A 71356-nucleotide genomic window follows, 5' to 3' on the forward strand; every position below is an offset into this window, starting at 1 on the left:
TCCCTACCTACCTCATGCTTGGTTCCCTGTCCCTTTGTTTCTAAAGAATCCAGCTTTGTACCCCTCCTTTCCCAGTTTATCCTGTGTGTGTGTGTGTGTGTGTGTGCGTGCGTGCATAACTTCAAGTCACCTGTCATGACACCCCCATGAATTTCATAGGGTTTTCTTAGCCAAGGTGTTTTTGCCAGTTCCTTCCTCTGAAATATAGCCTACAGCACCTGGTATTTGTTAGTGATCTCTCATCCAAGTATTAACCAGGCCTAGCCCTACTTAACTTTCAAACGCAGATGGGGATCTGTTGCTTTTAATGTATTTTGGCCACTTGTAGTAGCCCTATAATTCCAGGAGCCTGGTTTTTCTAATCTTAGCTCCTCTCCCTTCATACAACATACAGAGCTGGTCATAAAAAAGCAGCTCACCCTTTAAGCATTTTTCTCCCTACACAAGGACAGACACACCTCTCTCCAGTGTGCGTCTGCCCAATCCCACAGGTATAGTGAATGTCTTCCTGCGCACCTTTGTGTGAACAGCCAACCCGAGACAAAGTACAAGTTGGAAGGGGTGTGGTGGTGGTGAGTGGTCAAACCAACCAGGGGCATTCTCAGCAGTTGGCACCCAGGAATTTATTGTGAGGTGTTGGTTTTCAAAGCCTGCTTCCGTAAATGCAGGAAGAACATTATAAACATGCCCTTAGCTAGGGTCTAAACTCCACGAAACATAATTGTACCTACGTCTGAGTAAATACACTTAGGAGGGGCAAGAGACATAAAAAGTTTTTGTAAAAAGAAATTTCTTTGTCAAAGGTTTTGTGAACTGAGGTGTGTATGCCTAATATAACATCAAAACCCCACCAAACAGTGATACCTTTATCGGCCACCCAAAACGCACAATATGCATGTTGCAGGCTTTCAAAGCACCGCTGGCTTCTTCATCAGGCAAGGTGTTAAAAAGCATACAGGAGGGGAAAAAATGAAGATGTTAGTCATAGGCCTGTATTTTGCTGCTCGGAGGGGTATTTCTTGCAGGCTGGCACCTTTACCTTCTGGCCCTGCTGGGAGATTCTCAAAGTCCAGGAAATTTAACATCTATTTGCAGCACAAAAAAGATACTTCCTTTGTGATCCGATAGGCCAAACCACTAGGGTTAATAGTAATGGGTGCTAGAAGGTGTAATCCAATACATTGGGCCCTTGGTATCCACTGAGACTTGGTTCCAGGACCTCCCGTGGATAACAACATCCATGGATGCTCAAGTCCCATTAAATACAATGGCATAGCAAAATTGTGTCTCTTATATAAAATGGCAAGATCAAGGTTTACTATTTGGAATTTACATATTTTATATATTTATATATTTTAAAAATATTTGCAAGCCATGGATGCTTGAATCTGTGGATTTAGCCGTGGATAAAAAAAATCTGTGTATACAGAGAGCTGACTGTATTTTTGCAAAACTAATGTTTCTTCACTCTGCTTTATATGCTTGTCTCAAGTTGCCTCAGTAGGAGCTTCCTAGTCTGATGCCCCCCAGTTTATCGTGTGTGTGTGTGTGTGTGTATGTTGGGCTGCAGCTCTCCGGACCTTCTGGTTTGCCTAGCTAGGGGACCCTGAAAGTGTAGTCAAAGAGATTGAGATGCCATCAAGTTGGGAAAGATTGTTCTGGCCCTCTAGACTTCATTTCCCAGAAATCCCAGCCAGCAAGGCCAATGGCCAGAAATTCTGTGAGTTGAAGTCCCAGACATCTGGAGGGCCAAAGTTTAAGAACCTACTGCTCTAAACTGTGTCTAAATTTAGCCTCTCATCATTTCTGAAACTCTCATTTCTGCCACTCTACAGCTCTTCAGAAATTTAAAGGAAGTGCAGCTACACTGTATTTAACTACATAACATGGTACAAAAGCCTGATTCATGTTACCCATATGTGGCATGATTGCTAGTTCCTTGTAGGTGGATTTAGTGCTACACTATAGTATTCAGACAAGAGTCACGGATCATGCATTAAATCCTCACATCAGGAGTGCTGGCTCCCAATCCCTGAGGAACTTGTGTGCCTTCACAAGTTGTTTCCGACTTATGACAGCCCTAAGGCAAACCTGTCATGGGGTTTTCTTGGCAAGATTTGTTGTGGGAAAGCCTTGCACAGTCCAGTCTCATCGGGATTCCGACATTCCCAAAGCTTCTTTGGGAATCATTTATGAGAAAACCTGCTAACATGTGAATCAGACTTTTGTCATTTCTCATTAGCTGCATCCGCACTGCAGAAATAACCCATTTTGACACCCCTTTAACTGCCATGGCTCAGTGCTAAGGAATTCTGGGAATGATAGTTTGTTGTGGCACCAGAGTACCATTCCCAGAATTCCATAGCATTGCACCATGGCAGTTAAAGGGGGGGTCAAACTGGGTTATTTCTGCAGTGTGGATGAAACCATAGTCTACTTAAATGCCCACTTCCCACCTTCTAAAAGCTGAGGTTTCCATGGAATATACTGTGTTTCCAACATTTCAAGATGCTACAACTTCCAGTAGTGAGTTTTTTTTAAAAGGGGGAAAAAAGAAGAACATATCACTTTGATCTTTGCAGCTTTTTGAAGAAAGGTTTTGCAGCCAGGTTTCCAAAGAGAGCCCCCTTATTTGCATTTTAAACAAATGTTGTTCTGAAAACTTTGCAAGGTTTCGGTTACATTTATTTTGGCATTTTCTTCTTCTATGGTGGCTCTTTCAAAGCCAGAAGAAAAATGCCGTTATGACCATACTGACGGTTTCGGTTTTACACTGCATTTTTCCTCTGTTATCCCAACCAATAAAAGCCAAGGCAAGGAAGTGACACAGCAGTGTTTTGTGGACTTTGTATATGATTGTACTTCGATATATGGCCAAATACCCTGGATATTTTACAGCAACTATTTGAGCAACTGTTTTACATGCTGGATATTTTACAGGAACAAGTGGCTCAGAAAGAAACTCATAATATTCTTCATTTATTTATTTACTTTATTTATATGCCACCTTTCTCCCAGGACAGGACCCAAGGCGACTTCCAGTGCAAATGTTTACAATTTTCTTTTACACTTTTTAAAGGGAGAGGCCGGGGCCTTCTTGGCAGCTGCTCCCAGACTTAGGAACTCCATCCCCAGAGAAAGGATGGCCCTGTCCTTGCTGTCCTTCTGGTGGCAACTTGAGAATATTTGTGTGCGGCCAGGCCTTTACAAACGGCTGAGGCTGGGCTCTTAATGCTGGATTTGAAAGTTTTAAAGGGTCTGTATATAGGTTTATATGGACCATGGTTCAGTTCCTAGCTTGGCCATGAAATCCACTGGGTGTCACATGCCCTCAGCCTCAGGGGAAGGCAATGGCAAACCTCTGAACAAATCTTGCCAAGAAAACCCCACGATAGGTTTGACTTAGGGTTGCTGTAAGTCAGAAACAACTTGAAGGCACACAACAACACAACAATATAGTTTTTTGTGGGTTTTTCGGTCTATGTGTCCATGTTCTAGAAGAGTTTTTTCCTGATGTTTCGCCCGCATCTGTGGCTGGCATCTTCAGAGATGGATGCCAGCCATGAAAGCCTTCAACTTCACAATATAGTTTTATTTTTATTGTTTTAATGTGTTTTTAGTATTCTTAACTGTTTTACTGTGTACGGCCTTTGCCTTTTAAATTGCATTTTATTCTTTTAATGACTGGACTCTTTTAATATTATACTATAATCCCTCCCCTTTCCTTGTGTGTTGTGTCTTTAGATTGTAAGCCTGATGTGTTTTTGTTTGTTTGTTTCTGGTTCTTTTTCTTGTAAAGCGTCATGTAATGATGTGGCATGTAGTGATGGCGCTCTATAAATAGATGATAATAATAATAGTTTAAGTTCATTTTAATGCCCATTTTTGTAAGTTTTTAATTACATGGTTCTTTTTAAACATTTGTAAGATGCTTTCTGTCCCATTGTTGGGGAAAAAGCTGGATACAAACAAATATGATAATAATAATAATGCAATTTAAAATCATCCACATTAAAACATAAAACTGATTAAAAATCACACAAAGGTAAAAAACACATAAAAGTAACATCTATATTAAGAATGTTCTATATTTATTATTATTATACATTATTGTTGTTGTTGTTGCCATATTTGTTTGTATTCCACTCTTTTCCCAAAATTGGAACCGAGAGCAGCTCACAATTTTAAAAGACTAGTACAGTTAAAAGCATACAAAAGTGATACATTAAAATAGAATTTAAATTTTACAATATTAAAATAGATGACTTGTTAAAAGAATAAAATACAGTTTAATAAAAGTGTTTAAAACACTTTAAAACAATACTTCAGCAGGAGGAGAAATATATATATATATATATATATAGAGAGAGAGAGAGAGAGAGAGAGAACTTTCTTTCCTTAATCATTTAATTAAGACTGGAGTAAAAAGATCAAAATTAAATTATCCAGAGGGATTTTAAAACAATACAAGGGGAGGAGAAATACATACACAAACACATATAAAGCAAATAAACATCTTAATATATATATATAAAACAGGAGCAAAATATATATTGTCCTGTTTCTGTATATATATATATATATATATATATATAAACTTTATTTGCTATATATTATATATACCCTCCTGCTCCATATTAAGAACTTTATTTGCTTAATACTGTGTGTGTGTATATACATATATATATACATTCTCTTGCTGTTTTTATATATTAAGAACTTTATTTGCTTGAGATATATATATACATATATGTTTATATTCTCCTGCTCCTTTTTATATATATAATTTTATTAATATATAATTCGCTTGCTCCTATTTTTATAAAGAACTTTATTTGTGCTCTCTCTCTCTCTCTCTCTCTATATATATATATATTCTGCTGCTCGTTTTATATATAAAGAACTTTATTTGCTATCTATCTATCTATCTATCTATCTATCTATCTATCATCTACTTATCTAATCTGTATTCTTGCTCCTATATAACTTTATTTGCTTTATGTGTGTATTCTCCTTCTCCTGTTTGTTTATTTATTTATATATATATCTTAATAGCTTTATTTGCTTAATCCTTAATTAGGTTGGGGGCAAAAAGGCCAAAGTGAAACGATCCCAAGGGAGGGCCACAGACCTATTGCCTGGGATGTGAAAAGTGCATGTCCCACACGCCCAGCCAGCTCCCAAGAGTCACATGACCCGCAGTCATGTGATCACTGATGATGGCAGAAAGTTAATACTAAGCTCCTTCGACACCCTCCTCCTTTCTCTCCAGCCCGGCGGAAGACTCTAGCACGCCATTGGCCACCGGAGTGGCACCTCGGCATCCGATTGGCCGCCCTTGGCTCATTCCTCGTTCGCTATTGGTTGGCTGCGGGGTTCTGTGCCCGCCTCCCTTTGGTCTTGGAAAGTGAGCCGAAGTTGGGAGCGGAGTCTTGTCCGCCGGCGGAAGTTGGGGAAGGGACCTGGGCCAAAGGGGGCTTTTTTGTCCTCCGGGCGGGTCACTGAGGCCGCTCCTGGGGTTCCAGGGAGAGAGGGCCTACTGGTTAGAGCAGGAAAAATTATATTGGTTTTATATATATATATATATATATATATATATAGAGAGAGAGAGAGAGAGAGAGAGAGAGAGGACACAATACTGTTTCTGGGGAGAGTGGAGCCTAGTCGTTAGGTAGAGGGTCGCCTGGGCCCTTGGATGCGGAGTGGAGGGCGCCAGAGGCCGAGGACTGGCTTTCTTCGTGGGGGAGAACTAGAGCTCCCAAGGCAGGGCAGTGATACTCATCCTGAGGGGAAAGCTGCATTTCAACAGGGGAAGGTCTTGAGGGGAAGGCAGCAATTTAACAAGGGAAGAATCAAGGGGGGAGGCTGTAATTCAACAGGTGATATCTTGAAGGGAAAGCTGCAGTTCAACAGGTGAAGAGGTCTTGAGGGAAAGGCAGCAATTCAACAGGTGAAGATCTTCAGTGGAAGGCAGCAATTCAACAGTGATGGAATCTTGAAGGGGAGGCAGCAATTCAACAGGAAGATCTTGAAGGAAAGGCAGCAATTCATCAGGGAGGCTCTTGAGGGGAAGGCAGCAATTGGAGAGGTGAAGCCTCTTGAGGGGAATTGCTATTCAACAGGTGAAGAATCTTGAGCAGAAGACTGCAAATCCACAGGGGAAGAGGTCTTGAGGGGAACTGCTATTCAACAGGAAGAATCTTGAGAGGAAGGTGGCCATTCAGCAGGTGAAGATCTTGAGGGGAAGGCAGCAATTCAACAGGTGAAGCTTGAAGGGAATTGCTGTTCAACAGGGAAAGCTTTTGACAGGAAGGCTGCAATTCAACAGTGGGACCTCGAGGAGGAAGGCAGCAATTCAACAGGAGAAGCTCTTGAGGGGAAGGTGGCAATTCAACACGTGAAGCTCTCCCGCCTTCTTAAGCGGTTATACAGACCTTGGCAACCTGAGCAGAATATATAACCACTAGGAAGGGCCCTTTCTCCCTGAGACCCCCGGAGGCTGGAGGGTGTAGTGGTGAGAGCTGTTCGCCATGGAAGACCCTGAGGAGACGTTTGGCGGTGATGGGGACCCCAACCCGGCCCCCTATGAGGAACTGGTCTCTGCCATGGCTGGTGGGCTCTATGGGGAGCTGGAGCGGCTGGTCGGGGCCCATGGGACGGGGGCAGTGTCAGGGCTCTTGCCCCAACTGGTCTCGGTCCTGGAATCACTGCAAGGGGCCTGCGGACAAGTCCGAGAGCGGGACCAGGCGCTGGAGCGGTTGCGGGATGACCGGCTCCGGCTCTTGGAGCAGTACGAACGGGAACGGTCCGGGCGCAAGCGGGCCGAAGAGGTAGGTATTGAACGCCGACAGTCAAGTTTCTCCTTGGGAAAGGCTGTGTCCACACGGCAGAAATAATCCAGTTTGGCAGCGCTTTAACTGCCACAGTTCAGTACTATGAAATCCTGGGATCTGTAGTTTTTGTGGCACCAGAGCTCTCTGACAGAGGAGGCTAGATTTCTCATAAAACTACACATCCCAGGTTTCCTTAGCACTGAGCCATGGCAAGTCAAAGCAGTGTCAAACTGCATTATCTCTGCAGTGCAGATCCAGTGTAAGGTTTCCTGCGTGCCTATAGGCTGCATCCACACTGGAGAGATAATCCAGTTTGACACCGCTTTAGCTGCTATGGACTCCTGCGATTGTGGAATTCAAAGAAATAGCCGTGATGGTCTGGAAAATCAGTATTTTGCATCACCTTTGAGACTGACTGAAAGGTAGAAGTTGGTAGTTTCCAGCTGCTACCAACTTCTTTCTTTCAATTAGTCTGAAAGGTGATACAGGATCCCTTTACATACTGAGATTTATAGTTTGTTGTGACAGGAGAACTCTCTGACAGAGAAGGCTAAATATCTTGTTATATGCCTTCAAGTCATTTCTGATTTATGGCCATCCTAAGATGAACCTATCATGTTTTTTTTGGGGAAGATTTGCTCATTGCCATCCCCTGAGGCTGAGAGAGTGTGACTTGCCCAAGGTAACCCAGTGGGTTTCACAGCTGAGCTGGAAATCAAACCTTAGTCTTCACAGTTGTAGTCCAGCACTCACACCCTTTCACCATCCTGGCTTTTTCTAGATTTCTCACAAAACTACAAATCTCAGAATCCCATAGCATGGAGCCATGGCACTTAAAGCAGTGTCAAACTGGATTATTTCTGCAGTGGGAATGCAGATGTGTTACTTTACTTGGGTCTGCGCTGCAGAAATAATGTGGTTTGACACTGTTTTAACATCTATGGCTATGGGATTTGGAGTTCTTTGAGGTATTTAGCCCACCTTTGTCAGAGAGCTCTGGTGCTGCCACAAACTGCAAATCCCAGGATTCCATAGCACTGAGCCATGGCAGGTAAAGTGGTGTCAAACTGCATTATTTTTGCAATACAGATTCAACCCCACAAAGACATACTGGTTGATCAACTTCCAGCCAGCATGGTCACTAGTCAGGTCCTTTCTCTTCTTCTGCCTGTGAGCAACTGGTCTTTTTCTTCATCAGAGCTGATAGTTGCCCAAGTTGGCATTTTGTAGCCAGAAACAAGGGCAGGGGCTTTCTTTGCCCCCAGAACCACAATGCCATCTGTGGTCTTTCCCCCCAGAAAAGGTTCCTCTTATAAATGCAGTGCTTCTCTGGACCTTTGGTCTTTGAGATAGTTTGGATTTTATTTCTCAGAATCCTTGGCCATTGGCCATGCTGACTGAAGCTTCCAGGAGTGCAAGTCCAAGGCTGCGTTTGCACTGTGGAAATAAAGTTTGACACCCCTTTAACCGCCATGGCTCCCACCGCATAGAAGCATGAGATTTGTAGTTCACTGTGGCACCAGAGCTCTCTGACAGAGAAAGGTAAATATCTTGCAAAACTACATATCTCATAGCATTGAGCTGTGGCAGTTAACATATAGTGCAGATTGGGTCTGAAACATCCAGAGATGTGGTTCTCAAACTTTAATCCTCCAGATGTTTGGAACCTGAACGCCAGAATTGCTGACCAAAGGCTTTGCTGTCTAGGAATTATGGGACTTCAAGTGAACAAAAGAGAAGTGTTGATCTAGAGGAAAAAATGTGATCAGAGACCATGAAGCATCTTGGTAAGCGGAAATAAAGGTTCCAGGCAAATGTTGCAAATTAATTTTAAGCACCCCCCCCCCCATTTTTTTTAAAGTCTAGATTGCCGGTGCGAATCACAGATGTGCTTAGACTCTGGTTTCCATTAGTAGTAGTTAGTGGTGAGTTATGATAGGAGTTCCAGTTCACAGCATTTAGACAGCCATAAATTCTCCTACTTTGGCATGAATTCACCACCAAAGACTCAGGAGTGAAGTTAGCCTGAGAAACACAGAGTAGGAAGGAACAGTTGATCTTACAATGTACAGAGATATGAATAACGTGGTTCCCCCACAGATTTCTTTTTGGAATTGGTGCATTTTATCCATTCTTGGGTCCAAAACGCATTGCAGAAATAATCCCATTTGAAAATGGTTTAACTGCCCTGGGTCAATGCTAGGGAATTCTGGGAACTGTGGTTGTGTGAGACATTTAGCCTTCTCTGTCAGAGTTCTGGTGCAACAATAAACTACATTTCCCAGGATTCCCTAGCACTGAGCCAGGGCAGTTAAAGCAGTCTCAAACTGGATTATTTCTGCAGTGTATTTTGGGCCATAATTGATCTGGAGTTTGGGATTTGGTGACCAAGCTTGCCGTTGATACCAGAGTATTTAGCGTGATGCCAAACTCTTTAAAGTGATGAAAACAAAAGGAAATTTATTTAAAAGAATCTCACCAGTATGGGAGAATGGGCATTAAAGCACCTATAAAGCGATGTAAATGCAATAATAATAATAAAAATCTGGCTTCACATAGAAGTGATGGGGATCTTAGTTGATGGTGACTGAATAGGAAAGTGATCTTGGTGTGATGGACAACTCCTTGAAAAATGTGATCCTAGCATATGTAGCTGCTTTTAAAAAGGTGAATTCCATGTCGGGATTCATTAGAAAAGGAATAAAAGATACAACTATGGATACTGTAGTGCCTTTGTACAGTTTTTTGAAGCAACTGTACTTGAGTTGGAAGAGACCACAAGGACCGTCCAGTCCAACCCCCTGCCATGCAGGAAATCTCAATCAAAGCATCCCCAACAGATGGTAGTATTGGAAAAGGTACAGGAAAGAGTAACTGAAATGCCCAGTAGCTTGGAACACACATACATACACCTCATACTACTAAACTATAAAGCCCCCAAACTTTTCCTGATAGGAATGTGATGAAAAAATGTATAAAATTCACAGTCATCTAGTGAAGCTACTTGGTGGAATATATAGATGGAACAGATTAATAAAAAACAGATGCTGGCTTTTAAAAATCATGACAGGGTGGCTTTTACATGGGATGTGTTTTAGATTACAGATATGTTTTTTAACTTTTATTTTTTTTTAAACTGTTGTATGTTTTGAATTTGAATTTTTATTGTTTGCACTGGGTTGTTTTAATTGGTATTTTTTTTCAAAAATGTTTTTCTCTTGTGAGCCACTTGGGTCCCTTTTTTGGAAAAAGCAATATAAAAATGCAATAATGTAATAAATAAATAAATGAAAAGAAGTACTTCACAATTAGTAATTAATTAATCTGTGGAGCTCACTGCCACAAAATGTAGTGATGGCTTTAAAAGGAGAATAGACAGGTTTATAATAGCTGTCAATGGCTAGTAGTTATGGTAGCTATATTACTTGAGGCCATAATTGTCCACTATTACCAGGGACAAAATGTAGGACAAATTCAAGACCAAACTGTAGGAGAACTACAGGACAAAACTCAGCCCAAAATGTAGGACATTTAAGGTCTTCCATTTTTCTTAAATGTCCTACATTTTGGGCTGAGTTTTGTCCTGCAGTTGTCCTACAGTTTAGTCTAGAATTTGTTCCACATTTTGTCCCTGGTAATAGTGGACCCCCTCAAGTAATATAGCTACCATGACTACTAGCCATTGACAGCTTTTACTTTACACACAGCAAGTCTCTAACCTAAGAAATTGCATCAGAGATATTTTCATCTATATTACTTCCAATATCAATCACCATTGTTATTATTATTATTATTATTATTATTATTATTAACCTTTATTTATAAAGCGCTGTAAATTGTTAGGACGCTATTGTATTCATGGCTTGCTTATGGGCTTCCCAGAGGAATCTAGTTGGCCACTGTGTTTAGAATAGTGGAAAGGATTGTGTTAGAAACTGGAATTCTACTGAGGGGTTCTACCCTTGTGTTTTCCTGTATCACCCCTACACCCCTTGCCCCCGATCAGTTACATTAGTTGCCATTGCAGTATCCAGTTTAATTTTGCTTTTAATAAAACAACATTTCCCTTGTTTTGTCTTATACTTTGTGGCCTCTCAGTTTCAGTGGATGTCCTTGCATTTCTGTACACCATTTCTGTACACAGTGAAAAGAGGCAGGAGCAGGGAAACAACAGTCCTTTTCATACTGCCAAAAGTTTTTAGACACTTTGTTACATTTCCAGAGCTTAGAAAAGTTTTTAGAGGGACTGTAGCTCTCAGCTATACTAGTGGCCATGCCAGCTGTGAGATTCTGGAAGTTGCCACTTTTCCTAGTTCTGCAGATTTCTCCCTAGTGCCTTTACCTTTACCTCTTCGCTTGCTGAGCTGAAAAGCGGAAAGAGTTTCTAAGCTCTTTTTGATAAAGGAAATGAACCATAAGCCCTCAGATTTTTTTGTCTTTATTCAAGGTATTGCTTAGCTTCAATGTGCTGTGTAACCTGGAGTTAGGCAAGGCTGACTGCCAAGCATTGTTGGAAGGGGATACAGGAAAAGCTGTGATACAGAAATGAAAGAGATCTTCATGGGTTCAGAGGGAACAACTTCTAGCCCCAGCAATGCTCTAGGATTGGGTGAAGAGGGCATAGGCATCATTTCCCCAGACTCTTTGGTTCTTTTTCTGCAGCGGTTCATGGAGCTGGAGGACGCCATGGAGCAGGAACGCAAGGCGCATGTGACAGCCATGAACCGGCTTGAAGGGCAGACCCGTACCTTGGATGGGAAAGCAAGGAGCTACGCTGATCAGGGTGAGGCTCATGCACATGGAGCCCATCTAACCTTGTATGCCTTTAAGTTGGGGTGTAGAACACATGGCCCTCCAAATGACAGATTCAGATGACTCCCTAGCTAGGGCTGATGGACAGTCACAAGTTGTCCTGTTTATTAACAACCATCCCATGGTTCTTTGCAAGCCAGATGACAAACATTTTGCGTTTGGAAAAAGATGTTGGATAAACTCTCTCTTTCTCCACTAGGAGGATGCTATTTGAGAAAAGTTGTAGGGATGGCTGAATTCAATCGGAAATCCTCCTGCTGGTGTATTCAGCTTCCATCTTCCGCTTGCAGGATGACTTACCACCCACTCATGCCTATCCCAAAACACAGACATGCCGAGTCCTGCACCATCCTTCTGTTTCTTTGAGTCTGACTCTTGAGAACTCTGGCTGGGCCTGCCCATCCAGTTTGCCAAGACTGGGGTGTAAGGGAACATAGAGCGGCACAATATTGTCTGTGTGCATCCTTTTGGTTCTCTGAGCCATATTTATAACTGTGTATGAATACCAGGTGCTGTAGGCTCTATATCAGAGGGAGTAACTGGCAAAACTACCTCTGGGTATCCCTTGCCTAAGAAACCCCTGTGAAGTTAATGGGGTTGCCATATGTTGACAAGAGACTTAAAGGGACATAGACACACACAAATATTCACAGAAGGAAAACACAGAGCAACTAGATAGCAAACTAGATATGTTCTCTTCCACCTTACGTCTCTCACTGTAATACTATATGTATTCATTATTTATTGAATGTATTTACACCTTGCCCCTCAGCCAAAAAGAGAAGCTTACAAATTGTTTATTTATTTTAAATATTTCGGTATTGCCTCCCAGCTCACAAGGGCTCTTGAGGCAGTGAACAAATAAAAGCAATTAAAACAGTACACAGATAAAACATTTTCAAACAAAGTAATTTCAGACATTGAAAGCCATGCGAAACAAACAGTTTTGGCTGCCCGTCAAAAGCTCAAAGGAGATGGCATCAGCCTAACTTCCTTCGGGAGGGAGTTCCACAGTCAGTGTGCTTCTATTGATAAACCACTGTTATGTACCCAACAATACAACTTCATATAGAGTTGGGAAACACCACAGAGCTTTGTCTAATGATTTCAAATTTCAGACAGGCTCATATGGGAGTGGGTGGAAATTTGATAATTCCCTTCCCTCAGACCTATCTTTTAGAATTTGGAGTTCTCCAAATAAAGTGGGGAGCAATAAATAAAGTCCTCATGACCAAAAAGTCTAGACAAGTTTGAAGTACTAAATGCGAGAAAGAAAAGAAAGTACTGTTTCAAATAGTGCATTGGATGCCCCTTGATGTTATAGTGGTCCCTGTTGAATGAGATGGTTTTAAAAAGACATATGTTGTTGTGTGCCTTCAAGTTGTTTCCCGCTTACGACAACCCTAAGGCAACCCTATCATGGTATTTTCTTGGCAAGATTTGTTCAGAGGGGACTTGCCTTTGCCTTCCTCTGAGGCTGAGAGAGTGTGATCACCCAAGGTCACCTAGTGAGTTTCCATGACTGAGTTGGGATTCAAACCCTGGTCACCAGAGTCATATTCCAATGTTCAAACCACTAGAGTACCTGTAGAAAATATATTGCCAAAGCCTTTTCTATCCTGGAGCCATCCAGTTGTAGCTGCCATCATCCCCAGCCAGTAATGCAAGGATACCAGGCTGGTGATCCAGAATGTTGGGAAGTTTTCACAAACAAATCTTCTGTTTAAAGAAAACAAAACATTAAAAGGTTGGCTTTGTTCATCACTAACTTACATTGAGCAGCATGTCCATTTGATTCCAAAATGGCTTACTCCTGTTCTCTTTCCCTCACTACATGAAGGACAAATAATATACAAGTGGCACTTTTGAACACTATTTGTGATCCCCCCCCCCCAATTTGAAGCTAGTTTAAGTGTATTGTGTAAACACAGGTATGTCACCACTACCCCTCTCTTCCTGTCCCTTTCTCTTCATAGTGGCCAGCCTGGAGGAGCAAAAATCTTCATTGCTGAAAGAGCTCTCAACTCTCAGTCAGACCCACTCGAAGGTATGTTTGGCCAGAAGCAATCTTTTCTAGGCTGCTGTCTTCTTTCCCTCCACCCTCCTTGTCCCTCCCAAGAGGGACCATATTTTCACTTCATCCTCTATTCCGTACAGATGATGCAAAACTACAAGGAACTGAAATTGCAGAGGGCATCGGCTGGTATGGGTCAAACTGGATCTTCATCTGCAGAGTTAAAAAGGTTTGGAGGAGGCAGTTGCCATGGAAGGAAGACATTGTCCAGTTAGTAAGCAAGATGGTGATCCCCGGATTTGGGAAAAGTTACTTTTTTGGGCCGCAGCTCTCAGAATCCCCCCAGTTCAGCATGGTCAGTGCTGGTGGGATTGTACAAGTTGTCTGCTATGGTTCCATCCTTTGGAAATCTGAGACTTACAGTTTCATGAGATACTTAGAATTCTCTAGTACACGTCCTTGAACTAAAGCTATATGGCAGAGAATTCTAAGTACCTCATGAAACTACACATTCCAGGATTCCATAGGGTAGAACCATGGCACTAAAGTACTGTTTGCCCTTTCTTTACGCAGGGGATCCGTTCCGGACTTCCTCGCATAAAGTGAATTCCGCCTATGCTCGAGCTCCATTTAAATGAATGGGGCTCGTGCATGTGGTGGCACAGTAGTGCGCGCATGCCACAGGCATGCACCCCATTATTCCCTATGGGATGCACTGCCCCTCTCCCAGCGTGGCTTTCAGCATATGATGAAGGCCGCATAAAATGCACTCATGTATGACGCAGGTAGTATCAAAGTGTTATAATTGTGTGATGTTGATAGACCCAATGTAACTTTCTCCAGACTCTCTGTTCTCACCCATCTAACAAGAGGAAGAAAAGTTTGCATCTGAAGTGGTGCAGTGTTGCTGTCCATTCCCTCTTCTTTGGCCTCTACCACAGTGGCCTTCATCTGCATGCAGTTTCCACCCATTTCCACAGGGAGGGAAAGAAGACCTTAGGTATTGCTAAAGCAGTGTCAAACAGTGTAATTTCTGCTGTGCAGCTGCAGACCTAATTACGGAACGTCATTTCCCCACTCTCTCTTTATTAGTCTTTAAAATAAAATAATTGATAAGATTCATCCTATTCTCCCAAAGCTTTAAGATTGATGGAGATTCCCTGGGGTCTTTCTCTTTTTGTTGTTTGCTTTAGCACGTGGCAACACTGATCTCCTTTTAGAAGATGTTCCTGTGCAGTATTTCCACTTAACTATTTTCTTGTTATTGTTTTCTGCTTTAATTGCATATGTTGACAACATCACTGGTTTTAAGGTGGGTTAGGATAGGAAAGAAAGATGAATATTTTCCAGGTAGTAATGAAACAAACCCAATAAGGTTTTCTCCACCCTTGCTGGGCAGATTGAAGCCCCCTCCGCTCCGGATGTCCCCTGAATTTCTGCCAAGAACGTCAGAGTCTGGACTTCCTGAACCATCTCGTTCCCCAGAAGTAAGTGGCTTAGCTTGGACTCCAAGCTGTTTGTTGTCTCTTGGCAAATGGCAGCAGTGGTGGGTGGGAGAGCTGCATAGAAGCACAGGTGTTAAGGCAGCTGGTTCCTGGGGAAAGTTATCTTAATTCCCAGAGTCTTCCAGCCAGCATGCCCTCCACTGAAGGGAGTCCTAACAAAAAGGATTGCTAGTAAGAGAAAAAGCACTAACTAAATCTAAATAAAGGAAATAAGTCATACATTTAGAAAGTAGGCACAATGATATCAGTAATATAACTTCAGTACCAAAAGAGAGTTACAAAACAATGATGTCAGTGATCAGTAGGAGAAATATAAAAATACTCTGAAAGAGATTAAAACATAAACGAACAAAAATTGTGAGAGGACAGCCAAATACACAACATGTTATACAGGCGAGAGAAAAACTTGGCCACAAAACAGAAACTGAGGAAAACAAATCAGTAAATATAATGGTAACAAAGACATAACTAAACAAGGTCTGTGGAAACAAATCAATAAACTCCAATACGGATTATAATCTGTAGAATGAACCTTGAGAAATGAAGGGAGATGAGGAAGAATTCTCTGTAATGAAACAAGCCAGTTATGTACCCCTTCTGTGTTTTTTCATCTGTCTCCCACAGGAACTTGGAGAGATCCAAGAGCTTCCCCATTTGAAAAAGATGTCTGAGAGTGACACAGAAAGGAACTCTTTCCCCTTGGCACAAGAAATGGTGCAGCCTGAGAAGGATGGTATGGAAGGAACCACTTCTTTCTTTCTTTTTCTTCCTTCCTTCCTTCCTTCCTTCCTTCCTTCCTCCTCCCAACTTTCTTTCTCCATCAACCTCTCTCTTCCTTTCTCTCCTCCTCCCCTTTTATAAGATAAACTTTACTTAGTATCTTATTGGACCACTGTTCTGCCTAGTCCAGAGTTTTTCCCTCTGATTGGTTGGTAGCGCTCTAAGATTTTTGATCAAGATCTTTCCAGGACTGGGCAGCAGAGCTAAATATCAACACCAAAGTACCGCAAAGATTTTTTTCCCCCAAAAGGAGCAATATTTTTATAGGTTATATCCAAAGGACTACAGAGAGATTAATAAATTACAGATAGTGATCTACAGAAATGATAAATATGTTGTGTTCTTCCACCTTACCCTCCCCCCCCAATTCCTTCTCTCATCATTAGCCTCCCCTGCTCATAGGCAGTGTTTTGACTTGGATGACCTTGTAAGCTCCATTCCAGAACTGGGATCTGACCCACAGCAAACAAGCAGGTAAGCAGAATGTGTTCACTTATTTAGAGCACAAAGTGCATATTATGAAAACCTCATTGCCTTCTTGCTCACTTGTTCACTGGCACTTATCTAGCAGGGTAAGGAAACCTTTTGGCTTTTCCTTCCTCTCTCTCTCAACCTCAGCATGAACTTCCCATCCTCTAATCTCTTGATGTTTCCTCTGACCCTTCACTGTATGGGTGCTCTTATATGAGGAGAGTTAGCCCTTCTAGCTATCATGCTTGCTGCTTTGGATAACAACATACAATTGAGTGTGATGGCCAGACAGGCAGCTTCTCTTTTTTCACACTTTCCCTTCTACAAATGAAATTTTGAAAGCACAGCAGTCATAGGATGCAGAGCGAGGGTAGTATTTTGAGGATTATACCTCTGTGTTCCTTGTTCTCCTGGGATCCCACACATACACAATCCCATATTTTCCCATTGGTTTTTTTCTACTGTGGTGTCAGACATGTGTGTGCATGGTTACCAGGAAGGGGGTGGCAGGGTGGGAACTCTTGTCTGTCTATTTGTTTGTTTGTTTGTCTGTCTGTCTCTCAGCCCCTTGAGTACCACCCTCGAGCGCAACACGGTCTCCCTTTTCGCCGAGGTCTCGGGCCTCAGCCCTGAACTTCTCAGTGATATGGACGACGGTGCCGATTTGCAGGGTGAGTAGTGAAACCTCTTGTTCACTCTTGTTCTGCATTCTTTCCCCACTGGGAATCTATTGCCCCAAAGAGCCTTAAAATCTTGGCCTCACTCCTGCATTTCAGTCACAAGCTGAAAAGCATGCTTCCCATCCTCCCAAAAATGTGTTAACTCTTTGCTCTAACAGCTCAGTGATGTCACCATTTGGCTATCTTTACAGGGGATGCCTTAGAAACTCTCATGGCAGAAAACACTAAGCTGCAAGAGGAACGGTAAGAATTAATTTTTGCTTTCCTGGCCTAAAGTGATGGGACTTGGATCCCTCTTTTCCCCCCTCTATGGAAGGAAATGCCTTTGTCTGTTGTGGTTAATGGTGCTGGACTTAACAGAAAGTTAAAAGAAACAGATCCAGCCATTCCCAGCCTATTATGATGTACACCGCTGTGATCGCTGGAATAGCGGTATAGAAATAAAATATTATTATTATTATTATTATTATTATTATTATTATTATTATTATAGCAGCCCTGCCATACAACAGTCTCAGTTAGGTTACACCTTGCATGTCTTTTTGCAAACCATCAATCTCAAGTTTAAAGTCTTTGGTATCCATCTCATTCCTTTCTCCAGGATTGCTCTGGATACTGCTCGGCGCCATCTCATTGCTCGTGTGGAAGAGCTTACTGAAGAGCGTGAGTCACTGCAGATGGAGCGCGAGGGGACACTGGGGGCTCTGAGCCGCTGCCAAGCCCAGCTGAAGGAGGCTGAGTTGGAACTTATCCGGTAAGATCTGGTCATAGTACTTCCTTTCGTTTGTACAGTCAATCTGATTTGTCTACCGAACAGCACTGGCTCCAGTAAAGCAGAGGAGAGCAATACCTCATAATAGCAATACAGAGCAACAAATCTTTCAAAGGTACTAAAGAAAAATGTAGGTATTTGGAAGGGGGGCTTTTTCATTTATTTTCCTTTTATTCCTACAAAAACCCAGCAAAGTAGTTAAGTTGGTGGGGAGAAGATGATTCACACATAGTCACCCAGTTAACAGTATGACAGACAGAAGATTTAAACCTCACCCTCCCTGGCCAAAGTCCCATGTTCTAACCAGTGCTTGTCTCTAACTAAGAACATGGTGTGACTCTGAGGTGAGCAACTGTGGCCTTTCCATTGTGTTTGAGCCACAGCTTCCATCATTTCATACCATTGGTGGTGGTAGTTAGGGCTGAGTGGGAGTAGTAGGCCAGAAACATTTGAGGGGCCACAGTTGCCCATCCCTGATTTAACTAATGAAGAAAGATGTTGCCTGATTTCCACATGTTAGTTATCCTTTATATTTTAAGTCTGTGTTGTTTGTGTTTCTTTGGTTTGCATTGTCCAGTGTTCTCTGAATCAGTGAAATAGGAAGAATCCACACAATATAGATTTCTCCCTATCCTTTCCCAGAGGTAGGCAGGAACCATGTGATCACAAATTGAATTTGGCTGGTCCTTAAGCTGTTACTGTTCAGCCTTATTAGTTCTTTTCCGGCCTCTGCTCAGAGCAGAACAACTTCCATTTACTCCTGATTCTAACCAGTCTTCTTCAGCTCTATTTTAGCTCTGTTTTTCTTTCCAGTCTCTGTGCCCTCTGTGTTGCCAGGAAAGTAGGCATACAATAATAGTACAGGTTGAGTATCTCATCTGAAATGCTTGAGAAGTGTTTCAGATTTTGAAATATTTGCATATACATAATGAGATATCTTTGAGATGGGACCCAAGTCTAAACCTGACATTGATTTATGCTTCATATATACCTTATACACATAGCCTGAAGGTAATTTTATACAAATATTTTAAATAATTTTGTGCATGAAATAAATTGTGTGTACATTGAACCATCAGAAAACAAGGTGTCACTGTCTCAGCCACCCATGAAAAAGTTTTGGTCTTTGGAGAAATTCAAATTTTAGATTTTCAACTAAGCGATATTCAACCTATAATTAAGGTAGAGTATACAGACTTGTGTGTTACTTCACATATAATGTATTACTCCTTTGAAAAGCAGGAGTAAGGTCTTGAAAAAGTAAGAGTAAGTTCTAACTGAAAACATCTTCGTGTGTTACTTCAGTTACTTAATAAGTCATCGTGTGCCTTTTATTTGGTAGCTGGTGCTCCTAACCATTGTCTGTGTAATTAGTTAAGAAAAATCCAGTTTGTGTTGAGCTGGCCATGTGACTGAGGATTTCTAAATTAAAAGGGAAAGAGACACCACTCCCATCCCAGGATATCAACTTCCCATGATTATAATTTTAGTTTTTATAAATCTGTGAGCATATATTTAAACCATTCATTCTTCTTATTCCAGGATCCGACAGGAGTTTGAGGATACGAGACGTTCAAGCGAGGAGGGGGAGGTAACTAGAGCATCCACTGCTGGGACATGTCATGACTGCCAAGGTTGCTGGGTTTTGAGGAGTGCAGATAGGGACCAAGAAGCATTCCCCAATTATAGGATGACAGGAGAAAAGTGGGAGTCGGGACTCTGGATCTCACTCTGAGGAAAGTGTGAGTGTGCATTCATGTGTGTGCTGGTGAAGCAGCATCATTGTCTTCTTCCTCAGGCTGAAGGAGGCTCATCCCGACCCCAGAGATTCACCCGAGCTGAGATGGCAAGAGTGGTGATGGAGCGTAACCTCTACAAGGAAAGGCTGATGGAGTTGCAGGAAGCTGTTCGACGTACTGAGCTACTAAGGTCTGTGGCACTGAGGTTCTGACAGGCCCTGGGACTCTTGAAGGGAGGAGGAAGATGGGTTTCTCTCCCTCACGCTCTCTGAAGCAGGTGCTAACTTGAGTGATTGCTGTTACCACCATTATTACTGCTTGATAACTTGCCATTGTCTTTGGCTACCTGAGCACTTTTCCACTTTGTAAAAGCCAAAAATAATTTGGCTGTTATTGAATCAAACCATAAATCGTTGTGGCCCTATGTGTTCCACTAGAAATTATTACAATAAAATCCAAAATCCACAAAGCAGTGTTATTTTTATGGGCTAAGCAAAATGCACAAAATACATTTATTTATTTAGAGTATTCTAAAGGCCCCAAAGGCTCTCATAGTGACTAATAAATTGTTAATTTTACAGTTCCCTTCCCTGATGCTTACAATATAAATAAGACACAACACACAAGGGAAAGGGAAAGGCAGTAAGAAAGGGACTTCCGGTCGGTAATGGCGTCGGACGGAGCAAAGGGCAGGGCAGCGTTATGCATATACAAAGGTAAAAAATTCATTTGGACTACAATTGGCAAGTTTTACCTATACATTAACTAAATGTTTTTCCACATGTAACAGTACAGAGACTTCTTGAGAAATTCAGTGTTCTCTGCCTAAGAAAGGGGCAGTTAGCTCTGTACAGCATAGAGTTTGCCTCCATCTCAATGGAAGTTACTTTGCTGCTGCTAATGGATTTGAAATATTATGTGTATTTTACTGCCCTTTGTTCCTTGTCTCCACATGGCCAAGAAGGGGAGTAGCCTTTGCCTGCATTGCTATCCTTATGTCATCTTTAATTGACAAGAGAAATAACACCTGTGGCAGAATTTATGCCTGTGACTCTAACATTGGCCTGGGACAGACCACCTTAATAGAGCGGCCTGCTGGTGGCCTTTTTTCCTCTGGAAGGAAGCCACAGCCACCAAACCCTGTGGCTTCCCTGCGGAGGAAAAAGAATCTAAAAAAGCTGCAGGAACGGTGTAACAAGTGCGCCACTGGCGCACTCTTTATGTAAGTGCCACGCAGCAACGTGCGGACGCCACACGGCGCTTACTTAACAATGGCATCGCCTGTGTACACAGGGCACCGCCATTGTTACGCCATCCATACATTCTAGGGTTAGGGACTGTGTGGTTGCCATGCTGGTACACCGTTTTATGGCAGTATGTACCACGCCATTGTCACTTTTCTTCTCCTGTATGATTTTTAACATCTTTGCTTGATGAAGAAATCAGTGAAGCTTCTAAAGCTTGCAGGATATATTTTGTGCATTTTGGTTGGCCAGTAAAGATATTGCTGTTTTGTAGATTTTGGAATTTTGTATTTGTATTTTGCTGCATGGCCAAGCCAGTTAACTCTGAATATGTGACATTGTTAGGTGTATAAAGGGTCACAGATCTTCCTCCATGTCCAAAGCTTGCAAACATTACCTTTATGGACTGCTTCCTCAGAATCCCTCAACAGGCATGGGAAGCTAGAGGATTCTGGAAATATTAGTCCAAAAAGTTAATTTGTCCAAACTCTTTAGACTAGTAGTACAGGAGAAAGTTTCTTTTCTTTTCTGTTTTCTTTTCTTTTCATTCTTTAGTTCTCTTTTGGTACCTTTATGCTGGCTGTTACAACATGTCAGGGTAAGAGACATGGAAGAGAGTTTTCTTTCTTGGCTGACAAAGTAGCAGCAGCACCCAAATAAGTGAGAGCAGAAGGGAATTAGGAGTTTTGAGGTTCTTGAGGTAAGAAGTATGCGTTACTGAAAGTTGTATTCTCAGTCAGAGTATTATGAAAGTTAGCAAGGTCATTGCTAGCAGCCAAGTGCTATCCAAAAAGTCCTTTTGCTGTCCCCTAAGGTTGGCTAAACTTTTGCTCCTTGTTGAATAAACCAGAAGCTGCAGGACTTTTGCTAACCTCAAGCTATAGGCACTGTTCTGCAAAAGCACTCCATGATTGCCAGGCCAATATTTATGTTATCTTTGATAGTTTGCCTAGAGAGCTAGTATGTATTCATATTTCCTACCAAAGTCAGACTAGCTCTCATTTGTGGTGGTGATGGGGCAAAAAGTGTGCCTCAGGATGTTGCTGGACTGCAATCCACAGCATTTTTACTACTCATTATTCTGGCAAGAGTTGATGGGAATTGCAGTCCAACAACAGCTGAAGGGCCATAGGGGCTGGAATCCTAGTGGTTAGTCCCAGCTACTGAACATTCAATGAATCAGTTGTTGAATGATGAGTCAATGCATAGGTAAACCCAATGGTTTCAATGGCTCCACTGTAGTTGAGACTGACAGGAGTATGTAGGCCAGAAGTGGACAACTGTGGGAGGCTAGGAGGCCACATTAGCTTCTGATGAAACTTTGGGGGGCCATAACCCCACTACAAAAAAGAAGAAAAAAGGCACCAGTTTCCCTCCTAATCCCATCTAAGGGACATTTTTGTCATTTTAGACCCTCCTGGCCCATTTTAAGCCCAGGAAAAAGCCTTTTTTAAAACAAGAAGTAATCAAAAGTAACTCATTTTACTTCATGCTTTAACAGCGGTCTTTTTTGAGCCTAAAGGGGTGTGTATTGGGGGAGGGGGGGAGAATGTGACAAAAATGACCCCGCATCCCTTGGAGGGCATTTGGGGCATTTTTTGACCTTTGGTGGGTCCTGAGAGCTACAAAAACAGCTGTTGTACTGCAATTCCCATCAGTCTTTGCCAGAATATGCAACTTGAAAGGTACACTTTGCCCACCCCTGACTTAGGTCCTTATTCCCGCTCCCATTAAGTGCTTTTCTGTGTTTTAAAAGAGGGTAGAAAATAACCAGATATGTATGTTGCTGTCTGGTTCTGTTTTCTAGCCTTGATGACTAGAAATTAGCTGATAAAACTGTAAGAAGGAGAAGAAGAATTACTGTGAAGTATCAGTGCGCCTTTTAAACAACATTTTTTTCTTCCCAGGGCTTCACGGGAGGAACAAGCTGTTCAGATGAAAAAGTCGTCTTTCTGGAAAATGTAGGTGCTATCTAAGGTCTGTCCCTCTAAACACAGCTGTCTGCACTCCAGTATACTGCACTGTAGAGTTTCTTATTGGGTGCAGAGCATAGCTGAGAATCTCTCTTTTTTCATTAAAAAATTAAATGAAATAAAAAATGAAGTGAACCAAAGCTATGTGAGAGAACAATGTCATGTGAAACCACAGAAGATTTCTGTTTGTATGGTGAGGACTGGAGAGCCTCTGATGCCTTTTTAGCTGCTAAGCCTAGACTAGAAAAGAGAACAGATTTCTACAAACCTGAGAAGTGTTATATCTAGTTTGGTTTGTTTGTGTAGAGTGCAAAGTACCACTTGCTCTCAGAGCCGAAATCTGTGTTTCTTTACTGTTGGACTTGTATAAACTTTCCAAAGAGATAGTTAGCACTCTTTTCCAGTACACATTAGTTTTCCTCTCTTTCCTCTTCCCATGCAGCTTTGATCGTTTATTCAGCCCTTCAGACTCTCTTGAGAGATCACCTGCTTCCCCACTGCCTCCAGGGAGGTCCCGGTCTAGCCCCAGTGGCCGCAGTGAACTGGGGAGGAATGGGGGGCAGTTGTCTCCAGCCTTGAGATATATCCCACGAGCTACCTCTCCCACCGCTGAGTAAGTTGTATACCACCTGAACATTAGGAAGAACTTCACCATAAGAGCTGTTCAACAGTGGAATGGATTGCCTTGGAGGGTGGAGGGCATCTTTCAAGAGTGCTTTAGTTATGTATTCTGCCATGGTAGAGGTTGGACCAAGTGGTTCCTGTGGTCTCCATCAACTTTAGGATTCTATTATTATTATTATTATTATTATTATTATTATTATTATTATTTGTAGTAGTAGTAGTATTTTTGAGTTCCAAATTGGAACTCAAATCAGCTTATAGTTTTAAAAATGCAGTTAAAAACATACAAATGTAAACATTAAAATATATTTAAACTGTACAGTATTAAAACACATTATTCATTAAAAGAATCAAAATATTGTTTAAAAGATAAAAAAGTACAATTGAAACAGTACAGAGGCCTCCTTGTGCGAATCATCGTTTGTGCTTCTTCTACGCATGCTGCTATGGTGCAAGGAGAACTGTGCAGTTCATCTGGCTCAGTATTGTCTGTTTCAGCTGGAATCAATTCCCCAAGGGCAGTCTTCCCCCACTTGGAGCTCTTCCAGTGACTTTGACTACAGTTTCCACCGTCCTCACCTGCCCTGGCTTGGGATGATGTGGTTGTAGCCCAATGAATGTGGAAATCTCTAGATTGGAAAAGGCTGTCCAGTATCCTGGGTAGATACATACCTTTCTATTACCTGAGAGCAGCTGGGCATTCTTTTTTTCCCCTTTTTTGTCCCCCCCCCCCTTTTTTTTTCTTTCTTTTTTACTGGGGGATGCTGAGAATTGAGCCTGAGGCATCTGTTTGCAATATATGCCCTCTTGCCTACTGGGCTAAGACCTCTTTCTGCAGAAAATGATCCTAGTTTATACTGAGACATAGGACTGGTCCATCTTGCCCATGACTGATTGACAAGACATCTCCAACGTCTGTGGCAGAAATAATCTACTTTGGGCAACAATTTCATGCTCTTGCTCCTGAGTAAATCCCAGCAGAATCTATGCAGTTTATATTCTTTAGCTGTATGCCGAGTAGATTAGCATCCATGACTGTATGTACCCTCCAGCTATCAACCTCTGTGTCTCTACAGGGCTGACACCTCCCCACAACAGAAGCGGCAAGAACTGTATAGGGAGATTCGCTCACACATCTGGCAGGAGCATGGCCGGGCACAGATCCATGGATGGAGCCAGCCACCTGAGCTCCAGGTGAGCATCCTTGCACACATGCTAATATTTGATTAATTAATTAACCAATCCATCCATTCATGCATGGCTGCATGTAGCTATTGTCCTCCATGTTGATTGATTGGTTAATATCTTGCCTTTCTTCCAATATGAGACTCAAGGCAGCTAACTATTTGGGTTAGAACCAAATACTGTTAAAACTATGGCTAATAAAAATATTTAAAAAACAATTAAATAGGTCCATTAAAACAAACTGTTAGGTTTTTAAAAAGCAGTTAAAATATAAAAAAGCAATGGTGAAAGGGCAAATATAAATGCAATACAACCTAGTTAAAAGATCTTCTACACCAGGCAGTTCTCACTCAAAGGCTCGGATAAACGGAAGGGTATTTAGGTATTCCTTCTTTATATATCCTGTTCCAAGCAGCTAGTCCTCACAAATTGGGTTCAAAGAAGAATAGCATAGGGAATTGACATTGTTATGCATGATTGTACCACATCTGATGGTTGTCACATCTGATGGTTTTGGTTAATTTTCCAACATTTGATGAAGGAATAATAGTGCCCCTATAGAAAAGGGAGCCATATGTATTTGGTCCTGCATGATGTAATGTGGTCAAGCGAGACAGTGGCTTTGATAGCCTGTATTTGTTTTCTTCCATCCCTATAATGAAATTCATTCTTCATTAGGGACTAGCAGTCCATAAAGTTAAGTTTCCACATGTTTAAGTTTGGTTCTTCTTTCATTGTAGGGTCAAGATTTATCTCCAAGGGGCACCAACATCCCTGCACTTGTTCAGTTACGGATGCTGGATCAGAAAGATCCCAGTACCAAGGTAGTAAAGCATAATGTCTTCAGACATTGGGTAAGTGGGGGACACTTTCCTTTTTTCCAGCTGGCTTGAGTTTCAGTTTAGGGGAAGCAGACTCTATGTAGATAGGACCATGGGCTGAGAGGAAATGTTTTTTAAAAAAAACCTAACTGGCACATTTGCAGTCCTCTTCTGGCATAGCTGTTTGCTCCACTTTGAGAATTACTTAGCCAAAACTTCTGATTGCAGATGAGATGGGGACGATGCAATTGCAAAATTATTCTTAATAGGAGAGGCCATCAGTCTCAAAGGCTTACTCATGTCTCTTTTCTTGCAGCTCTGGTGTGCTGCAGCTTCACTTGGGCCTGAGTATCAAAAATTGCTAGAGGTGGTAAGTATTTATGTTTGATCCTAGTAAGGGGGTCATTTAGCTTTCAGTTTTGCATCGGATAGTAAACACTCCCTGTTATCTAGGGAGTCAAGCAGATGGGCAGAAAAGAGTGGCCTGAAGCTGCTTCTGAAAGCAGGCCGAGACCCTGCTGACGCTGACTGCATTGATTGCTCCCAAAGCAGCCTGCATACGCACACCATGACCACACATGACAGCATCAAACCACACTGCTGGGTATTTTTTTAATTCCCCACCACTACTATCCATGTTGCACCATCACAGAAACACACCACCAGTGACCGCTTGATACCCTGATGCCTTGATGCAGTTCTTTAACCAGCTTCAAAACGGAGTTGAAGACCATCCTGTTCAGGGCAGCATTCCCAGGCATTGCATAATTGTCACTTGCTATTTGATGTTCTTTTGTTGCCTGTTTTATTGAATCATTTCTATATTGCTATGTATTTTATATGTATTATCCTACTAGAGAGGCCCCTTTCCCACCACCACTCCCTTTGTGTCGTGTCTTTTTAGATTGTAAGCCTGAGGGCAGGGAACCGTCCAATTAAAAAGATTGTATGTACAGCGCTGTGTAAATTTACAGCGCTTTATAAATAAAGGTTAATAATAATAATAATAATAATAATAATAATAATAATAATAAATAGATGCCATCCCATTGGATGGCAGCCCCCTTTTGATTGGGCACATAGTCGCACCTGTGGGACCTCCCCCCGACAGGGACAAGTCATTGGAGCAGAGGTATGCCCAATGCACAATCATGCCCCCTTCACCCCATGCCCATCTTGAAGCCATTGGAGATGTCACACTTTTTGTATTGCTGCCCTTACTGCCGGCTCCGTCCTTTTTAAATGCTCACTTGCACCAGTGACTTAGGGGTTAGGGTTAGGGTTAGGATGGAGCATTCATTTCAGACCAGTTTCATGCCGAGATGTTTATTCAGGGTCGAAGGTATGAACTTTCTGGGTTAGAGTGGTCCATTTCTGCTTCTTTTTAGTTAAGCTTTTCCTCCCTTAGAGCAGCCACGGCACAGTTTCCAGCTACTTCAGAAGTATTCATCATCTAAATGCCATGCCCCCAAAATGACTTCTTTTGGTCTGTCTGTTTGAGGCTTATGTTGGCTTTCAGTTTGGAGTGTTTTTACCATCTCGTCTGGATGAATCATATGACCCTCCAGATGTGGCTGGGCAGCAACTCCAAGCATCTTTAGCTAGCATAGCAAGTTGGGAGAAATGCAGGTAGTTGTTGTCCAATAATATGTGGAAGGTCCCTCCAACCTACAGCCCCCTTCATACTTCAGTTATAGCACAATGGTTCTGGTGTAAATGCCGTGACAACATCCTGTGGAATCCTAGGGTTTGTAGTCTGGGAAGGTACCAGAGAGCTCTGGCTTAGATTTCTAAATGCCTCACAAACTACAAATCTCAGGATTCTACAGGATGTTTGCATGTTATTTAAAGTGGAGTTGTAGAGCTATAATTGGATAGTATGAAAGGGCAGTGAATCAGTTTTTTTAATTCTTTCTCTTGTCAGTGTTTTGTTCTTCTCTAATGACAGTTTTCTATTTTATATGGTGGCTTTATTATTGTTATTTTTTATCTTACATTGCTTTGGGTTTTTTGCTTATTTTAATTTTAGTTATCTGATATCTTGGAAGTCCAGCAGTAAAAGTTATTGTCCAGTAAAACTTATTGTCAGGAAGCAAATTTAACTCAGCCCCTTTACACTGGCATGGCATGTGTCAGTTTCCAGATGTTACTGGCTTACATAAATATTTACTCTGCTTACATTATACAGCATGTCATGTGGCACATGGTGAACATGAAGGTGGTAGAGTGATAGTGGAATAAAATACAATATGTTTCCATTTCGTTTATGTGTCTCTCCCATGTAGCCCAATAATAGGTGTGAATATTGGCAGCCCTGGAGATAATTAATAATAAGCACTAAGGTTACAGTTTAAGAATTGCTGCCCAAATGCTTGCTAACCCCTCCTTTTCTCTGACTTATAGGGTAGCCCCCACCAGCGCATCACAGGCAGCTCACAGCTCTGGGTGGCTGCAGGAACCCACTCTGCAAGTGAAGTGACTCTCTTTGATGCCCAGAACTCAAACCAACTCCTGGAACACTTTGTCTTGCCTGGAGTTCACATCTTCTCCATTGCCTGTGTGCCTGGTCAGTACAAGGAAGGACAAGGGAGGTATCTGAGAGGGACAAAATAAAAAAAAATCAGATTTTGTAAGATTTCACTGGGCTTTATCTAGGAAGTACGGAAGAACAGTGTCGACTTCAGAGCTGGATTCTGGCTTTGTGATTTCTTTGCAGTAACCTTTCTTCCTCTGTTGTGGTTAGATCACAGGGAGGAAGGAATCAGTCTGTTTTTTGGTCTGTGTTATTTAAATGGATATTTTATTCCTAACTCTTCCAGGGTCTGGTCCAGTTACTTTGTTAAGGCTGCAGCTGCCAGAGTTTGCATCTGTATCCATCAAAGCTAGTGAATGTGATGGCTGGTGCTGTTGTGGGTGATGGGAGCTGTAGTACAAAGTTTACTTCCTTGTGCTGTTCTGTTCTGCCCAATTTCCACAGTAATCTGCATTTTTTAAAAATGCATGAAGTATATTTACATATGTATTTTTATCAATTTCTTGTAAATATGATCCAGTACATATGATTCCCCTTACATTACAGAAATACAAAATATGAAGGGCCCCTGCTTTCTTTCATGCTTATTTGTCCAGGCAGCTTGGATCACATTGGTCTATTTCAAAATATGAATTGAAACAAATTCCCAGGCATCCCTAAAACAGTATTAGTTAATACACAGAGAGAGGGGGCAGGGAAGAGAGGAGGAATATACTTAATTTTTTTTCAAACAGCAAGTCATGTTTCAGTTATGTTATACAAAGAGCTACTCCTGCCATTGTGTATGATTTTGGTACCTGCATGATGAAGTAGAGGTAGTAGTTGCTATTGTTGTTTTTAAACAAATGTCAGCTCATTTATATTTTCAGAGATCAAAAAGAGAATTCTGGCTCAAATATCACCTTGGCCCTGAACTTAGCAGAACGGCCTTTCTCAGCCTGGTGCAATCCAGGAATATTGGAATATAACTGTTATTGTTTCCCATCCAGCATGGCTGAGAATGACGGGGGTTGTAGTCATATACATTTGAAGGACAATTAACAGTTCCCCATCACTGCTGTAAATGTTCAGATAATTGGCATGTGGCAAATACTGCCCCATCTTACAGTGTCTTTGGTTTACTGAAATAATGTTTACAAAATGTTCTGAGTACTCAGTATTTCATATAGTGCATCCCTGCTCCTAAGTGCTTGTATAATTTTAGAAGTATTCCTGAAAGAGAGATGGCACTGTCTTGCACCAAGTCAAATCACTGGCCTAATTGTTTGGCAGTGACTGCTCTGATTGTCAGCTGCTGTCTACGTTCCCAGGCAAAGGTCTTTCTCGGCCTTGCCACATGGAATCCTTCAAATGGAGATGCCAGAGGTTGAGCCTATAGAAATTTTCCTGTATGTAAACGGTTCCCATTCTGTTCCTGGATCATGACTGCACACCAGGAACAAAGTACACACAAATGGAGCTGATAAATGTGGCAGGGGCACAGAATTGACAACTGAAGGAGAGTACAAAGTTTAGTAATAATGATAACGATAATAGATATCTCTGAGGAAATGACACATATATTTTATGCTGGACTTATTTGTGCAGAATTTGTTACTGGGAAGGGAAAACTGTAACTTAGGAATAAAGCTGGTTCTCTGTTCCTATCCACCCATGCTTATATTAAGTGTTTCTGCCTCCATGATAGAGTTGCCATGAGTCAGGAACGACTTGAAGGCACACAACAGCTGAGCTCAACAAGGCTCCCACATTATCTTACAGAGATCTGTGACAAGGAAGAGAAAAGTGTGGCCTGAAAGTTTCTGCTAGTTTTCCAAATATCTATCTATCTATCTATCTATCTATCTATCTATCTGCTCCCCCTCCCCAAGGTAAATATGAACCCAGAAGTATCGGGAGGAATGGTTTGACACTTGAAGTCTGTTCCTTCTCCCTACTTGTTTCAAGCCCCAAATACCTTATTTTAGAAACCAGAAGTGACCATCCAGTGACTTCCTGAATTTCAAATAGACCTTTGCTTACTTCAAACAAGCCAGTGTCATGAGTGTGAGGAGAATAACGTTTAAACAGCAGGTTGCTGGAAGCACTGTTTGCCATTTTGGGATAGGCTTCCCTCCCTCTGGAATGGGGTAGTGGTGGTGGGAGGGGTGTAGCTTGCCAAGTTCTGGAGGAGGGTGAAAAAGGCACCCAGGGAAATTGCCTGTCCCTGATTTATAAAAAGATAGTGCTATCCTTCAGGAAAGTTCTTAGACACAGGTGACGAGCTGTTTTTTCTTTTTCCTTTTAATTGTATCTTGTTTTACTGCTGTAATCTGCTTGCATTCCTCAAGATTAAGTGGAATATAAATTAAACTTTGTCCCATCTCCCTTGCTGCCTCATATCTGCAAGGTCCTGCCTCCCATACCTACCTCAAAACTCACCATTATCATTATCTCTTTAAGTTCCCCCTCACCCTGTAAGGCAAAAAAGCCTCCTCATCCTCTGTTGAAAACACCCTCCTGTAACTATCAGCCAGTGTCCAACAATCTGTTTTTAGGCAAGGTTATAGAATGTATGGTTTCCTCCCAGCTGCAGAGATTCCTATACCAAATTAATTTGGTATAGAGAGCTGCAACCTGAGTGCTAAGTGGTTACAGGAATCACACAATTCCCCTTTTCCAGTAGCTCCATTGGCTGCCAGTCTACTTCTAGTACAATTTAAAATGCTGATAAAGCTCAACATAACTTAGACCCAAAATATTTGACAGAGCACATCTTTTTTTATAAGTCTGCCTGTCTCTGGAGATCCACAGGATAGGCTTTCTTTCAGTTCCACCACATTCACAGGTATGGTTTGTGGGAAGATGGCAGCCTCTAGAATTCCCTCCCTAGGGAAACTAGGATAGCCTTCTCCTTGCTTTCCTTCTCTTGGCAAGCGAAGACTTTTTTTAAAAAATTCACTCAGGCTTTTAGAACTGAGGGCTTTTGGGAAAGGGGTGTAAGAGTGCTGTATTGTTTTAAATTGTACTGTTTTAACCATTTCTTAAATCTGCAAAGTGTTATGTTTTATATCATTTCAGTATGGTTATAATTTAATTCTATTTTAATTTTGCCTTTTTGTTTGTAATCTTTTTAATTTGTAAACTATTTTAAGCCCCAGTCTTGGGGGGAAAGGTCGAGTGGTGGTGGTGGTGATGGTGATGATGATTCACCCTCTGAATTCTTGTTCCCAACTGTAACCCAGCTTCAGGTATTTGAGATAACTTTTGCCAGTTTTCCTTACTGTCTGCTTTAGGTTGTAAGCTGTTTGGGAACAGAGCTCTGTGTGTTACTCTGTAGGGAACCAGCTTGGTATTCTAACTACTTTAAAGATTATTTAGTTTTTTACACTAGGAGAGCTGGAGTGATCAGTACCGCTAGAGAAAGCTTGTAAGATTTCAAGGCAGTCTCTCCATTTGCTATTGTGCTCCCTGACAAAATTGTTTCCTCTTCTCTGTGGCTGCCCTTCCCAGGCCTTAACATCCCTGACAGTGAGAGCCCAGAGGTAGAGCCAGAGATTCTTGAAGATCCTCTGGCGCCCGGATCTGACAGCGAGGATGAAACACGGGAGATGGAGGCAGTTGGCACAGAACCCACCATCTGGTTTGGAACCCAGGAGGGATGGTAATTGTGACCCGTAGTGTAGGGTGGGGAAGAAACAAGAGTGGGGAAAGGTTTTTGGTGCAGGATTCTCCACCGTCCATGGAATTTTCTGAAAGTCTCTAGGCAGACTCAGCCTTTTCCTGTTCTTCTGAACTCCACCAAAAAGTACCATATGAGTGTGTGTGGCAAGCTATCTTTCTCAGTTGTCGCTGTGGCCAGCCATTGTCCCAGCGCTACTGTATTTATTGATGGGTAATTTTGTCAAATTCAGTTTTGCTCAGATTCTCACTTGACCATATCTAAGCCCATTCTGCATCAGATTGTGGTTATCTTTTGGGCGGTGGGCGATGGGTGCAGACGATATCCAGGTGATAATTCCTGCAAATATAATTCCTTCATGTTTCCGTTTACATTTTTCAAGCCCACCTTCTTTATATGTTGCTGTTACGTGTCTTCAAGTTTATCTCATGGTGACATGAGTTTTCTTGACAAGAGTTATTCTGAGGAGGTTTGACATTGTCTTCCTCTAGGGCTGGGAGAGAGTGATTTGCCCAAGGTCTCACAACAGGTTTCCATGGCTGAGTGGGGATTTGAATCCTGTAGTCTCCAGCAGTCTTAATCCAACATTCAAAGCACTAGCTCTCTTTGTATGTTTTTTTTTAAACTGCTCATTTTGGGGCATGCCACTTCAGATGTTTAAATTTTACAAGCAATTTCCCAGGTAATTTTTGTATACACACAAACACACACACACTACACATTGCTATTTTGTGTGGTATGGTGGTGGTTTGTGTATGCATTTGAGGAAGTGCAGATTGTGAATTGCATCACATGCTTTAGAGATGCATGGATTTTGCAGGCAAACTGTGTTCCAGGTAGTGTTTTGGTTCAGGAAGGACAAATTTCCAACACTGAGTCAAACAAAGTATAGCTTTAAAAATCATTATAATAAAAAAGAGTTAAATAACAATAAAAGAAACTATCCCATTAAAAAGTGCTAAAATAAAACATTTAAAAATAATGCTTTGAATAAAAGTACAGCAGTCCCCCATTTTAACAAATCTTTCTCTGACAACCAGTTTATTAGTCAACAACAAAAGAAAAAGGTCTGTGCTTGCCAATAGAAAAAGAACAGAATGAGGACCAAATAAACCTCCTCTGAGAGGCAATGCCACAGCCTGGGAGAAGCCACTAAGAAGGCCTTTTCCCGTGTCATTGCCAAATATGCCTGTAATAGTGGTGGGAAGAAGAAAAGGCCTTCCCTGGGGATGTTAAAATGAAGCCATGCTCACTGAACAAATCTTTTGCTCATCCCAGTCATAGTGGGAATCCCATGATAGACCACCATGTGTGTTTTTACTGAGTCTGCCCAGTGTCAGCCAAAAATTCCAGTTGCCAAAAAAAGGAGCAGTAGAGGCAGGACAGGGGTTGGAGCTGTGATAGGGCTGGGCACAAGGGCTCAGGTATTTGCTCTGTCGGAAGTTCCCTACTCTCACTTTTCTTCTCTCCCAGTATCTATATTCACTCTGCAAAGGCTGACTGCCGACGCTGCCGGGGACGAGTGCAACTGAAGGATGCTGTCCATTGTATTGTGTGAGTATGCAGCCTTTCAACGTTCTCTTAAAAGGCTGGGGAGCCTGATGTGTACCCTTTGTGGGAGTTGCACTCTTTGCCAGTCTGGTGCTCTTTGACATTTCCCTTGTCTTACATCTGATGTCTTTATTTCAGCCATACCCAGGGCCGTGTAGTAGCTGCATTAGGGGACGGATCTCTGGCTGTTTTTCACAGGAACCCGGGTAAGCCCTGCTCCTATCCTTCCTTCCCTTCTCTGGTTTGGCTCATCTCTGCTCTGTCAGTCTAGCTTATTCAATTTCCTGTCTTCCCTCAGTCCGGAATTGGGATTTGCGTACCCCACGCCTGGTCGACTTGGGAAGGCCACGGCGCTCCATCCGTTGTGTCCTTCCTGTGCTGGACCGGCTGTGGTGTGGATATGGAAACCGGGTCTATGTGCTAGATCCTCGTACAGCTCGCATCCAGGTGAGTGTCCAAAGTTTGAGCAGTTTTGGGAAACTTTGAAATCCAGTGTGGCAAACTGAAATGGTACAAATGACTGATTTGAGATGACTAGGGATCTGTTAGGACAGCATGGGGAAACATATGGTCCTGTAGGTGTTGTTGGACTGCAACTCCCATCAGCCATAGCTACAATGCCAAATGATGAGGGATCATGGGAGTTGTTGTCCAACAATATCTACAGGGCCATGTGTTCCTCACCCCTTTATTAGGATCTGGCCAGCATACTGGATGTTGGAACAAGATGGCAGGGGTGTGTGGATTGGTGAAATAATGCTAGCCATTCAGAGTAAAATGTGTGGATCTCAAGGGGCAGTAATATAGCTCACAGTAATATACTGTGAGGAGTAGAAGTTTCAAACCTTCAGAAAGGCATTAGCTTACTAGCCCAGGTGAAAAAGATTCAACCCACACCAGCTCCAGCTGGGACTGAGGAAGACCTGCTTGAAACCCTGAAGATGTGCTGCCAATCATTGAATAACCCTAAGCTGAGTGGATCAATTATATGACTTGGTAGAAGACAGCTTCTAGTGTTCCTATATAGTCTGGAGTGCTACTTGTGCATGAGCAGAATCATAACAGAATTTCCTGGGTGGGTCTCTTGGGATCATTTCTAGAGAGAGCGCTATGAGATCAACTGTGACTCTTGAGCAAGAAACAAGAGTTCAACAATTGGCTTTAGTTGGGACAACTCAGAAGATTATTATAATTCAATACCTAGATTTGGAGGATCAGGGAAGATGTGTGGATCTCCATGTGTGGTTCTCTTAGACTGCAGCTCCCATCATTCTTCAGTTTTGGTTATGCTGGTTGCAGGGCTGATTGGAGCTGCAGTCCAAAAAATCCAGGAAGATAATTCATTCTCTGCTGTATGAAATTGTGCATTTGTTTGTGTGTGGGAAGGAGAGGGGAAGGTTTGACTCTAGCTGTCCTTTGCAACCTCCTGTTTTCCTTTCTCCCAGCGGTACTTTGAGGTGACCTCACACCCAGAAAGCCAAGTGCGACACATGGTGGCAGCCAGTAGTGGCGTCTGGGTCTCAGTTCGGTTGGATTCCACTCTGCGCCTCTTGCATGCGGAGACTGGGCAGCCATTACAGGAAGTGGAGCTGGGCTCCTTCATCACCCGTATGCTTGGTGAGTGGCCAGGAGTTGGAAGCTTTGGACCTTTTACTGAGGCCATGGGGTGCATGCTTGAGGTGCAGAAAGGAGGGTGGGCAGGGCAGAATATGTGCCACTTTACCTATGGGAAGGAGTGGGCAAGGTAAGATGTTGGCCACAAGCAATTATGAATAAAGGAGAATAGAGATACAGGATATCAGAAAGAATACCCAGGACTTGAAGTTGTATTAGCTACAAAGTGCTCCCTATCTCATAATTCTCCCAAACTGAGGTGAACATTTTGCGCTACTTTCATGCCACAAATCCTGGGTTTTGTGCCACCACAGACAAGCATGTGCCGAAACTTAGGCGTGTTACAGACAGCCCTAAAGCGGGTGGTCTGCCGCCGCCGTCATTAGCTGCGCCGAGAAGCCCCAGTGGCCAAACCGCGAGGCTTCCCGGCGCAGCTAAAAAGAAGTGCCGAAATGGCGCTTCTTCTTCGGACCCGGAAGTGGCGCCGCGAGACGTAAGTCACGCACTCGCGGCGTCACTTCCGCCACGCGACGTCCAGATGCTGTGTGTCCGAGACGTCAAAATGGCGCCCCCCGTGTGGATGGGGGCCGCCATTTAGTACGTGCTCCGCGCGTACTAGGGTCAGGGGCCATGAGGAAGGTAAAACCCTTCCTAACCCTAGCACGCCCCTTTCTAACCCTAGTATGCACGTTTGTAATGCGCCATAGTATGTGGGTTAGCTAAACATTTCTTTAAGGGCAGTGAGGTTTGTATAAGGCTTTCCAACAACAGAAACATGAGATATTCCTTCATCAATCCTATAACTGTTTTTTGTGAGTCAGTAAGTCACACTGTCTCAGTCTCAGAGGATGGCAATGATAAACCCCCTCTGAAGAAACTTGCCAAGAAAACCTCATGATAGGTTCACCTTAGGATTACCACTGTTGGAAACGACTTGAAGTTACGCAACAACAAAACCAAGACACGACTTCCTGGACATAAATAGTAGTTGACAATCATCTCTGGTTTAGAGCTTAGTAAAAGGGCTTAGGATCCTTTTGGATGACCATTCCCAGAATTTTCCACCCAACATAAAGTTTGTTCTTGGTCTTCTTTCCTTCTCTCCATTTTCCTTTCCCACCATCCTCTCCTTTCCAGGACCTAGCAGCCTTAGTTTAGCCTTGAACATCTCAGCACTTGGCGCTTTTGGGAAACGGCTGTGGGTTGGCACATCTGGTGGCACCATCATCTCTCTGCCCTTCACCTCAGGTGAGCCTATCTGTGTAACTGTGGGTGCAGAAGTACACAGTGCTTCCCCCTGCTGGCTAATTGTGAGAATTTCCTCTTGGTTCTCTGTTTTCCCAGAGTTTGCTGGAAGCTCAGATCCTTCCTCCACTACTAGTATCCCATACTGTGCCATGGAGCAAGCACAGATCAGCTACCACGGGCACCGTGATGCTGTCCGCTTCTTTGTCTCAGTCCCAGGTAACCTTCGTGGAAATCTGGATTCTCCTCCTTGATTCATTGGAAGAAGAATGGAGTTGTAAACATATGGGAGGAACTTAGATCCAGGAATCCTAAATTGTTGGCTTTATTACACACACACACACACACACACACACACACACACACAAGCCATCAGTTTGTTGAGTGCTCTAAAATGTAACACAGCTGATCTCTTTTCCAAGAAGCTTAAAGTCTGAAATTTGCCATAGGAGGAAAACAAGGGAAGGGAGGCAGATGGAGTAAAGAAGGAAGCAGTACACAGTTGTTCAACATACATGTGCTTAGGTTTAGCTGTATAGCAGGGGAGAACATGTGACTCACCAGATATTGTTAGACATTAGGCTATGTCAGCCTTAGCCAAAACAGTCAATGTTGAGGGAAGAGAGGAGAGGCAGACTTAATGATATCTGTGGAGCCAGTACTGGAAATCATCCCAATTCTATAGAAGGATTCTATAGAAGGTCCAGTACAGACGGGCACTTTACGGCGTGCCCATGACGTGCTAGGGTTGCTCGGGGGCGGGGTGTGCACACACCCCACAACCCAAACACGTCATGGGTGCACCGCAGCTATGCGGCACCATCCAGATGGTGCATGCAGCGATGACGTGCAAGCAGTGCAGCGTCCAAACAAGGCTGCGCTGCTGGCACGTCATCGCATGGTGCAAGTACGCCGCAAAAAAAGAGCCACTTCCATGCGCTCCTTTCTTTCTCCTCAGCAGCATTGCACAATTTGGTTGCTGCGCGCTGCTGCAAAGCAAAGCGAGGTGCCTCCCCAGCGTCTCTTTTTGGCGCGCTGTACCTCACCAAAGTTGAGTTAAAGTGGGTCATGGAGATACTGGGGGAGGAGGTGTGAGCAAAGCTTTAGTAGAGATTTTCAGAAGGACTTGAATGGGGAATTAATATTATGGGAGATAATTGTGAGGTAATTGCAGACATCAAGAGTAGCAAGGAGAAGGGGCAAAGTACTCTGGGTAGCAATCCTGCTCCCTCTTGTGATCTGTTGATATGAATGGTACTTCAGTATCCCTTTTCAAATGCAGTCTTCTGCAGTTGTAGGCACGTTACAGATCGCTGAGAAGCAGCGGTCTGGCTCTGCCTCCACTTGCAGCGTCCGGGAACCGCAGCCTTTAAACGGCGCGGCTCCTGGACGCTGCAGAGAAGGAGCGTGGAAATCATGCTCCTTCTCAGGCCCCAGAAGAGGCGCCGCAAGTGCCAAAGGGCGCACTCGCGATGTCACTTCTGGTGCGCCACGTGCGGGCGCAGAGCGTCCGCTACGTCAAAATGGCGGTGCCCGTATGAACAGGGCACCGCCATTTTGTACGGACTGAGTCTGTGATAGAGTAAGGGCCGTCTAGAAGAGACGCCCCTTTTTCAAACTTAGATGTCCTCAGGACGTCCCTAATGGCGGTTTGTAACCCGCCGTAGTTTCCTTTGAGGAGGACAGATGTGGAAGAAGTGGAAGGATTTCTGTTGACTGAATTAGGGCCCTTTCACACAACTGTAGTACTATGATACCACTTTAGCTGTCATAGCAACATCCATTCAAATCTTGGGGTTTGCAGTTTGGTCAGGCATTTGGGCTCTCTCATTGAAAATTATAAACAGCAAACCCCAGGATTCCATAGTTTGTTACCCAGCATTTTAAGTGGAATCATGGGATATAGTCTGCAATGCAGGAATTGGATGTTTAAGAGGAGGGAAGTGAAGTTTTCAGTGATGGAAACTAGACAAGTGAGGGAAGTGTAAGGAAGAAAGCCTAGTCTAAGGAGACTTAGGATATGGCCTAGGTGAAAATACAGAGTTTCATCATGTCAAAGAAGAAAGGCTGAAAACAGACTAACTCTTAGAAGGAAGCAGTTCTAATTTATTATATCAGGAAGCAGGGTTAAAATACATATAATAAAATTTGTTTAAAATCAGTAAAACAGGTAAGGACTAGAAAAATTGAGGAATTTCACATTTAGCTTTTCAATGGCAAAGTACATAAAATACTTCCAGTACATAAAATTAATAATAATAATAATTTGTTTTATTTATATACCGCTATTCCAAAGATCATAGCGGTGAACAGCAAGTAAGCTAATTAGCAAGTAAGCTAATTTGCCCCCAACAGTCTGGGTACTCATTTTAGCTCCCTCCTCGGAAGGATGCAAGCCTGAGTCGAGCTTGGGCCCTTTTGCTGGTCTTGAACTCGCAACCTTGTGGTTTTGAGTGAATGGCTGCAGTACAGGCATTTAACCACTGCGTCGCCAGGGCTCCATAAAATGCCACTAATTAAAATATTTGAGATAATAAAAATATCCTGGCTTGACACCCCCATTCCATTTTAGGCTCTCCTAAATAGGACCTAAAAGATAACCAAGGGCCTGAACAGACAGGCCAAAATAAAGCTGCTTCCAGTCACTTTGGAGGTATGCTGTTTAAATAATACACACATCTTAAGAGGCTAGAAACTGCACCAAAGCTGCGCTCTAGTCCTTAGGACTGGAACGTGGCTTTGGCGTGGCTTCCGGCCTCTTAGAACGCATGCAGCATTTAAACAGCATGCCTCCAAAATGACCTGAAGCGGCTTTATTTTGGCGTGTCTGTTCGGGCCCTGAGTCTGTATCAGCCACATTTATTTGGGGAAGAAGTTCCACAGCTTGAATGCCACAGGTAGAAAAGCCCTTTGCTTTGTTGGCATTTGATCTGTGATGGTGGTGGCACTTTAAAAAGGACTTGGATGGATAGTTTTATGTCAGGGATGATGGGAGTTGTAGCTCTTCACCTCTGGCTCGAACTCACCACCTTGTTACGCACCGGCACTGACCAGTTTTGGCCAGTGGTTAAAGCTTTGCTTCAAAAGCAGCAGAGTTACAGAGAATAGGCTGAAGACCCTGACAAACTCTCCAAGCCTTCTCACTCTTGCTTCCACAGAAGTCTTCCCACTTCTTCAGGATCCAGCTGACTCTTGTATCTTCACTCAAGACACCAGACAACTCAGTAGTCTTATATAAAAGATCTACTTTATTCTACTATATACAGCTCCTAAAACTATCCAACACAACTCCAATACAACAATACTCCTCACTCCTACTATCCACTGCTACTACCCACAAAATACATTAGGATTCATAGCCATTATTATAGTCCTTGGATCATACCACCCACTCTTGTCAGTATCCACCCAGTGGGCGTGTACATCCACTTTCATTGGTTCTCTTGTTTCTACCCAGAATTAATGATTTCATCATCTCAGCCTTGACCACTTAACAATTCTCAGGTGTGTTCAATTATCCACTTTACATTTCTGTCCTTGGCATTTAGGACTTGCTAATTGTATTACCTTTTACACCTGTGTGGCTCTTAATTGCTTCTGCTGAGTCACCCTGACTCTCACATACAAGTTTTATTTCATTCATTGTATATCCCATGTTGCTTTTTCCTTAACATTTTAATGTTCAGGCAGGTAGATGTAGAAGCTTGACACAGTTGGACTATAACTGCCATCAGTTCTAGCCTTGTGAGGTATTTTGTGAGTTGCAGTCAAAATAATGTCTGTCAGGTTGCCAAAGGAGAAGGGACTTGGCTTTGAAGATAAAATCCAACCCCTTGAATTGAACTCATAACCAAACCAGTACCCAGATTTCTCAAAACAGATGATAGAAAATACCAGCTAAAATCTTAATGTTGTGATTGAGTTGTAGCTTCCAGACCATCTTTGAGGACACGTCTATTATGGTAGACTGGAAAACTTGCATCTAATCACTGAATGAAAGCCAAGATTCTGTGACTGGGGAATTTTGGAATACATACAGTTATGCTGGGGGTGGGGGTGATTGGTTATATATAAAAGTTAAGCTGTGACTGGTCTTTTGCTGTCTGCAGGGTGTGTGAATCCTTCCTCTTCTGAAAGTGCTCAAGAATTGCACAGCCAAGAGAAGCCGAGCAGATGCTGCAGCTTGGTACTAAGCGGCGGAGAGGGGTATATAAATCTCCGGATAGGTAAGGACATTGCTTTACAACAGAGCTAACCAGCCATAAAGGGCCTTGGTGCCCCCATGTGGTCTCTTTTAGGGGCCCAAAATTTGGCCTGATTTTTTTTTAATACATAAAATTGGGAGTGATCTGGGGACTTCAGGGGCTGCAAAAGGGGGTTGTAAAGCTGCATGCAGCCTGCAGCCTGCCCTTTCCTTGGCCCTGTTTTGCAGGTCTGTGTGGCGAGGGAGTTTGTGATATTCCACTTGGTTATCTTAGCAGAGGGGTGGGCAATTTTAGTGTGTTCATGGGCCAGTTTTCTGTCCCTGGGATCATCTGAAGGGCTACATGAGGTCCCAATAATGAAATGACATAAAATAAAAGCCCTAAATGGCCAGAAATCTATTTCTGGTTTTGAAAAACCTGTGTTTTCAGAAGGTGAATTGCAATTTCTGGAGGCTTCCAAAGAAATGCAATTGACTCTTTGACAAAGCAGAAAAGGGCTCATTTGGGGGAGTCAAGGGCCACAAAAATTGCCTTGGAGGCCTCATGAAGCCTCAGTGCTGCCTTTTGCCCATTCATGTCCTACTGCCAAAGATAATGTCTTCTCCGACCTCATGTGTACACAATATTGCTGTGTGACCCATAGGAGATGACACAGATGAGCGCTATGGCGACTTGCTTTTCCCGAACCCACGCCTCCGTCGAGCTGAGCGAAGCCACCTGATCGTCTGGCAGGTGCAGGCCTGAGGTAGCCTCAGTGGTGACGATGGACACAACTACTGATGGTGTGGCTTCAGTTCCCCCTCAGAAGGAATGGCATGTTTGCCCTACATCTTTCCCTCACTGTCACTTACCCTCTTTCCCCTCAACTTGGTTACGGGATCTGCAGGGTTTGAAGAATGACTACTTAAAACATGCACAGACCAGTGAAGTGGAGAAAAGCCATCTGGACACTAGGATTGTTTTGTAAACCGGGAATCTGCAGCTGGTTGTTTTTTTGGTTTTTTAAAAATTCCCCCTTTTAAAAAAAATCTCCACTTTCCATTGCTTTTAAACAGGATACAGCTGTGTAATAAATACCTCTGCTCTCCTTTGGACTGTCCTTCCCATTTCCAATCCTGCTGCATTTCCTCACTCCTCCCTTTATTGCACACTAGTAGCAGTTTACCCCTTACTGGATAGGTGGGTGGGAGCCACAATTCAGAATGCCTAGGGCTTTTTAAAAGGGCTATTGTACCAGTTGGAAATGACAAAATGGAGTGTTCCAGTGATTTGGATTACAAGAGACCAAGAACTAGGGCTTCTGGACAATTCTGGAAGAAGAGGCATGCCCTAAGTTGATTGAAATGACGACCTTCACCTGGCCTTCTGCCTTCTACTTTTGAGCATGTTTTTCCCCGATGTATTTCTGATTCTGTGGGTTGGAACCTGGGGACAAGACCTGGAGGATCTGGAAGTAACGGGCATGGACTTGGCAGTGCCTGTCAACATAAGCTGTAGCACTACTCAGAGTAACCTCAAGGGGAGCCCTTTTGTCTCTTCATTGCTCTAGAAACTGAACAGGGATTGGTTGCTTCCTGAAGCTTTTGAGTAAACCTGATCCTGCCTGAAGCACCGGAATGACGCCAAGGTCAACACACTGTGCTGTTAAGTTTCTCAGGGTTGCTGTTTGTTGTTTGTCTTGTTTCAGCAGGGTAATTAGGGCCTCTGGCAACATCTCAGGATCTCTTTCTGTCAGACGGTTTCTCAATAAAGCTTGACATTTATTTATTTAGGCCATCCTCTTGTTTGCACTGAATGTGGATACAGGTGCTTTCTCCGAAGCAGCAAATAAACAGGTCAGAAAGTAGGGCACTAACACCTCCTGTGAGTTTTTAGAGTTGTTCTAATAGGCACGAGTCAAATCAGAATCTTGCAATGCAGCTTTGGCAGTTCCAGAGAAAAGGAGGGTGGCTTCTTTTGGAATTGGGGTGGGAAGTATGTTGAACCCCTTGTGAAGGCCTCACTAATAGGTGGAAATGAATTAACTGAGACTCTTATACTTTGGACCTATCATGAGACAGCATTAGAAGAGATGATCATGCTCAGCAGAGTGGAAGGCAAGAGGAAGACTATTACAGGTGGATGGACTCAGTGAAGGAACCCACAGCCCTGAATTTGCAAGATCTTAACAGGGCTGTCAGTCACAGGAGGTTGTGTAGTCTCATTAATAGGCTCACCATATGGTGAAGCCAATTTGATGGTGATTAACTACTACAGTAAGTGCCAGCATGACATAGTGGTTTGATTGTTGGACTACAGCTCTGGAGAACAGAGATTGATTCCCAGCTTGGTCATAAAACCCACTGGTGACCTTGGGCCAGTCCCATGCTCTCAGCCTCAGGAAGGCAATGGCAAACCTTTAAACAAATCTTGTCAAACCCCCCCCCCCCATGATAGGTTCACTTTAGGGTCTCCATAAGTTGGAAATGACTTGAAGGCACACAACAACAAGTAGGAGTGAATAGGGTGGTGATGTGTTGTGTCAGGACATAAGCATGCATACATACACCCATTCATGCAAACATTCACTATGCCAGCAACACATATTCTTTCTCACATCCCTTATTATTATTATTAACCTTTATTTATAAAGCGCTGTAAATTTACACAGCGGTGTACATACAATCTTTTTAATTTCCTCCCTACCCCCTCCCAAACAATCTGAGCAAGGTAGGAGCAGGGGGAAAGCTAATGGAACGGGAGCTTGGCCACCCCATTTCACCATCTGCTTCGGAAAGTTAGAATGATGGCAGTTGGAAGATACCAGTTGCCAAAAAGCGGGATCTAGATGGCACGGGATCTCTCGGGTGCTGTCATGGAAGAGTCTTTGTTGTTGTTATGTGCCTTCAGATTGTCTGCAACTTGTGATAAATCTTACGGTTGTTTTGGCAAGATTTATTCAGAGGAGGTTTGTCATTGCCTTCCTCTAAGACGTAAGTGTGTGGCACAATGGGTTTTCATGGATTTGAATCCCAGGCTCCCAAAGTCAGTGCTACATTCAAACCACTATGTTATGCTGGCTCATGGAACTGTGTAATGTAATGTCCGGTAAAATGGTAGGCAACTGTGTGGCCAGGTAACCCTACAATGTTGGGGGAGGAGATGAGAATGCTGCAGCAAAACAGTCATCTTGAGCTATACATTGAAAAGGAGCCCTGGCACAATGGTTAAATACTGGTACTGCAGCCATAAGGTTGTGAACTCAATCCCAGGGCTCCAAGGTTGACTCAGCCTTCCATCCTTTTGTTGGTTGGTAAAATGAATATCCAGCTTGTTTGGAGCAATTGGCTTACAGATTGTAAACCACAGAGAGTGCTGAGTTCACTGATAAGCAGTATAGAAATGTAAAATGCTATTGTTATTGCTACATTCTCAGCCTGAGAGGGGAAACTGAATATTCAGTGTTTTTAAAAACATCTAGTTGGGTGAGAACTTCAGGTATATCCTGATCACCAGGGCCCAGGTTCTGTGCCAGTTAATGGCATCCACATGCCACTTTCCCATGGAGGCTGGGTGTGAACTATGCTTGTAGTAAAGCACCCTCAGGATGATATATAAACCAATGCCCCAGCACCCTCACTCTTGGAATGGCAGTTAAATCAGTGTCAAATTATTTCTGCAGTGGGGATGCAGTTTTCATCTGTTAAATGCTGGGGTGGCATGCTTTAACCTTAGGATTTTACTGCTGTCCAGTGTTCGGTCTTAAATGTGAGCACTTCATCCCTGTCTTGAATAAGGCAAAATCCTCCACCAGTTTGGGTCCCTTTTCCCATCTTTGCTTTGAACCTTCTCTGGTTCATTCAGCTGCCCAGCAGCCCAGCCCTTGTTTCTCGGCTGATGTCATAATATGTGAGTTTGTAGATCAACATTCTGCTGGAAGAGTATTACCCTTCCGCTGGTGGGGAAGGGCCCGCTTGCAGAGAAGAGAGGCCTCCATGTCCACAGAGTCCAAGAGCCATGAAGGGCATGGGGGTGGCCCAATCCCATCCAGAACCATGGGCGAATATTTTCTGTGCTGAAGAAGGACCCTGCTCCTGTGCCATGAAGATCAACAAGGCCTTATAATCTGCCCCTGAGTCCTGCTCAGACACAGCCATGGTCACGAGGCCTCCAGGTAGGAGCGAAGAAGATGCTCTGGTTCTTTGAGCTGAGAAGTAGGGAGGAAGCCAGTGCATTGAAACCATAGAACATGGTAGGAGGTTGGTTTTAATGAAATCATCACAACATTTAAAGGGGAAGAAGATTTAGGATGGGGTTTTTGCTTCTGCTTCTGCTGAGGATAGAGGCATTGCTACAAAAAGAAGACATTACTATTTCCAAAAAGAAATCTGTCCTCCCATGAAATTTTCCTTCAGTCCTCAGATTTCTAGCATTGCAATAACTTAAAACAACTGTGTGCTGAGCCTTTAGAAATACAGTTTAGGCATGTAATTGAAAGAGGCAGGCAAAAGCACCAAGGGAATGTGAGAACAGCAACTGCTAGTTCTAGGTGTGAATGTTTTTCAGTGTCTCGTTTTATGTAATGCTAGACATTTGAGGACCCAAGGGAAATTTCAGTTTGGGAATAGAATTCTTATGAGGGGATGCCCTCATTTTGCCCCCTTGTTCCATACCTCTGACTTAGGGGAATACCGCTGCAGACACAGTGAACATACTCATTCTGTACTCTTGGAGTTTGGAGTGAGACTGTCTGTGCATGGACAGTTTATCCTGTTGTGTACATCCAGACCAGGCTAGACATTTGGAGAATTAAGCAAAATTTCATTTGGGTGTTTGATAATCTGAAAAGTCCCCACATGTCAAGATTGCCTTATATGCCTGAGAAAGGTAAGTGGCTGTGGTGCTACCTTTCACTGAAGCATGTGAAAGATAGCACCACATCCACTTGAGTTGCCCAAAGCTATTGACACTTGTTAGGTCTGGCACTTGTTACTACTATTGGCACTTGTTAGTTCTGGATTGCAGAAATCTCTTTGGAGGAACTGATTATTTAACTTCTGCTTCTGGTGTCTCTTTGTCTCATTCCTATATGATTGTTCAGGGAGATGCTTTAAAAGAGACATGTGATGGTAATGGGGAGAAAGGGGCACACAAAGAGCAATGATTACCTTGAGCTTTCTCAAGGTAAAGTACAAGAGGACAGGCCTCTGCCCCAAGGATCATAAAATAATAGATTATTCAAGACAGAGAGACAAGTCTTAGCAGGGGAAAGTGTGTATCTTTACTTATTTTCTGTCTCCCAGGAAAGCCACTCAGGAAAGGCCTGCAGGATTACCCTGATTTTATGAATGATGAAGCTTTCAGTGGCTGGGCTCCACCACCTGGAAAACTGCGATCTGTTCTGCAAAGGGCTGAGTATAACCTGTTAGGAGATGTACCAATCTTTGAAGGAAACTTTGTGCAGGTGACCAACTGAGCACATCACCTCCAACTCAGGAGGGATGGTCCCAATTAATCCTCATGTCTTCCCACTTTTTCAGCTGCTTTTAAAATACTCCAGCTTCTCTTTTCTCCCATTTTCTTCCCTTGTCCTCAGCTTACTTCAATTGCTGCAAACTGAGTTCAGAAGTAGCTTGCACTTGATTAACTCATCAGGGATAGAGGAGGGGAGGAGGTAGAATCTTGTTTTTCCCAGTAGGCTCAGGCAAAAGCAAACTGCTCCAGCCTCTCCTAGCTTGGGTGTTCCTCCTCAATAACTCTGATGTTGCTCAGCCACACATGTCCTAGTTTTCGTGTGTAATGGCCGAATCCATTGCTAAAATTACAAACCATAAGAAAGAAAATTAGAAGCCTTGAATTTGTCCATCAACACTGAACATCCAACACAGAGTCTGAGCTGGTGGACATCCAGGTTGTCTGGTCACAGTCTTCCCCACTATATTGGATTGTATTTCTGTTTTAAGTATTTGCAACTTTATTTGCAACTATGCATGCACATTGTGAAGAGCAAGGATGGTATAATGGGTTGAGTGTTAAAGTGGGACTCCAGAAGACCAGAGTTTGAATCCCCACTTAGCTATGGGAAACTGCTGGATGACCTGTTGGGCATACCACAATCTCTCAACCTCAGAGGAAGGCAAAGGCAACCCACTTCTGCACAAATCATACCTGGAAAATAGGCTGACCTCATGTTCTCAGTAAGACAAAAATGACTTGAAGGCACGTAACAACAATCATCCAACTTTGGATATGCAAAGGAGACTGCTTGTGACCTCCTTTCCCTTTTCTTTTATTTTTGGCTATGCCAATGGTACTGAAGTGTTTTACCCTTGGGAACCCCTTTGACATCTACATGAGGATGTTGCCCCCTCTGCACTTGACATAGTAGATAAATAAAAGTATTTTGTTTATTTAGTGTGTGTATTTTCATTTGCACATTCATTTCATTTGCATATTTAACATTGTATAAAAATAACATTGTTCAAATTAAAACAGTTTTATTTACATAAATTCTATAGGGCTATGCCATAATGCTTACTCTAATGGGTTTGCCTTGCACAGCAGGTTGCATGTATCTGCTGCATTTGAGGGCTCCCTCCTGCTGGCACCATTTTTGTTGAGAGACACCCCACTTTTGGCTCTCTTCCCCTTGCAGGTGACCAGGAAAGGTGAATATATTGGCATCCACAATCACCCCAATATAATCATCATGGGTATTTTGGCCAGCAGCCCCAATATGCTTCTTCCAGACCTGATGATCATTGCTCGGGAAAAAGAAGGAACAGCAGCTACAGTCCCAAAGTCTAGAGATCTAGAAATCACTCGGTGAGACTGGGGTAATTCCGCCCCACCCCACCCCTGCCGCCATTCTGGCACCCATCTCTTTCCAGAAAATCCCTGAGATTCTTAGCCTGGTCCTTTCCTCTTCTTCTTTAGGGTGATCCCTCTAAATCTGGTGGAGATTTTTGTTCAGAACGTGGATGAGCGGAGACTGAAAGTACAGTTTGTAACAGGGCGAAAATACTACCTACAGCTCTATGCTCCTGGCAGTGATGAGAAGACGCTCTTTGACCAATGGATCCGTCTCATCTACTTGTTGCATGTGGTCCAGGGAAAGATCGCCAGCTTCACCTCAAAGGAATCTGGGCTTCACACAATATGGAAGCGTGATAGTTTGCAGGCAATGTCTACAAAGGTGAGCATTGTTGAAGGATATTGCCAGGAAAGAAAAAGGGAGCGATGACAACTTTGCTTGTCCTCTATCCCTCTAGAAAAACCCATCCTTATTCATATATGCAATAATTCATCAGTCTTGTGAGATTTTACCCTAACCCACTTCCAAATGCCAGATTCTTGTCACTCATCCATCTATATTTTCATGTACCTCAATGTCTAGTCCTGAAAAATCACCCATCCACCTGCCTGACTCTATTGCTTTTCCCATTCATCTCTATCCTAACCTCATCTTATTAATATTTGACCTGCTTTATGATTATGATTATGGTTTTCCTGTTGCCTTGTATTTTAAATATTCAGTGTTTATACTGCCCAGAGAACTTTGGTTATGGTGTGATTTTAACATCTAATACATAGATAAATACATCTCTGCCAATCTCTTATACTCAGGGTGAGAATGAGGAATGCTGTGCTTTGACACACGGTATATTTTTGACCTCAGCTCCCAGAAGATCCAACTAACCACCATGGTCAATAGGAAGGATTATGGGACTTGTGGTGCAAAATATCTGGAAGGCCAAAGCTTCCTCACCTATACCTTAAAACATGGATTCTCTCCGGTCTATCCATCAAATTCCTTTCCCGTCTGACCTGTTCACTCTTATCATCCTTTTACATAATAAATTCACCAGCTTGCTTGTTTTTAATTGTGTTTTTTTTAAATATTGTGAATCTGCTCTGAGTTCCAGTTCTGGGAAAAGAGCGGGAAATAAATAAATAAATAAATGCCCCAGAAACATCTGCTGCATTTGCCTGACTTTGTTCTGTCCTCCCTTGACAGCACTGGCTCCCGGTTATCATGGACAAAAAAGGGTCCACCGAAGGCATGAAAAAGCATCTAGAGCAGGTTTATTCCGCCTCCAGGGAGTACCACAGCTCCACGTATGTACTTGTTGTACTTCCAGGGTGGTGGGGTGTATGATCCTAAAGTTGCTTCAAGTTGGAAAAAATAATTTTATGGGCTTTGTCTCCCCAAATCCCTCAGCCAGCATGTGACAGCATGATTCTGGGAGTTGTAGTCCAGAGAAGTAACTTGGTTTGTTTTTAAGGAATATACGGTATCTTTATTCAGCAAATTCTTATCTACAATCTTTACATACAGTGTTATTGTGCATTATATAACAATGAATTGCATTACATTACATTACACTTAATTACTCATTATTTATTATTATATTATATCTTGCTTCTTAACTTTTTTTACTTTGTCTCCTATCACCCACCAATTCCACCCTCTCAACTCTTCTATCCAAAACACTATATTTGTTCATCCTCCATTTACTTGATTCCTTCCATTAGTTGCTGAAATCTGTAACTTCCTCTGGCTTTCCTTAATTTTTTTTCCCTTTCTTTCCATTTCTTTTTACATTATTCCCTCAAACCTTCTCTGCCGTCTCTATCTTCTCATATTCTTCTTTACTATTTTCCCTCCCTTTCCTTATCCTTTACCTCCATCTTGTTCTCCTATCTTTTCTCCTCCTTTCCTTTATACTTTTTACTTTTTCTTCTATGTCATCTCCTCTTCTGTTCCATCCAACACTTCCTCTTACTCTCTCATTTCCGTTCCTTTCCCCTCTTATTTTCTTTCCTCTTCTTACCTTCTCATTTTCCCTGTACCTTCTTCCACATGCTTTCCCCTTTCCTTATTATTTCCTTCCTTTTCCACTTCCATTTTAAAGCTCTGTTCTAGCAAAGATGCCATATAAGAGGCACTAAATTCCTTACCCTAAATTCCTCCCTTTCTTTGTAGCTACTTTTACCTTTGGAGGAGAAAGATGGGAGACCAAACAGGGAACTAAGCACTGAATTTGTCTTTTCTTTAAATGCAGACGCACTGTGCGCATAAAGAGAGCACACATATTGCCCTTTCACAATACATAAATCTAGCATTATGATTCCACTTTAGCTGATATTATAACATCCTATGTAATACTGGGATTTGTAGTTTGGTGAGGCAGCAGAGCTCTCTGGTTGATAATTTTAAATCCCCCTCCCTAAACTGCAAATCCCAGGATTCCAGAGGATGTTGCCCTAACAAAGTGGAATTATAGTGCTATGATAGGCAAGTTGTATGAAAAGGTCCTTTGTATTTGTGTGTGTGTGTGTGTGTATAAACAAGGGCCACTAGATGGCACTGGAAAATAAAGCCAGCTTTCATCTGTTACAACTCAGCAACTTACAATAACATCCAAAATCCATGAAGCAGCAATACCTTTAGTGCGCCAACCAAAAATGCTCAAAATACATCATGCAAGTTTCTGAAGCTCCCCTGGTTTCTTCATCAGACAAATGTATTAAAAAATCATAAAGAAGAAGAAAACCCAGAATGTTAGAGTCATATGCCTACATTTTGATAAGATGAGATGTTGTTTTTATTGCTGTCAGTTAAGGTGGGTAGTGTTGGAAGGATTATCTATGTAGGAAGTGGTCACTTTTGGAGACAAAAACTCCACAGTGTTGCTTTAAAACACTGTACATTTTAATGTTGCTGTTTTTTTAAAAAAACAAAAAACAAAAAAACAAAATTACAGATATTCTGGTGCCTTTAGGGTGTTTGGGCATTTTCTTCATCGACTCGTTTTTCTATTTGCCAGGAATCACCCAATCTTTTCTGGTGGTTGCACCTGTTAAGGAGAGACGTATTCCCTTTTAGGCATCCCTTTTTTACCATAAAGTTGCTGAAGTTGTCATTCTCAAGAGACCAAATTCCTTTCTAGTTTCTCTAAAAGTTAATTTTTCAGAGCATCAACACAGAAGCATCATGCCTTCCAACTGTCCTGATTTAGTAAGGGACAATCCCAATTAATCCTCTGTTGTATCATTTTTCAGCTGCTTTTAAAATGGCCCAGTTAGTCTCTCTTCCATTCTCTTTCTCCCCTTTCTGCAAACTTAGTTAAAAGTACAAAAGTAGTTTGCACTCAACTCAGCAGAGGGGAGAGAAGAGGAAGGGATTTCTTTTTCTACCTAGCCACTAAAGGTACAGATGCCTTCTCCAGTTTTCAATCTGGCAATCCTAGGAGCAAACTGCTGCCAGTTAAGAAGGACACCATCATATCATGCTTGCAGAGCTATCTGGTTTGGGGGTATTTATGGTTTTGGTTTTGTCACGTTCTCATCCATGCTTTTCCACTGCAGGGAGAGTGATCTAACTGCGAGGGAGAACCTCTTAAAACCAGGTGAGGTAGTGGCGTCTCTCGGGTTGGCATCACCAGGTGTGGTAATTCATGGTGTCACCTCTCCATTGACCTCCTCCCATACCACACCATACAGAATCTTTAGTAATGTTTTTTGTACTAATGCTACTTGTAGATTGTAATTCCCATATATCAATGACTGTCATGGCAATAGTTGTGGCCTAAACAACTAACAAAATTAAAATTATACCTTTAAATGACAATATCATGCACACAGCCTAAATGTATTTACATGTCCATAGTTTCGTGTGGTTAAAATGAAAATGGTAATGGTTTTGTTTAAAAAAATAAACTTTTTAAAAGAGTTTTTTTTAAAAAATTAAACTTGAGGCCTTTCCTTTTCCCACCCACTGAGCTTCATCCCACTCATGCCTTCTCTTCCACTGAGCTCCAGTGTTTTAAAGGGATGTGGGCGAATGCCACAGCATGTATGCCAAAAGGCAGATGTTTGGGAAGCAGTGGTGTCATCCCACCTTAGAGTGTCACCTGGTGTGTCCTATATCCCCTGCACTCTTCTAGCGATACCCGTGAGATAAAGATGAGAACATCAAAAGTAGGACCATACTTAGGTTAAACCTCAGCATCACTCTCTTATAAAACAGGGGGAGGAAGCTGGAATTCCCATCCACCCAAATGCCTCCCTATGATGCCCTTTTTCTTTCATACCTGAATATCAGAAAGCCCTACAGGGCTTGGGTCCAGGTTACTTACGGGAGTGCTCTCCCAATAAAGTCCTGCCCGCACTCTCAGACCTCTGGGAAGAATTTACTGCAGCCGCAAAAAAACCAGATTGGCTGCAGCTTCCCAGAGGACTTTCTTCTCTGCCACTCCGAAACTGTGGGATGCCCTGCCAGAAGAGATCCGTCTTATCACCACCCTAGACGCCTTTAGAAAGGCTATCAAGATGGATCTCTTCCCAGACTGACCTCCTAAAGAAAGAAAGAAGAAAGAAGTACAGCCCATCTGTCTTCAATCTGCCCACTCCACTTAGTTTATCGTTAGGTAATTTATTGATGGAATTTTAACTGTTATTGAGTTTAATTAATTGGAATGTTGGGAGGGTTAGGGGTTGATATATGTTTTACTACGTTTTTCTAATTGTGCTTTGTATTTTATCTCTGTTGGAATCCCTCCTTGGGAGAGGTGGGAAATACAAATAATAATAATAATAATAATTTCATTATTAGATTAAGTATGTGAGGAGTAAGGGGTTACCTCTTCCTCGCACAACCCATATGCCTTGTCTCACTTTTCCCTACATGTTGTTGTTGTTGCCAACAGACTTCTTTGTAGCTCACAGTGTATGTTCTTCTTTTCTTTCTATTTCAAAAGATTTTGCAGGATATGCTTCTCAAGGACCACTCAGTAACGTAGGTGCTGCGGTAAGAGCAGACAGAGTCTGTTTTTCCCCCTTTGTTGGGTTATATATAATAGGACTTGAGCATCCATGGATTTTGGTATCCATGGAGAGTCTTGGACCCAAACTCCAGTTTGCTAAGGTGGTTCTGTAATTCAAAGGACAAATGTTCTTCTCTTTGAATTTTTAAAAAACTTTTTTTAGAGTCCTAAAATTATTAAAGCACAAGCCCCATTCAGAAGCATACTGGGTTCAGAGCAGCCACTATTGCACATCTTCACAATTGTGCAATTGGGGCTGCCACCGCCATCACATTCTCTTCTTGACTCCCCCTTAACCTCACCTTCCTCCCCTATGCCCTTCTCATCATGCCTTTGGGTTTATTTTATTTTAATTGATTTTTCTTTTAACTTGTTCATGCAGTTCCAGAGCTCTGCTACTGTGATGTAAGTTTTCAAAAAGAAAGAAAAGAAATAGAAAAGAAGTAAAGGCAATTGGGCTACTTGGGAATAGCATTGGGGAGAGATGTCAGGAGAGGGGAAGGGACACTGACAGCACATGACTGCCAATATCGCAACTGCCCTGGAAGTGACATTTCACCCCTGATTGTGATTTCATTAACAGGTTCCACCATCAGTGAAAAGGGATGCAGCAGCTATGACTCAGGTACAAAGCAGCTATGGGTCGAAGGCAGTGTTGTGTGATAAGCATTGCCAAAGCCCTTTTTTTCTGGGTCTAATTCTGGTTTAAAAGCCACATGCAGTAATTTCCCTAGAGTTATAGTGCAAAACTGCTATTTCACTGATGCGCTATAACATTTATAAAAAAAATTTAAAAAGGAAGACGGGAAAGGGGAATGTAAAGAGAGATACTGTGATAAATCTCAGAAATAAAAAGAGACTCAGTTAAAGGTGAGAATAAAATCTTGCCACTGGTGCCAGGAATTTCCAAAAGATAGTTCAGAACATCAAAAACTTCATTTAGATATTTTTAAAGAAAAATAAATCTAAGAACTACAGTAACAAATACCACAACCTCTCTGTCTGTTTGCCCTGTCTGGAGGAGCCCTTCCTAGGAAATAGTCTGTTGAGATATTTATGTATTCACTTTTTATCCCCCCTTTTTCTTGCCAAGGGACTCAAGGCAGCATACAAAAATAATGTTTAGTTAAGAAAGGTACAATACCAAAGTTTTTTAAAAACACAGTTAAACATCAGTTCTATTAAAAACCCATAGTTAGAAACTGTTTTAAAATGCTAATACAAATATATATTGTATTTTAAATACAGAAAAGAACAGAGCATGTGATTTTAAACGCTGTTCTGCCGTATAGTTCAAATCAATCAAATGCCTGCTTAAATATTTAAAAAATACTCTTAACCCATGGGTGAAAAGAGAGCAGGGAGAGGGTTAACAAGGAAGGAAGGAGTTCCACAGTTTAGGAAAAGGTTATCTTTTGTGTCCTCCTCGGCCTCACCTATGAAGGTGGTTGGGCCAAAAGAAAGCCTGAATGGATAGAAAGCCACCTTGAATCCCATTTTGGGAGAAGAGCAGGATACGAATCCAATACATAATGCAGCAGGCAGGGCCCTAGCCACCTCCTGGCTGTGACCACCTGCCCTTCCACCTCCTCTATAAGTTCATAAAACAGTAAGTGATTATTGGCTGAGACATAGGAGGTTTGGGTGTTCTTTGGATTAAATAGCATGGCAACTGCATTTTCATTCCAGTGTTATCTGGGAATCTGTTTCCCACATATGCCATGATATTGGAGATTATCACACTAAGGCCAATTCCACAACAATCGTGCTATTGGAAGATAACGGAAGCATAGCACTATAGAGATCTATAGTTTTGCACAGTTGTGCAATTGTGCTAAAACAACAAAATCAAAGCAAAACAAAAATGCAGTTACATTTTGCATAAAAAAGCCGATCATGTTGCTGTATCGTTAGTATATTGTGATTGGATGTTTCTGGCATTCATCATTATCACACTACTGCCCATGTCTGAAAAATATGGTTCCATCCCAAACAGAATAAAATAACATTTCTATATTTGACAACATGATATATATCCAGTTGAAATAAAATAGTGCCCTACACCTCAAAATAAGACAGAAATCTACTCCAAAAATGATCCTAGCAATGAGAGCCAATTGCTTGTGCCAAAGTGCAGGCTGAGAAAAGCTCCACGATAGCGCAAATTGCTGATGTCATTGTTAGCTTCTGTGCCTTCACAATAGCACCAATGGCAAACCATTCACAGGGTTTCCCTGTTAATAAGAAATTACGGGACAGTTCTGGGTAATTTATGGGAGAAGCACTGGATGAGTGAAAATGTTTACGCGATCGTGCTGTAATGATGAGAGCTTTCTGGTTTTCTCCCCATTTTATAACTCCATGTGATAATCTGCTTTCTTTTCCCTTAGCAGGAGCATCCTCCCAAACAGGAGACTCATTATTCAATTTCCAAAGCTAAGAAGAAAAGTAAGGCGGCTAAGCCTAGCTCCCGTGTGCCTCAGTCAAAGAAGCAACCCAAACCTAAGTCCACGTCTCCCCAGTCTAAAGGCAGAACGACATCACCAATTACCACCAAGACATTAGGTGCAGGACCTTCTCATGCAGTGATGAGTCCTGTGGCAGCTGGTCCCTCCAGACCAGCCAATCGAATCAGCTCCCCAGGAGCCAGTCAGGCAAAGAGTGCTCAACAGTTCATTCCCTTAATATCGCCAGGATCAGAATACGCATCTGTTAAATGGCAAAGTAGCCAAAAATCCAGATCCTTCACACAAACTGTAAGTGCTGCATCCACAAAAGAAGAGTACTCTGAGGTCCAAAGGAAAGCAGCTTCTGTCAAATCCCAGGAGAGAACCCCTGTCCCATCAAAGTTACACTGGTCTTCATCACAAGGAAGAAAACAGTCACCTTCCCTGAGCCCTTCGACAAAACAGAGTCGGCCTATGTCTAGCCCTGCTTCTATCAGAACATCCTCAACTAGCCCTGCTCCAAGAACCCACATCTCCGTGGCTGTAGGACCATCAGATTTACATAGCGTGCCTGTGGCTGCTGGTCCTTCAGAAGCAGGTGGTGCATCAATAGTGGCTGGTCCATCTAAACCTGCCAGTTGGGTATCTCACTTGACGTCAGATAGGCGTAGGAGCTCTGTTGCTCCTACCGAGCAAGAAAGGACGGGCAGGAGCAGTCCCCCACATTCACAGATGACAGATCTGAAACCTCAGGAGATCAAGTCACACAGTAGCAGGCAAAAATCTTGGAGCCCTTCCCCAAAGCGGGGCGGCTCCATATCTCCAAGTCGCTCCCGGAAGGAACAGCCAAAACCGGTGCCAGTCCGCAGGACAGCAGAGTCAGTTGCAGTGGGGCCTTCTCAAGCAGGTTGGAAGACTGTTGCTGCTGGGCCATCCCTGCCTGGTTACTCTTCTGCAAGCAACCCCCAAAGTCAACCATCAAGAGTAGGTAAACAAAGTGACACAAAATCCAAATCCCAGAAGGCTAAGAGTAAGGAAAGAAGTCAATCAAGCAGTGCCACAGAGAAACAGCAAAAGATCGGGTATGTAGTGCTTGCAAGAGTTTGGGGGGGGGGGGGAGAACTGCAGTCCCATGCCCACCGACTCTCCCAGTCTGGCAGGGACAATCCCAATCAATCTTCTATCTTCCCACTTTTATTTGCTGTTTTTCAAATGTCCTAGTTTCTCTCTCCCACTTCTCCCCTTTTCTTCAGCTTACTTTAATTGCTTCAAACTGAGTTCAAAGTGCAAAAGTAGTTTGCCCTTAATTAACTCAGCAAGAGGAAAAGGAGAAGAAGGGGTGTCTTTTGCCCTTCCCAGCAGACTTGGGCAAAAGCAAACTGCTGCAACAATGTGTGTGTTCTTCCTTAGTAACTTTTGTTGTCTTGAGCAGATGCTAATGCTATTTGGACACTTATGTCCCAAGTTTTCATATGTAAAATGTTGGAGAATATGCAGTCCACCCCTGTCCCAATGTTGTTTTGATTATCTGAAAGGAAAGGGCATAGTGTGAAAATGGATTATCAAGGAAGAAAGGCTCTCTTACTGCTGGCCAGGAGCAATGGCCGTTTCCTGTCAGAGTGAACATTAGGAATGGAAAAGCATTCAGCATGCTTCATTTCCTGGGAGAATAATGGATTTCTTAAAACTCGGAATCTCCCCCTGGGCAGGATGATCAGATGTTCTCCTTTTCCAGGACATGTCCTACATGTCCTTCTCTCCAGGAGGAATTCCAAAATGTCCTCCATTTTGAGCTTGATCAAGAAGCATGCATTTATATTTATATTTATATTAGTGTTTTAGCTTTTATTTTGTGATGGCTTACATTTTTCTTGAATAGCCTACATTTTGCTCAGTAAAACAAATCATTAAAAGCCGCCTTGAATCCCATCACCACCTTGAATCTCATTTTGGGAGAAAGGCAAGATATAAATCCAAATAAATAAATAAATAAATATCATACAAAAGTCAAAAATTAAAGGACAGCCCTCCATAAGAAGTCTCCTTGGAAGAAATTACATTTTGGGGATGAGAGCAGGGAGGGGGCCAGACTTCTTGTGGAAGGGAATTCCAGAAGGTGGGAGCAATCATTGAGAAAGCTGTCTCCCATGTTCTCACCAAATGAGCCTGTGATGATGCAGGGCTGAGAGATAGTCCGCCCCATGGATCTTGAAACTCTCATGGGTTCATATAGGAAAATACAATCTTTCCAATAATCTAGACCTAAGCCGTATGGTAACCTTATTTTGAACTTTTTGAATGTAGACTAATTGAACTGGTTGTCTTACCAGGGCCCAGGAGTCTGATGAGACCAAGAGCAAACTGAAATCAGCTCTAAGTGCAGGTACATTGAAATTCCCATTTAAATAACCTCTTTGAATGCTCCCTTATTTGCCCAGTCTCTTCCTAGAGCAGCCCATGCAGGCTGTGGCTAACATAACTAGAGCTGCACATCTGCTGATTTATTTCATTTGTTTTGCAGCCAGAAATAAAAGTAGCCTGACCTTTATAACCATCTATAGTGTCCTATCCTCATCTTTCGACAAAATAAAACGTTCCAGAAGCAAGGATGACAATGTTAAGGCTGATGATAAGGTATTGGAATCAAGCAAAGATGTGTTTAGGGACAGGGGGTGAGTTGGGGACATATATCAGTGTGCGACCTGTTCAGGGAATTGTGGAAGAGGCTTTCCCACTACATCAGATTGCCATGGACACAGCTACCTAGCTGTGCACTTCTTGTGCAGAAGGCATTTAACTTTAAACCAGTAGAGCAATCTTTCTCCATAATGCCAAATTATGCTGTGTACATCCAGCTGGGCTAACTGTGGCTTACTGCAGGCTAGAACACCCAGCGTCATTGTTATTTTTCACAACAATTTGATGTTTTGGGTTAAAATCAGCACACAAGGATCCCAAAAACTTGGTGGAGGGGGGGGATAGAACTGGACCTCTGGTCATTTGAAGGAAACAGTAGACGCTTTGGCACCATCTTGTCTATATTTCACTTAACAACAGGCCTGGCCAGGACTCTTTAGTGCACAAAGTAGATACAGTATTTGCCAGTGCCATCCTTCTGGGAAGGCCCATCCTTCCCAGATCACAATGCTAGGATTGTAGAATCACAGAGTTGGAAGAGGACTTGGAGATCATCCAGTCGAATCCCTCCAAATTGACAATGCTATAACATTTACAATCTCTAATAAGGTAGCAGAACAAGAAAGCATGGAAACCTTTTGCTTTGGGGGAGGATCTTTTGATTTAAATGCACAGGGCAATTATCATAAGACAAATTACTACTTTTCAAGCATCAGCTCATCATGTGTTCTTTGGGTGCCTCTTCCTTTCCTGTGTGAGCCATTTCATTGCTCCCCTGTCTCTAATTATGTTGCAGAATGTGGCTCGCAAGCCATCCAAGCGTGTAACAATCTCAGGCGTAATTGGTCCATCTGGGAAAAGCGTCCTACAACAGGAGGAAGAGGCGACAAATCCTCATGTCAGCACAGGGACAGATGTTGACTCCAATACAGCCGCTCTGAAGGGGATGGAGAGAGAAGAACTCAGGCCCCCAGAGTCACACCTATCCAAGAATGATACCACTTCTGCAGGAAAGATACCTGCAGTTGAGGGTAACATTTCAGAGGTAGCTGAACCTAAGAAGCCAGAGAGCCAGATCATGGCTCAGGATCCTCTTGTTACAAATCCAGAGGAAGCCAGAAAAACTGCGGAACGGTCCAGCATTCTACGTCTGGGAAATCAAGGTGCCTCTCAAGTGACATCCAGAACCCCTGAGAAACTTGGAAGCCACGTTTCCCCTTCTAAGTCAAGCAGCAAAGCATCTCAGTTGAAAACTTCTCAGAAATCTTTGTCTAACAGAGAAGTCCCTAGAAACGCAGAAGGGGATAGCCTTCCTCCAAGGTCAAAAATATCTGTGGCCACAGGACAATCAGCGGTACAGCTAGTCTCTGTGGCAGTTGGTCTCTCTATCCAAGAAACCATAAATAAAAAGCAGACAAGCAAACCATCTCAGCAGCAGAGCAGAAAGGGTGACAGTCAGAAGTCAGGTTCCAAGTTGTCTACTGTGTTGGGTTCTCCCTTCAAATCTCGTGCTTCAGTGGGTGTGGGTCATTCTGCAGTAGAAACCAGATCAATGGGTGTGGGGCGCTCATTGGTGGACCGTGTCTCTCAAGGAGCTGGTCCTTCCAAGCCGACCAGCAAGATGGGACAAAGATCCCAAGGAAAGAATTTGTCCAAGTCTCAGCAGTTTGGTTTTGGCGACTTGGAAGCCAAGCCCATAGCCAAGACAATGTCATCTCAGAAATCCAAAACAGCTGCGACTTCAAGACCTGCAAGCAGCAGTCATGAACCCAGAGACCCCTCAGACATGTCTAGGTTATAGAAGAAAGGAACAGGATAAGAAAAAGGTTGAAACTTTTGAGGCTTTTTAGTTTATAAAGCAGATAATGGGACAGGGGTGGGGGGGGGGGCAGGATACCTTGTATGTCAGTTAACTAGAAGAACGTAAGGAGACAAAGGTCCAAAAACACACTGCAGAAATAATCCAGATTGAGACCACTTTAACTCCCCTGGCTCAGTGCTGGGGAATCCTGGGAACTGTAGTTTATTGTGGCACTGGAGTGCTCTGACAGCAAAGACTAAATGCCTTGCAAAATGACAGTTTTTAGAATTCCCTAGCACTGAGCCAGGGCAGTTAAAGCTCTCTCAAACTAGATTATTGCTGCAGTGTGTTTTGGACCAAAGTTCCACATGCTATGTGATGGTCCAAAACCTTTTATTTCTTAAAAAGCCCAGCATGTTTCAGTTTTATCATCAATTTACCTTCGCCAGGGGCTATTATAAAATAAGCAAAAACACATTTACTATAATTGTGGTATTGTAACAACCCATAAATCACCTCTTAAAAATTAAATAGTATTTATTATACATATAAATATATACATATCAGAAATTTCTGGAGTTGCAGTCTGAACTCTCAAAGTGGACCTTCTGAGTATTATAAGGAAAGAAATAGATCTACCAATGGGCTCATATTTATGGATTTTTTGAAATTGCTTTGAAATGAAAGTGCAGACTGCAACTCCAGAAGTTTCTGATAATAGGTATATGTGTGTGTATTTAATAGATACTATTTAATTTTTAACAAATTATGTTTTAGAGGTGATTTATGTGTTGTCTCATTATGGCTCAGAATGTGGAAAGGTTACTTTTTTGGAATACAAGAAATAATTACCCAAGATGTAATGTTTCCAGGTTGTTTGATAACTCCATGTTTGGAGGAGAATTTTTTCTCAGAAGCAAGAGCAAGAGAGAATAGTTGCTTATATGCCCTGCCTGCAAGCTTCCCATAAGGTCTGGGGGGTTACTGTGGAAGATGGAAAGAAGCTAGATTTTGGTCTGATTAAGGAAAGCTGCTGTTCCTTTTTATCTTCAGTGATGCTGAAATGACATTTTACCCAAATTCAAAATTCACAAGGCTTACAGATTTGAGAGATTTTCAGATTTCAGCTTCAAAGCTGAATTGAGAGATTTCTTTTACCATTAGATCTTAAGCCTTGGTTTTGAATTTTTCACCAATAATGCTGTGTTTCAGAATTCCAAGGGCAAAATAATCTTCATATTGGGATGGTTCAAAAGTAATGCGAAATCATGGCTTAAATGTTTGGACCTCCAAATACTGTTGGGCTGCAATTCTCATCACTCTAGCCAGTGGTGAAGGATGATAGGTGTTGCACTCCAGCAACGTCTGGACAGTCAACAGCTTATTCACCTCTTCTTTAGAACTACATTCCTGAGCAGGAAGAAACCAGAACAAAACATTGGGTTAATCTATTCTCCCTCTTCTTACTGTCTCATGAGCAAAGGAAGAATAAATCAGAATTCAGCCACAATGTAGCATATATTTTGGGTCCTAAGTATCCCAAAGGTATCAGATCCTATATAATCTTAGAAGCTAAGCAGAGTCGACCCTGATTAGTACTTGAATGGGAGATTGCCAATCAACACCAGGTAGGATATATTTCAGCAGAAGCAACAGGCAAAACCACTTCTGAGTATTACTTGCCCAAGAAAACCCTATGACATTAATGAGGTCACCCTAAGTAGACAGGCAACTTGAAGGTGTTCGTGCGCACACAGTATTGTTGACTTATGGTTGTGTACAGAATATAGTCAATTGAACACCTGGAATACAATTGGTTTGTTTGTTTGTTTTCTGTATGTAATGTGCATTTTAAGTGTTTTAATCGTTAATGTTTTAAAAGTAGTGTTTTAATTGAACGTATGGTTTACGTTTTTAACTTTTGTACTTCATATTGTTTTAGATGTCCTGTTTTAATTTATATTAAAGCTACTTTAAGTCCCATTTGGGGAAAAAGCAGAATATAAATCAAATGATCAATCAAACAAATAAATTTTTAGAAAAGTATTTTGAGAAAAGGAGGTTGGAACAGAAGAGGGAGTGAGTCTGGGGTATCCACACTGTAAACTGTAACAGCAGTTTGATCCTGTTTTAAGTGCCATGGACTATCCTGTGAAATCATATGATTTGTGGTTTGGGGAAGAGTGCTTAGAATTCTCTGGGGTGCTCTAGTCCTGTAGCATTAAAAAATTCTAAGGACCTCCACAGACTACAAATCCCACGGTTTCATGGGATGGAACCATGGCACTTAAAGTGGAATCGACTGAGCAGTGTGGATACACTGCTATGATCTGCACTGAACTGCAGAGAGCAAGAGGACCTTGTTGTGAGTCTGCATCTCTCCTGGATTCCTGATCCAGACCCCTGGTCAAACTGTTTAAGGCACTACCTTTGTGCAACTGTGAGTAAGAAAGCAGCCACTTTTGGCATGATAACTTAGATTTGGGTGAAGGTATAGTGCAAAAGGGAGGCAAAGTGGATGAGATCCTAACTGGATTCTCTCTCTCTCCCCCTCTCTCTAGGATTGGCAGTGGTGTGCCATGGCCTTCACAGAGCTGGTCACTCATTGTATCCCATGGTCCTGAAACTCCAGGGGTCCTGAGTTCAGGTCAAGACAGACAGGAGCCATGTCTCATCTGAAGGAGAAGAAAATTATACTGTATCGGAGCAAGGAATGCTGCCTAGGTCCTTTTCCTTGGGAACAAAGATTTTAGTGAGAACAAGAGTAAAGAGCCACAGGGCTTCCCTGTTTTTCTGGTTTTCGTCAATTAAATATGCAGTATAGCTGTCTAGAGCAGATCCTTTTTAAAAATTACAATGCACAGATTGCCCTAGGTAACATGGTTATTGGAGGATTCTGGGAACTGTAGTCCAAAAAATCTGAGCTCTAATTTAAAGCAGTAAATAGATCAGATTACCAGAGGTATTAAGTCAACAGAGTCTTTTATTTTTGCGTTCCTTGCTTTCCTTCTAAGGCTTTGGCGTTAAAGTGGGGTTAGAAAAATAATGACTATCACACAAGAAGTGAATCCAGTAGTCTTTAGTTGGAATCCCCTTTTGTTTTGACAAAGCTTCCACAGCAGATCTTTTCAGTAGATTCTGGTCTTCCTTAACTATGTACCCTGCTGTAGAGGAATGAAAAACCTTTAAATGGTAGTGCAGAGCTGCAAAATACTTTCAACCTGTCTATAAAGCTATATGAAAAGATGTGAATGATCCAGCATGCTTCCGGTTCTCAGCCAAGTCTGGTTAGATTTTTCTTTAATGCAGGGCTGGATCTGAAAAAGGCGCTTGGGAACATCAATGGGTACAAATTCCAGCAGCCTACCTGTTCACTGGGACTGACTATTATGAACATATGAACATATCCAGATTTTCTGCATTGTTTCTAGACACAATTCAAATTACTGCTGTTGATTTTTAAAGGCTAAATTACCTCAAGCCCCTTGGCATCTAAAAAAGGATCAGTATCACTCATGAACCTATCTTCTGAGGTCCAAAGCACACTGCAGGAATAATCCAGTTTGAGACCGCTTTAACTGTCCTGGCTCAATGCTAGGGAATATTTGCCTGGCATCATCCTTGCTATCTTTTAGGTGCCAGGGAAAAGTTATTCCCTTTCCTAAGCTTGTATGTAGTACTTGTGTTTATTGTAAGTGGTGATGGTGTGGGGTAAGAAACAACTGTTCCCTTGGGCTTTTAACTTAGACTTTATATATCTTATATATGCTTTGTAAGCTGCTTCGAGGCTTTTAAATGGGAGGTTGTGATGCCAGTGTCTTAAATTGATAAATGTATTCTAATATGTTGCATTTCTTTGGCTTGCTTGCAGAAGTCTTAAATGAGTCACCAACGTTCCTGTCTTGATGGTGTCCACAGTGTATTTGTTCTCAGTCACACAGTCATGTTGTGTCACAGGATAGATTTCAAAGTAATGAAGAGCTGCACTGGGAGAAAAATAGAAGCAATTGGTTTTTATTGATATGCCAAGAATCAAATAATATTTTTAATAAATGTGTTTTTTTACAATAATGAGCATGATTTGGTTTTTTTGTTTCCTGACCTAGCTGGGGCCAAAGCCCAGTCAAAATACCTTGGCTGTTGACACAACTTCTTTGTGTCTGGGCTGGAGGATTCAGAAATAACTGAATATTCATATGGAATTTTATCCATAAAATGCACTACAATATGAGAAGGGAAGGTGGAAGGGGACTCACTAGGTCCAAAACACACTGCAGAAATAACCCAGTTTGAGGCTGCTTTAACTGCCCTGGCTCAATGCTAGGGAGTTTTAGGAACCGTAGTTTTGTGAGGCCTTTAGCCTTCTCTGCCAGGGAACTCTGGTGCCACAATAAACTACAGTTCCCAGAATTCCATAGCATTGAGCCAGGGCAGTAAAACTGGTCTCAAACTGGATTATATCTGCAGTGTATTTTGGCCCTATCCTATGAATACAGTCAGCCCTCCATGTATACGGATTCTTCATCCACAGATTCAAGCATCCACAGCTTGAAATTATTCCCCAAAATATAAATACTGAAAAGCAAAGCTTGATTTTGCCATTTTATATAAGGGACACCATTTTACTGTGCCACTTTATTTAATGGGACTTGAGTATCCACACATGTTGGTATCTGTGGGGGGCCCTGGAACCAAACCTTAGCAGATACCAAGGGCCCACTGTATAACGGGTGAATGTAATCTGAATGTATTTTAACTGTATTTTTATTCCTTTAATAAGTAATCAATTTTAATATTCTAAAACAATTTAATTCTGTTTTAATGTATTACTTTTGTATGCTTTTAATTGTATTATTTTAAATTTTTGTGAAGCTGCTCTGAGTCCCAGTTCTGGGAAGAGAGCAGGATACAAATAAATATAATAATAATAATAATAATAATAATAATAATAATTTGAATCTGATCAGTAGTACCAGTTAGAGAAGACCAATTTAATGGGTTGTTGAATGACAAATTAATGTTTATATAACCCAACTGATTCAGTGGCTCTAGAGCCAGTGTAGGGGGCATGATTTGAGTGTTGGACTATGACAAGAGCAGAGTTCGAATCCCTGGTCAGTCACAAAAACCTGATGGGTGAATTTGGGCAAGTCACGTTCTCTCAGCTTCAAGGGAAGGCAATGGCAAACCTCCTCTGAACAAATCTTGCCAAAAAAAAAAACCCAACCCCATCATAGGGTTGCCTTAGGGTCAACATAAATCGGAAATGACTTGAAGGCACACAACAATAACAATATGTCTTCATGTCGCCTGTTGACTTATAGCAACCCCATTAATTTCATATGGTTTTTTAAGGCAAGGGATACTCTAGAAGAGGCTTGCTAGTGACTGAGTGAAATTAGGAAATTCACACTCTCTCAGCCTCAGAGAATGGCAATGGCAAACCGCTCTCTGAAGAATCTTGCCAAGAAAACCCTGTGATAGGTTTGCCTTAGTGTCACTGTAAGTTGGAAATGAAGGCAAACAACACCACAGCACCAGGCCATTTTGCCTTAACTGACTGATTTCTGCCCACCCATTATTCTCTATCTACTGCTTCCGGAAGCTTCTGTGTCTGTCAGTTACTTCAAATCTGTGGCCAATCACCAGGCGCCACAGCAGTATCTGCGATCTGATTGGCTAGAGAGTGTTTTGACTTTCCACATTCCTTCTGGAAGTTTCTATAAGGGCCAAATCAGCTCCAGAGACAAGAGTGAGGGAAGGCAAAACAGAACTCCTTCTTGCCAGTTGTGACCACCATTTTAAAACCCTTATCCCAGAGCTAGTTGCAGAAGGTTCTTCAAAGCCTCAGTCAGAGGTCTGGATAGTGTTTCACATCCATTAAATGCGACACTTTGCTTAGAGCAGGGTGCCCAGATGCCCTCCTTTTCCAGGACATGCCCTACATTTCAGCCTTCTGCCCAGGAGGAATTCCAAAATGTCCTCCATTTTGACTAAGAAGCATGAGCTTATATTTATATGAGTGTTTTTAGCTTTTATGTCGTAATGCCCTCCATTTTTTTCTCAAATGCTCTACATTTTGTGGTGCCTTGTCCTCCTTTGGCGTTAGGACATCTGGTCACCCTGGCTGAAAGCCTTTGCTTGGTTCCCTTTAGCTTCCGGGGGGGGGGGGGGGAGAAGACTTATGTTCCCTCAGAGACAATATGTCAATATCCTGGGAATTATAGTTTATTGTGGCACCACAGCTCTCTGACAGAGAAGGCTAAATGTCTCATGAGACAAGCTACAGTTCCCAGGATTCCCTAGCATTGAGGAAGGGCAGTTAAAGCGGTCTCAAACTGGATTATTTCTGCAGTGTGTTTGGGACCCTTGATAAGATTAACATTGTAAGATCAGGGAAATATGTTGTATGCAGCCCTATTAATACAATGAATTAATTGTTAATCATTTGCTTCCATCTTAGATTTATCCTTTCAACTGGTGCATCAGAGACAGAGGTTTGTTGAAACTGAGGTAATAATGTGTGATGACTTTTGGGGTTTATTTCTCTTTCAATTCCTGTACAAAAACAACAGCAGCTGTGATGGCCACAAGGAAAATTCAGAATCCATATGCATGGATGATCATAGTAAAACTCTTATATTATATATCCTCAACTGTCATCTCGGCCTCAGAGGGAGCCATCAGGCAGACCCAGCAACATCTTGGTTTGCCTGAAGGACGAGACTTCTCCCTCCGTTAACTGTATTTTGTATTGTATTACGATTTTACTGTACACCGCTATGATCATCGCGGAATAGCGGTCTATAAATAAAACATATTATTATTATTATTATTATTATTATTATTATTATTATTATCTGTAGAATGTGGTGCTTAGTTTCACAGGAAAATAAGACGATCTGTGAATGATTCATAGTAAGACAGTAGAGTGCTGAGAAGGGAATGGGCTGAAATTCCCTGGGATCTTGCAAATAGGGCAACTGTTTCAGAAGGTCGCAGACAGTATTTCTTGCTAGATGATTCTGGGTGGTGATGGGAGAAACCAGGCTGTCACAGTAAGTAACCAATGTGGCATTCTGGCGTTTCCCAACACCAGATACAACACTTATCCCCACACTTTAGTGTATTCTTTCTTAATTCCAAGATATACTGGAACAAAAAGTTTTCTTCTTTTCTCCTCCTTCCCCCCTTCTTTAGAGTTATAATTATATAGAGCATCAGTAAAATAGCACCTTTGTGCTATACCACGATAACCATAACAACAGCAACAACTAAAGAACAGAAAAACCACAGGATCATTTTAGCAAATCTTTTTTAAAAACGAATAAACAAACAAATCATTGGAAGAGCCCTAGAATAAGAAATTCCTACAAATTCCTCCATGAGTGGCTGCAAACATAACAAGTGGCAAAACTCAGCAAAACCTAAGGAGCTATACCATGAAAACTCAAGTTTCTTTAGCCCAATCAGGAAAATTGGAATAGTCAGTAGATGCTACCTCAAGATATTAGTTGATTCCTGATAATGCAAGGGCTTGTGTTTTTTCCCTATAGGGCAAAACATAGCTTGGGAGGTGAGTGCTAGCTTGAGGAAAGGGTTTGGCTAGGAAATTATGATTTCCCAACATATCCTTCCTCTGATTCCTCCCTCTCCCTATTTTTTTTTCCTTTTGAAAACACACACCACTCCCAATTATTCTGGTGTCATCCCAATAGCCTCCAACTGTCCCAGTTTGACAGGACAGACTCTGTAGATCCTCTTTTGTCTCACTTTCTCAGCTGCTTTCAGAATGTCCCAATTTCTCTCTGTTCCTCTCAGTTTGCCTCTTGAACTTTTCTTACTTGAATCACTCCAGATTGAATTCAAAGTACTGTACAAAAGTAGTTTGTACACACTTAACAGGAGGTAGATAAGTGGGAGAGAGGTGGAGTCTTGCCCTTCCTAATAGGCTTATTTGGGCTCTTAATTTTAACAGGTTTTCTTAAACTCAGTACTGTATATACATTCCAAGGTTTCTCTGCTTCAAATGGTAGTTTGTGTGTTCTTCCTCATTCATAACTTTTGCTCTCTTGTTGCCTGGCCCTTTGACACTCTCTGCTGTTGCTTGCCCACATGTGTCCTGGTTTTCATCTGAGAAAGGTTGGAGGGTATGCACTTCTTTTTTGGCACTTCTTGTTAAAACAAACTTGGGTCTCATTCCCACTTAAACCAGTTTGCGATTCGCCTTCGCTCCGTGTTGGTAAATCGATTCCAAAAGGTCTGTCGTTTCTACTATGAAAGCGGATCTTTTTATTAGCCCCTTGTAATCACTTCTTTTTTGGTACAATTGTCATCCCCACTAGTTTGTGCTGCTTCAAAATGCATTTCAATCATCTGTACATAATCAGTGACATAAGCAGGAGCCAGGGCAGCTTGGGAACTAATAAATTGATAGAAGATTGAAGATTAGATTCATTAGTTTTGCAACTACTTGCCTCACTGATTGCAAGCAGTTGCAAAATCAATTAATTGAATCTTTAATCAATTTTTAAAAAATAATGTGCCCATAGGTCACACTATAAGCACAAAGGCCGAAGGGGGGGGGGGGGCAATGGTGGATCTACCAAAAACCGAGGAAGGATGGTAAACACCCCTCTGCCATTAGTCCATCCCTTCCAGAATGATGCGATTCAAATCCATTGTTCCCACTTGTTGAACATGCTTTGATTCTTTTCAAAAGAGCCGCCAAAGAACTAGTGTCAGAAAAGAGTGGGTTGTGTGTGTGTGTGTTAGCCTAGCTTCATCGCGATTGAAACCAATCACAGTAGGATAGGAACTGGCTTTAAATGGGAACGACAGTCATATAATCTGATCAGCAATTCGCTTTAAATCATAGTGGGAACGCAGCCCTGGACTGATAGTGGGAAATTTTTGAGACCATGAGTCAGTAGTCTGTACAAAGAGGGCCTAAAGAATAGCAGGGGCAATAAACACTGTAATTTAGGGACATTATTATTAGTAGTAGTAGCAGTAGTAGTATCCTGCTTTCCCCAAAAAATTTGGACCCAAAGTAGCTTACAGTTTAAAAGCACAGTACAATTAAAAAAGTGACAATTAAATCTGATGTTGCTTATTCATTCATGATATTGAACATTTAAATGGTAAGACTGGAAGAAAATGTTTTGCAGAGATAACTACTGAGCTTAAAAGAGACACAGCTTGAATTGGGCTGAAGAAGACTTGGCCAAGACAAGCACTGTCATTTATTAATCTTATTAATACTTTGGGACAATTATAGACCAGAGATATTGGTAGATACATCTGAAAGAGAAGTCCAATATTTTTGAAAAAGAGAGGATGGCTGGGATTGTTAATTAATCTAAAGAAAGGGCAATGTGGCCGATTACTTTAATGTCTTTTCTCTCCCTGCCTTGCAGAAATGCAGAAGGTTACACCAGATGGCCTCTCCCAGCGGAAGAAAAGACAAGGCGACTATCTCACAGCTCCATTTGACCCACGCTTTCCAAATGCTAACCAAACTCGTAACTGCTACCAGAATTATTTGGGTAGGTTAAAAACAGGATATGGATACATTGCAAGAGGTGAAATTATTCATGCATGATATTGAACTGTTTCTTATGTATTTGGGAGGGCCATGATAATAATAATAATAATATCTTATCTGAATTCAAACACATAGCTGTGTAAGACTGAAATATCACTATGCAAAGGGATTTTATAATACCTTTGAGACTAACTTAGCAAAGGAAGTTGTAGCATAAGCTTTCATAGACTTGGTTTAGTTCACATGAATGGAGTGAACTGGGGCCCAGGAAAGACATTTTTAATCTGACTGTATGAATACATAGAAATGTAAAAATTGTGGGTATAGTGACAAGTTCCGTTTCAGCAATGGTTGTTGAGGGACAGAGACAGGAAGAAAGATGTTGCCTAAGGCCGGGGTGAGTGGATGACCGTATAAATGGTGGAAGGAGTTTTGGAATGTGGTATGTACAGGCTGGGAACCAGAAAGAAGGTGTGATAAATTAGCCAAGAGCATCCTCATGAGGATGGGGATTTAATCAGTGTTATATGTGGTATGCGAAAAAGCCATTGTTTGTGTTCAAGCCTCTATTAATAGATTGGAGTTTGTGGATATATTCCAGTTCAGCTGTTTCTCTTTCCAATCTTCCTTTATAGTTTTTTGTTTGTTTGTTTGTTTGTTCAAGGACTACTGTCTTGAGGTCAGAGATGAAATGCTCCATAAATCTGAACTTGTTACCACATCATCATACCCATAGGTTTTGCATTTCTATGGCTAGTCATACAGTCTGATTATAAAGGTACTGGCAACAAGGTCAATCCCTGTACCTGAGGAAGTAGACCAAGTTTATGCTACAACTTCAGTTGCTCACTTCCTTATCTAAAATATTTTTGTTGGCCAACCGAAATGCACAATATACTTGTTGCAAGCTTTCAAAGCTCTTCATCAGGCAAGATGTTTATTGTGCATTTCGGTTGGCCAATAAAGGTATCACTGGTGGATTTTTGTTTGTATTTGTTAAATGGCCAACACAGCTCCCTTTGAATGTTTTTAAATATTTTTGGTTAGCTCAATGAGCTTTTAGTCACTGGAAAGAAAGAAGGTGATTTCTGGTCATGCTAAGAAGCTAATTAAACACAGCTGAGAAGCAGATTAAGCACATTAAACAAATATTAAATATTAAATGCCTCTCAACGCAGACACAAGACTGATGGCACTTCAAAAGATGATATGACATTGCTTCTCCTTCCTTGCAGATTATCACCGATGTGTGAAAACTATGAAAGCCAAAGGCAAGGACATCAAGGTGTGTGAGTGGTACCACAGGGTCTATAAATCTCTGTGTCCTATTTCTTGGGTAAGTGACATTTGCATTGCTAGGCAACATTGTATATACAGATAGGGTCAAAATATGCACTGTATTAAATGTGAAATATGTAGCTTGTTATTTATTTATTTATTTATTTATTTATTTATCCAATAGAATATTTTTATCTTGCCCTCTTCCATAAAATCAGGGCAGCATTTAAAACAACATAAACAATTTAAAATAATTCCAGATAAAGAATAAAATAATTTTAAAAAGCTAAAATCATATTAAACAGATCATGAAGTTAAAATAGCAGAAAAGGCTAAAACAGCTAAAACCATGTACAGTATATGTACAGTAGGCCCCAAAAGTTTTAATAAAAGCCATGTTTTGGCAATCAAGCTTCCAAAGGGAGAGCATTCCATCAATGAGTTGCCACAGCAGTGAAGCCCCTCTCCCATGTTCCTACGCTATGTATCGCTCTCACTAGTGAAACACAGAAAAGGGGTTGTCCACCAGAATTCAGTTCTCAAGCAAGCATATATGTAGAAAGGCACTCTTTCAACTATCAAGTTAAATATTACTTTTTGTTTTACTCTAAAGTTAGCACAAATAGCCCTCAACTTGACTGTGATGAGTAAATAGGCATGGGAGATGTTAAATAAATAAATAAATAAATAAATAAATAAATAAATAAATAGTTTATTTATATTTTCTGCCTTTCCTTGCAGATCTAGGTGGGATCACATCAGTAAAAAAACAGCACAATACATAGATACATAGATAAAATTTTAAAATTCCTATTAATCCAATAAAATAACAAATCATCATCTACTCATCCAATTGTCATACCATGATAATCAAGGGTATCTTATTGCTGTAACCCGCCCGGATCCCTTGTGATTGGGCAGGCTATAAATAAATCATCATCATTGTTATTATCTAAAAATATATGTGCTCTCCAATAGCATCATTTTTTTAAAAAAAAATGGCGTATGGGACAGAATTTTTTATTCATTTATTTTGAGTAAAACTAAAACAGAGTACAGCTTTAAACTACCCTCATATATATGCTTTAGTCCTGATTAAGCTCTAGTTCACATACACTATTATAGAGTAAAAAATAAGCTCTTTTAGCTACACAGTATGCATGTAGTATAGCACATGTGTGTATGTACCTTCTAGTTGCCTGTCAGCTTATGACGACCACATGAATTTCCTAGGTTTTTGTTAAGCAAGGAATACTCAGAGGTAGTTTTGCCAGTCTGCCTTCTGAAATACAGCCTCCAGCACCTGGTATTCATTAATGGTCTCCAACCAAGTACTAATCAGGGCTAACCTGCTTAACTTCCAAGATCAGATGGAATCTGGTGTCTTTATGTTATTCAGGTCCCTAGCATGGCATATTGTGTGACCAAAAGACCTGGGATCAAATTAGATGGATTTACATAGCATGTATTTAGAAGTAGTGCTCCCTTAAGTGGTAAAAAAGTTGTCTGTTTGTCCTAGCACAAAACTCCTCTCAGCTCCTATGTTTTGCAAATTAGCTTGCTTTGTTTTGCGATTG

At 42.0% G+C, this 71356-nt stretch overlaps 2 protein-coding genes and 1 long non-coding RNA gene across 8 annotated transcripts in view; all 3 read left to right on the forward strand.

Annotated features, from left to right (window-relative positions):
- The first annotated feature begins 5391 nt into the window (after positions 1–5391).
- Positions 5392–42033, forward strand: LOC149303719 (C-Jun-amino-terminal kinase-interacting protein 3-like). Of its 3 annotated transcripts, none has more exons than XM_089481315.1 (28): positions 6750–6830; positions 8490–8620; positions 11496–11616; positions 13622–13692; positions 13803–13888; positions 15059–15146; positions 15789–15897; positions 16331–16418; positions 16980–17086; positions 17287–17338; positions 17697–17849; positions 19410–19458; positions 19666–19796; positions 22758–22811; positions 23266–23436; positions 24524–24641; positions 25373–25456; positions 25770–25823; positions 27857–28019; positions 31479–31629; positions 33121–33201; positions 33337–33404; positions 33497–33645; positions 34644–34815; positions 35950–36060; positions 36157–36276; positions 40167–40283; positions 40906–42033. In XM_089481315.1, exons 3-28 carry the CDS (start codon positions 11502–11504, stop codon positions 41004–41006), a joined length of 2763 nt encoding a protein of 920 aa, XP_089337441.1. In that variant the 5' UTR covers positions 6750–6830; positions 8490–8620; positions 11496–11501; the 3' UTR covers positions 41007–42033. The 3 variants fall into 3 exon arrangements, with proteins under 3 accessions (XP_089337440.1, XP_089337441.1, XP_089337442.1); XM_089481316.1 differs by having other exon boundaries at positions 6770–6830; positions 8541–8620; XM_089481314.1 differs by lacking the exon at positions 8490–8620 and having other exon boundaries at positions 5392–6830.
- A 13432-nt stretch (positions 42034–55465) lies between these two features.
- Positions 55466–57104, forward strand: LOC149303720 (uncharacterized). Its single transcript, XR_016272012.1, has 3 exons — positions 55466–55598; positions 56847–56899; positions 57038–57104. It is a non-coding gene; the product is annotated as an uncharacterized LOC149303720 (long non-coding RNA).
- Positions 57105–64505: 7401 nt separating this feature from the next.
- LOC149303721 (cytochrome c oxidase subunit 6B1-like) overlaps positions 64506–71356 on the forward strand; it is a 7931-nt gene continuing 1080 nt past the window's right edge. Inside the window, exons 1-4 of one of the 4 annotated variants that reach the window (XM_089480112.1) lie at positions 64506–64603; positions 65418–65451; positions 68374–68502; positions 69737–69837. In XM_089480112.1, the coding sequence (XP_089336238.1) occupies positions 68376–68502; positions 69737–69837 (228 nt within the window). In that variant the 5' untranslated portion in view covers positions 64506–64603; positions 65418–65451; positions 68374–68375. Of the gene's footprint in view, positions 64604–64634; positions 64812–65417; positions 65468–68373; positions 68503–69736; positions 69838–71356 lie in introns of those variants that run through there. The other 3 variants (XM_089480110.1, XM_089480111.1, XM_089480109.1) reach the window with 3 other exon arrangements.

This window comes from Sceloporus occidentalis, unplaced genomic scaffold, assembly GCF_023333645.1.
Source record: "Sceloporus occidentalis isolate IW3139 unplaced genomic scaffold, rSceOcc1.0.p SCAF_14, whole genome shotgun sequence".
Classification (NCBI taxonomy): domain Eukaryota; kingdom Metazoa; phylum Chordata; class Lepidosauria; order Squamata; family Phrynosomatidae; genus Sceloporus; species Sceloporus occidentalis.

Bases quoted from the DNA above. Each gene is read 5' to 3' on its own strand.
- LOC149303719 (XM_089481314.1), top strand. From the start codon at position 6,531: ATGGAAGACCCTGAGGAGACGTTTGGCGGTGATGGGGACCCCAACCCG. The intron at 19,459-19,665 runs GTAACTAGAGCA...CTTCTTCCTCAG, and splicing joins GTTCAAGCGAGGAGGGGGAG to GCTGAAGGAGGCTCATCCCG. The intron at 28,020-31,478 runs GTCAGTACAAGG...TGCCCTTCCCAG, and splicing joins CTCCATTGCCTGTGTGCCTG to GCCTTAACATCCCTGACAGT.